The sequence below is a fragment of the Aquarana catesbeiana genome, linkage group LG04 (genome assembly GCF_042186555.1).
Source record: "Aquarana catesbeiana isolate 2022-GZ linkage group LG04, ASM4218655v1, whole genome shotgun sequence".
In the NCBI taxonomy this organism is placed as follows: Eukaryota; Metazoa; Chordata; class Amphibia; order Anura; family Ranidae; genus Aquarana; species Aquarana catesbeiana.
In genome coordinates this window covers 31,667,231-31,739,319 of record NC_133327.1, presented here as the reverse complement: position 1 = coordinate 31,739,319, position 72,089 = coordinate 31,667,231, and the positions used below count along the sequence as shown (strand labels likewise).

Below are 72,089 nucleotides of genomic sequence, written 5' to 3'. Positions count from 1 at the left end.
TATTAAGGGGTCACAACTATAAAAAAACAAAGAGGGAGGCAACGCTGGAGAAACTGCAGAAGTGGGCGAAGCCTTGGACCCCCAGGGCAGACATCAATTATATAAAAGCAAAATTGGTGGCCTGAGGAGTCCTTATCTAAGGGAGGGCAGTCTGGTCCAGAAGTCCCAGAGATCCGGAAAGCAGCAGATGACATCTGTGTCCCCAGGCTGTGGTCATACGAGAGACTGCATCTTCTGTCAGACCAGACTGAACCCAGGGCAATCACTCTTTGGTCTTCCTTCCATGCTTCCTTCCAGGCTTTGGCTGTGGTGGTGGAGTTGTGGCAGCAGGAGGAGGAGGAGGATCGTCGATCTCAATGACATCCGTCTTGGGTGTCAGTTCCCCACTCTCCCCCTTACGTAGGACTTTATAAATCAGGTCCTCAGAGAGCTTGCGTTGGCCCTCCTGCATGCCCTGCAATTTGGTGGCAGCCATGCAGGCAAAGGCCTCTTCAGGACTGGGGAAGGCTCTGAGGGACGCAGAAGCCTCCTGGATCAGCCTGTATGCTGAATCCTGCACAGGACTGGGAGTGGCCTTCCTGGCCCTTTTGTATGGCAGGTGGAGGGGAGGAAACTGAGACTCAGTCAGGCTGTGACTTGTCCCAGGCTTCTCTTGGCTGACACTTAGCCCCGCCTCCTCCTGGCTGCCACTAATCCTCGCCTCCTCCTGGCTGACACTAATCCCCGCCTCCTCCTGACTGCCACATTCCACAGCCTCCTCCTGGCTGAGGTCTTCCTGTGTATGAAAAAGGGACATAGTTTTAGTTTTTTTTACATCAATCACACACAATTTTCACCTCCTGACTGCTGCAAATTGAATGTTAACAAATATAACAGACTATCATTCTGAGCCCAGCATTTTGCATTCTTGTCCCAATTTTGGGTGCCCACTACTGTCTATTGATATGTAAAACACTTTTTTTAATCAGCAATTAATGATCAATAATAACATCTAGTAAACATAATTTATTTATTGCCCAGAAATCTGTAGAAGAATGCTATACCTGACTCCAGCTGGGCTCCTCCACTTCTTCCTGGCTGGAAGGCCCAGGTTGGACATCAGAAGCCTCAGCTGGTATGGAAGGAAGTGTGGAAGGAAGAGTAGAGAGGAATTCCCTGACTTCAGTGTGGTCTGACAGAAATCGCAGTCTCTCATAGTACCACAGCCTGGGGACATAAACGTCATCTGCTGCAGCTCCGGACCTCTGGGAATCTGTGACCTTCTTGCGCTCCCTAAGATAAGTGCTCCTCAGGCCACCAATTTTAGCTTTTAAATAAGGGATGGTTGCTGTGGGGACCACCGGCTTCACCAACTCCAGCAGTTTCTCCAGCGCTGCCTGCCTCTTCTGTTTGTGGTTATAATGGGGGTGTTTCACTTGCCACAGACAGGGCAGCTCCCTGTATTTGTCAATAAACAGGGGCAGGAAATTGTGGTCGTTGAACCCATCCATTTTCTCTGCAAGACACAACACAAGACAAACCCTAATGTCAGGCCAAACTCCCCTAATCTTGTTACAATATAGGCTTCCATTTCGAAGCAGTATAGGCCCAAGTTTAGATCCTACCTTCGTTAGCACGATCGGCGTCTCCGATGCTCCTTCCTCCGCTCACAGATCGTACGTAAGACGCGCGCGTGTTACGATTTCTACACACTGCGCATGCGTATAACTCCGCCCGCCCCTGATGTTTTTTCTAGTCTATTCCCCGCCCCTTTTCGTTCGGCGCAGTGGGGGAAGAGCACATGGCGGATAGACAGCAGGATCGTGCTAATTGTAGCAACGAGGAGGAGAAGGAGGAAAGGCTGGATCCAGACACGTCCCGATCCAGAAGGAGATTGAAGGACTCAAATATGTCCTTTGGGGAGATGTTGGAGATGGTGGACATCCTGAAGAGGGCCGACTATGATGGAAAGTATGGGCCTTACCCCAACCCCAATGTCCGAAAGGCCAAGATCATGGCGAAAGTGGTCAGGAGTCTGCACCGGAAATTCGGGGTACGACGATCGAAAGATCAGCTCAGGAAGCGGTGGTCGGACCTGAAATTGCGAGAACATGAGCAGTACAGAAAGATCCGGAGAGTGCTGCAAAAAAGTAAGTAGTTGTGCTGTGTTCCTATTGTTCTTGTGTTTATTACGTTCGTGCTGCTCCATGTGCTTTTAGGAACTGTTGTACAGTTTAAAATGGCAACTTTCATGTTCATGTTCATGTTCATGGGCACATTATTAGTTCGGATCACACCTTTTTATTTCGGACTATAAAATACCATTGTTTAGCCCATATGCATTTGGCCACCATTTTGACGCCCTACACTTGGCCAACAGTATACATATTTATGAAGAAATTTGAGTTTTTATTTTTTTTTTATTGGATACATTTCATTGCAGAAAGTAAAAAAAATATATTTTTTTTTCAAAATTGTCGGTTATTGATAGCGCAAAAAAAAACAAAACGCAGTGGGGATACCACCAAAAGAAAGCTCTATCTGTGGGGAAAAAAAAGGACGTCAATTTTATTTGGGTACAGTGTTGCACGACCGTGCAATTGTCAGTTAAAGTAACGCAGTGCTGTATTGTAAAAAATGGCCTGTTTAGGAAGGGGGGTAAATCTTCCGGAGGTCAAGTGGTTAATAATAATAATAATAATGATAATAGAAACTACTGTATAATTAGACTACAGTTGGGCTTTACATACTTTATTTTTTAATGCAATGCTGCCACCTTATGGCTAAATTATATATTACATGATATGGTATTAAGCTCTGATTTCTGTATTGAATCTTTTTTCAGAACACACAAACCCATTCTTTCAACCATCTTGTTTTTTTTGTTTTTTTTTATTAACCCTTTCAAAATCAAGAATCCTCTACACACCCCTACTAACTTCCATTAATATCAAACTGGTCAGTAGGTGATTATGTATTATGTTTGAAAAGTGATGCATGAGTCTATAGCATCATCTTAAGTAGATGCCTTTCTTTTTACTTATTAAAGCTATACTCCGGGCTTTGTGCACCTCCCTGAGACCCACCCCCCCCCCCGGCTCCCTTACCCACCCTTCAGGCCAACCCCCCCATACAAAGCATTATGTTATGCTTTTTTTTTTTTTTTCTTAAATTTTCTGATGTCTTCAGGCCATCTTTTTTCACTTTTCTCCTGGTGGTGGGTGGACCTGGATGATGCACAGAGCAGCACAGACGTGTTGGTCTCTGCCATCAATTCACTGTGAGTGCAAGGTGCTGTGTTCGGGGGGAGGGGCCATGGTTTACAACTTAAAGTTATACTAAACCCACAACAGTAAAATCAGTCTGTATATGCAGCATAGCATGCTTGTTATACTCACTGTGGAACTTAAAGGGTTAATCCTCTGCATTGTGTAAAAAAGGCTGTTTGATCCTGTATGCACACCCCCCCCTCTGCACTGTCTATCTGGGGAAAGCCAGCTAACACAGGCAGGGTAGTCAACCTGCACATGCTCAGTTGTGTCTTTTATGCTGGAGAGAACATTTCCTTGTTCTCAGAGATAGCCAGGTCACATGACATCACACATGTGGGCGTGTAAACAGGCTGCAGTGGAAACCTCCTCCTACCTGAACTCTCAGCATTGGAGAAACTGTGCAGTTTATCATGTAACTGTGGTATACAGATTAGCCAAAAAGGTATATAGTGGCAATATTTTCATGTAAAAATAAGATTTATAAGCTGTGGGCACTGTGTGAGCGTTTGCACGTGTGACACGCATTCACGTGATACCTGCGTCGCTCGTCCTGCGATGGACGCTGTGGGGCGGCCGCACTCTGGTCTATGGGAGCATGTGCAAGCGTGACACACATCCATGGGATGCCTATGCCTTCTAAGCTGTGATTGGCCAGCGTTCTTTGATCTTGCCTATGCCGTTTGTGTGGTGCATCCTCATTGGCTATAGCCTTTTATTATGGGTTCAGGACGAGGCTTGGTGCGCAGGGCTCTGTGTACTCGAGCAGATACATAATACACTCATAGTTGTTTTGTGTTTAGTCTGTATTATATTCAGCATGTATTTTAGTACTCATGCTTAGTGCTTAGAGACCTCTGGTTTGCATTTTGTTTCCTCCAGCCATTCTGATCTATATGGAGGCTTGGAGGGCAAGCCATTGGTCTCACTTCCGGTCACACTCTACAGGGGGCGTTGCCGGTATTTCCTCTCATTAAGCATTGGTTTATAAATACCCTGGCAATGTGGGGAGGCATGAGATATGCCCCAGTTGATGACCTATGGAGTCGAAACGCGTCAGCCCTGCTTATCTTATGCTTCCCACATTGCTTTTATACTTATTTTTGTGATCACATTTTTATCTTCTCTGCATCTGTCTTTTGATGTATGATTCCAATAAATGTTATTATTCTTTTGACCTGCACCATTGGAGCTTTTCCCTTTTTTCATTTTTTTGCTGCATATTGGGCTCCTGTTGAGACACTTCCATCCCTAAGGGTATCGTTTGGAGTGACCTACCTTCAACTCATTGATGTCATTCTGCTGCATGGTTGGCTTCCTAGGATCCATCGTTTGGTTCTGCCTGGCCTCCCCTTTTGGATCGCTAGAAGTTCAGCGCTCAGAGCCCATTAGACTCACTGCCATATGGTAGGTGTGTCCAACGTATCTGGTAAGAGTATTTCATCTTTTCCATCTGATTATTGCTCTTGAAGTTTCCAGACTCATTCAGGTCATACCATTTGAATTACAGTTATTCATCACCTCCCTAAGTGGACTTTTCACTATTGCCTTTTTTTGGACTTTGATGTTTATGTTTTAGATGCACACATTCACGTGTTGCTGTGCTGTTTTTTTGTGAAATACTTTTTTTTTATGTATTTTAGTGTATTTTCTTTCATGCACACCACCACCATTTGTTGTTTTCAGTACTGTTTGCACCCATACTCACAGTGGGTCTTTTTATTATCACTTTTAGATTATTGTTATCACTGTTCATCTATAGAGATATCTCACTTACTAGCGCCACACTAATTATTCACACTTCTTTAGACCTTGTCCTGGGAGATCTCCAGAGGGTCAGTCAGGTAGATTGGTGAAGAGGAGTCAGCTGGGTGGGCTGGTAAAAAGGCAGCCAGGTGGTCTAGCATTTCCTGTATTAGTATAGCTGGGACCAGTGTCTACAGGGGAGTTGCAGGTACTCTAGGATGCAATTCCCAACACACTGTGCTACCGTCTAAAAGTGACTGAGAGTTCCTAGCCTGTAAGGGGCTGTTGCCGATCTAAGAAGTGACTGGACAACTGGAGTTGTATAGAGGATCAAGTGGAGCTTTGTGTACAGGGAGGAAGTTGTCCCTGGTTTTGTCACAGTCAAGTTGGGTATCCCATAAACCTTATCCCCATCCAAGTTATTACCCCCTAATAAAACACAAAAACAAAGCTCAAGGACTGTTCACTGTGTCTGGATAAAAGTTGGAAATGCTACAGTATTTGCCTGGCTGTGTAGCAGTGGGGAACCCTGTTATCTGCAACCCCTGAGGTAGTGCTACATGTGTTATGTACTCCTGACCCCTGCATTGGGTGCAATACATACTCCTAACTCCTGCACTCTGTGTGTTACATTCTGTAACTCCTGCTCTTTGTGTGTTACATACTGTACTTCTAATGCCTGCACGATGTGTGTTACATTCTGTAACTCCTGGTTAGGGATGAGCTTCGTGTTCGAGTCGAACCCATGTTCGACTCGAACATCGGCTGTTCGATCGTTCGCCGAATTGCGAACGTTATGGGCCGTTCGCGCTAAATTCGTGTGGCGCGTCACGGCCCATAATTCACTGCGGCATCGCAGTGCATTGCTGGCTGATGATTGGCCAAGCATGCACTATGACCCGCATGCTTGGCCAATCACAGCGCTGTCAGTAGAGAGAGCTGTAATTGGCCAAAGCCAGGGTGGCTTTGGCCAATTACGGCTCAGGGCATTTAGTACACACCCCACACTATATAAGGCCGCCTGCACGGCGGCCCTGTGTAGTGTGTGTTCCGGTGTGCTGAGAGATAGAGAGAGAGAGAGACAGTGTCATTTGATTTGAGTTAGATAGATTAGGCAGAACAGTCAGTCAGTTAGCTGCACTTACAGTGTATTGTGTATATATATGCATCCCAGGTGTTGCATATATATATATACACTGTATTCAGTTTAGCTAGATCCGTTCCTGTTATCTTCTATCTAGACTATTTACATTTAATGCAGTGCGTCCTGCTCACAGTGTTCAGCTAGATCCGTTCCTGTTATCTTCTAGACTATTTACATTTAGTGCAGTGCGTCCTGCTCACAGTGTTCAGCTAGATCCGTTCCTGCTATTTACATTTAGTGCAGTGCGTCCTGCTCACAGTGTTCAGCTAGATCCGTTCCTGTTAAATTCCTACTGACCGGCAGGCTTGTCTGGTTACAGTATATAAAGCTACCTGAAGAAAATTACAGGTGTTCTATTTGATCCTATTAGTACCACGGTCAGGCAGCTAGACTATTTACATTTAGTACAGTGTGTCCTGCTCACAGTGTTCAGCTAGATCCGTTCCTGTTAAATTCCTACTGACCGGCAGGCTTGTCTGGTTACAGTATATAAAGCTACCTGAAGAAAATTACAGGTGTTCTATTTGATCCTATTAGTACCACGGTCAGGCAGCTAGACTATTTACATTTAGTACAGTGTGTCCTGCTCACAGTGTTCAGCTAGATCCGTTCCTGTTATCTTCCTACTGACAGGCAGGCTTGTCTGGTTACAGTATATAAAGCTACCTGAAGAAAATTACAGGTGTTCTATTTGATCCTATTAGTACCACGGTCAGGCAGCTAGACTATTTACATTTAGTACAGTGTGTCCTGCTCACAGTGTTCAGCTAGATCCGTTCCTGTTATCTTCCTACTGACAGGCAGGCTTGTCTGGTTACAGTATATAAAGCTACCTGAAGAAAATTACAGGTGTTCTATTTGATCCTATTAGTACCACGGTCAGGCAGCTAGACTATTTACATTTAGTACAGTGCGTCCTGCTCACAGTGTACAGCTAGATCCGTTCCTGTTATCTTCCTACTGACAGGCAGGCTTGTCTGGTTACAGTATATAAAGCTACCTGAAGAAAATTACAGGTGTTCTATTTGATCCTATTAGTACCACGGTCAGGCAGCTAGACTATTTACATTTAGTACAGTGCGTCCTGCTCACAGTGTTCAGCTAGATCCGTTCCTGTTATCTTCCTACTGACAGGCAGGCTTGTCTGGTTACAGTATATAAAGCTACTTGAAGAAAATTACAGGTGTTCTATCCCAGCTTAGTGCAGCTACAGGCCATTAGTATGTCTGGAAGGCCAAGAAGGAGAGGCAGACAGTCACAAGCCAATAAGAGAGGGCAAGCAGGCTCTGTGTCTAGTGCTGGTCGTGGAGACGGTGCATCCTCATCAGCACGTGGCCATGGGACACGCTTGGCCTTTTTTTCGGCAGCTGGCCATGTTGAGCCGCAACATGCGGAAGACTTGGTCGAGTGGATGACCAAGCCGTCCTCATCCTCCTCATCCTCTCTCACCCATGCCCAGGGTGCTTTGTCTGGCAAAGCAGCGGCCTCTTCCCTCAGCTCAATGTCATCAGTGACTCCTTCCCTAGCTCCACCATGTCCTCATGAGGATTCCCTCGAACTGTTTGACCACAGTGTTGGGTACATGCTCCAGGAGGATGCCCAGCGTTTGGAAGGCTCTGATGACGATACTGAGCTCGATGAAGGCAGTAACATGAGCGCGGACAGAGGGGGTGCCCAAGAAGGACAGCAATCTGGCAGTCATGCTCCCCCTGCTGCAGCATACTGCCAGGTTTGCTCCAGTGATGAGGAGGGAGGGGATGATGAGGTCACTGACTCAACGTGGGTGCCTGATAGGAGAGAGGAGGAGGAGGAGGAGGAGGAGGAGGAGGAGGAGGAGGAGGAGGAGGCGGCAGCACATCACCAACGAGGCAGGATGCCCTCCAGGGGCCAGCCTAAGGGCAGCACATTGACTGCATCACACCCCAAAGCTCCACATGTGCAGGGCGCTGCAGTCTCTGCGCGTTATTCAAAAAGTTCTTTGGTGTGGGCCTTTTTTGAGACGAGTGCATCAGATCGCACCGCTGCTATTTGCAACATATGTCTCAAGCGTATCTCGCGTGGCCAAAATATCTCCCGCTTGGGTACCACATGCTTGACCAGACATATGTTGACCTGCCATGCAGTTCGTTGGCAAGCGTATCTAAAAGACCCACACCAAAGAACAAAGAGGATCTCTCCTTGCTCCTCATCAGCTGAGATTTCCAACCCCACTAGACCTTCAGTCCTCTCTGAGACCTACAGTGAGAGGAATGAAGGTGTAGAATTAGGTGTGTCACAGCCAAGTACTTGTGGGCAATCTGCTTTTGGTACACCGACGTCAGATTGTACCAGGCAAATTTCCCTGCCCCAGCTGCTGCACCGCCGAAAGAAGTTTGCTCCCAGCCATCCACATGCCCAGCGGTTGAATGCTAGCTTGGCAAAATTGCTAGCACTTCAACTGCTGCCTTTTCAGTTGGTAGACTCTGCCCCCTTCCGTGAGTTTGTGGAATGTGCGGTTCCTCAGTGGCAGGTACCCAAACGCCACTTTTTCTCACGGAAGGCGATTCCGGCTCTCTACCGGCATGTGGAAGGCAATGTCCATGCCTCGCTGGACAGGGCGGTCAGCGGTAAGGTGCATATTACCGCTGACTCATGGTCCAGCAGGCATGGACAGGGACGTTACCTAAGTTTCACGGCGCATTGGGTGACTCTGCTGGCAGCTGGGAAGGATGCAGGACAAGGTGCAGTAGTGTTGGAGGTTGTTCCGCCACCACGCCTCCAAAATGCTGATTGTGACACACCTCTCTCCTCCACCCCCTCCTCTTCTTCTTCCTCCATGGCCTCTTCCTCGGAACCAGCGGTGCTCCGTAGGCGTTCAAGGGGCTACGCAAGTACGCAGGCCAAAAGATGCCATGCGGTGCTTGAGCTGGTGTGCTTGGGGGACAGGAGCCACACTGGGGCAGAGGTTCTGTCAGCTCTGCAGGGGCAGGTTCAGAGGTGGTTGACGCCACGCCAACTTAAGGCAGGAATGGTGGTTTGCGACAATGGCACCAACCTCCTCTCTGCCCTCCGACAGGGACAAATGACCCATGTGCCCTGTTTGGCTCACGTCCTTAACTTGGTGGTGCAGCGGTTCTTGGGCAGGTACCCGGGCTTACAGGATGTCCTGAGGCAGGCCAGGAAAGTCTGTGTGCATTTCCGCCGGTCATATAATGCCAGTGCTCGGCTGACGGACCTCCAAAAGGAGTTTAACCTGCCCAAGAACCGCCTAATCTGTGACATGCCCACCAGGTGGAACTCAACGTTGGCCATGCTGCAGCGGCTGCACACGCAGCAGAGGGCCATCAATGAGTACCTGTGCGACTATGGCACCAGGACAGGGTCAGGGGAGCTTGTTTTTTTTTCCCCACGCCAGTGGGCCATGATCAGGGATGCATGCACTGTCCTGTCACCATTCGAGGAGGCCACGAGGATGGTGAGCAGTGACAGTGCATGCATCAGTGACACTGTCCCCCTTGTCCACCTGTTGGAGCACACGCTGCGTGGAATAATGGACAGGGCACTTGAGGCAGAACAGAGGCAGGAAGAGGAGGACTTCCTTAGCTCTCAAGGCCCCCTTTATCCAGACAGTGTTCCTGCGTGCCCGCCGATCACACAGGAAGAGGACGAGGAGGAAGAGGAGGAGGAGGAAGATTGTGTCAGTATGGAGGTGGAGCCTGGCACTCAGCATCAGCAGCAGTCTTTAAGGGATCAGTCCCAAGAAACACATGGACTTGTACGTGGCTGGGAGGAGGTGGCTGCGGACCATGTCGTTCTTAGTGACCCAGAGGACTCCGGACCGAATGCCTCAGCAAACCTACGCTGCATGGCCTCCCTGATCCTGCAAAGCCTGCGTAAGGATCCTCGTATTCGTGGTATCAAGGAGAAGGACCAATACTGGCTGGCAACCCTCCTTGATCCACGTTACAAGGGTAAGGTTGCGGACCTTATCTTGCCATCGCAGAGGGAGCAGAGGATGAAACATCTTCGGGAGGCCTTGCAGAAAGGTCTGTGCAACGCGTTCCCAGAGACTGGGAGGTTACAAACTCCTGTTTCTGGACAACGTGTTGCTGAGGCTTCGGTCAGTCAAAGAAGGAGCGGTGGAGAAGGTGGCCGTCTGACCGATGCGTTCAGACAATTTTTTGGTCCGCAGCCCCAAGGTATGATCGGTTCCAGCAACCATCGCCAGCGTCTGTTTTACATGGTGCAGGAATACCTAGGGGCAAGATCAGACTTGGACACCTTTCCCACCGAAAATCCTCTGGGTTACTGGGTCTTGAGGATGGATCACTGGCCAGAGCTTGCACAGTATGCAATTGAGCTACTGGCCTGTCCTGCATCCAGCGTTCTTTCGGAACGCACATTCAGTGCTGCTGGAGGCGTGGTAACCGATCACAGGGTGCGTCTGTCCACCGACTCGGTCGATCGGCTGACCTTCATAAAAATGAATGAGTCTTGGATCACCACCAGCTACCAAGCACCTGATGCTGATGTAACCGAATAATTTTTTTTGAAATCTCAGATCCCTTCAAAGACTGCCTATGCTGATGCTGAGTGACTATCCCTGAGTAATTATCCTCTTCCTCCTCAATCATCACGCTGATAGCTTGTAAGAACATTTTTGGTTCTGGGCGCCACCACCAGTGCCTAAGGCACAATTTTTCAGCCCCTGTTTAACAGGGGCGTGTAATTACAATTTTTGATGTAATACTTTGCAGCAGGGCTCGTTCCTGCATTCCAACTAGAGTGTCTGTGAGGGGTTGCAGTGTTGTGGCACCAGCACCAGTGCCTAGGGCCCAATTTTTCTGCCCCTGTCTAACAGGGGCGTGTAATTACAATTTTTGATGCAATACTTTGCAGCAGGGCTCGTTCCTGCGTTCCAACTAGAGTGTCTGTGAGGGGTTGCAGTGTTGTGGCACCAGCACCAGTGCCTAAGGCCCAATTTTTCTGCCCCTGTCTAACAGGGGCGTGTAATTACAATTTTTGAAGCAATCATTTGCAGCAGGGCTCGTTCCTGCGTTCCAACTAGAGTGTCTGTGAGGGGTTGCAGTGTTGTGGCACCAGCACCAGTGCCTAAGGCCCAATTTTTCTGCCCCTGTCTAACAGGGGCGTGTAATTACAATTTTTGAAGCAATAATTTGCAGCAGGGCTCGTTCCTGCGTTCCAACTAGAGTGTCTGTGAGGGGTTGCAGTGTTGTGGCACCAGCACCAGTGCCTAAGGCCTAATTTTTCAGCTGCTGTTCAACAGGGGCATGTAATTACAATTCTTGATCTAATATTTCACAGCAGGGCCCTGTGAGGGCTTACAGTGTTGTGGCCACAGCAACACCTAAGGCCCAAATTTCTGCTGAGTATATAGGGCAGGACCCTACTTTCAAACATCTAACTTACAAACGACTCCTACTTGCAAACGGAAGGAGACAACAGGAAGTGAGATGAAATCTACCCCTAGGAAGGGAAATTCTCTCCTGTAAGAGTTAATATGGGAAAACAAGTTCTCCTTTCCACTGATGCTTTCCAATCCTTGTTCCACAAAAAAACCCAAATTTTCAAAAAACATTTTTCATTGGGACAAAAAAGTGAGGTGAAATCTTCTGAAGAGGAGGAAAGACAGCAAAACAAATGTCACAGGGGTGATAACCCTTCCCTATGTTTTCCAAAAAGCTTAGAAAAGATTTTTTGGCTGGAGCTAAACACGTTAAAAATGTTCAAAATTACAAACAGATTCTACTTAACAACAAACCTACAGTCCCTGTCTTGTTTGCACCGCCTGTATACTGCTGTTCAGAGTATATAGGGCCTGGTGGCCCCACACCTTTCCTTATTTTAATTTGGGTGCGGGGTTCCCCTTAATATCCATACAAGACCCAAAGGGACTGGTAATGGACTGGGGGGTACCCATGCCGTTTGTCTCACTGATTTTCATCCATATTGCCATGACCCGACATGACATTAAACCCGCAAGCAGTTTTAAATGAGATTTTTTCCTTTAAAAATGACATTTGGTGCAGGGACTGTTCTAAACATGGGAAACACGCGTCACTTTACAGGCATACTATAGACACCCCCCAGGTACGATATTTAAAGGAATATTTCACTTTTTTTTTTTTACTTTAAGCATCATTAAAATCACTGCTCCCGAAAAAACGGCCGTTTTTAAAAGTTTTTTTTGCATTGATACATGTCCCCTGGGGTAGGACCCGGGTCCCCAAACCCTTTTTAGGACAATACCATGCAAATTAGCCTTTAAAATGAGCACTTTTGATTTCGAACGTTCGAGTCCCATAGACGTCAATGGGGTTCTAACGTTCGTGCGAACTTTCGGTCCGTTCGCGGGTTCTGGTGCGAACCGAACCGGGGGGTGTTCGGCTCATCCCTACTCCTGGTCTTTGTGTGTTACATACTGTACTCCTAATGCCTGCACGATGTGTGTTACATACTCCTAATGCCTGCACTCTGTGTGTTACATATTCCTAACTCCAGCACTCTGTGTATTACATACTCCTAACGCCTGCACTCTGTGTGTTACATATTCCTAACTCCAGCACTCTGTGTGTTACATACTCCTAACGCCTGCACTCTGTGTGTTACATATTCCTAACTCCAGCACTCTGTGTGTTACATACTCCTAACGCCTGCACTCTGTGTATTACAATCTCCTAACTCCTGTACTCTGTGTGTTACAAATGATTTCAATTTAAAAATACCATACTGGTGACCCCACAATAGGAATAAAACCTTTTCGTGGAAGGGAGTTTAACAAGACAGGTGGCCACTCATTAAAATTAGAAGAAAAGAGGTTTAACCTTAAAATGCATGGAGGGTTTTTTACTATAATGCCCCGTACACACGGTCGGATTTTCCGATGGACAATGTCCGATCGGAGCGTGTTGTTGGAAATTCCGACCGTGTGTGGGCGCCATCGGACATTTTCCATCGGATTTTCCGACACACAAAGTTGGACAGCAGGAGATAAAATTTTCCGACAACAAATCCGATCGCGTCAATTCCGACCGTGTGTGGCCTGTTCCGACGCACAAAGTGCCACGCATGCTCAGAAGAAATTCCGACACGGGACCGCTCGTTCTGGTAAACTTAGCGTTCGCAATGGATACAGCACTTTCGTCACGCTGCAATGTTCAAAATGGTTTAATACAGCGCACTCTCTTCTTCTTTATAATGTGACAAGAATTAAGTAATTTTGATGCTCATATTCACACACACTTCTCACAAACTTCTTTCGTTACTATTTATCGGGATTCCCTCAATATATTTTGATTTCTCACATCTGACAACATATTTTTGTATATTTTTTTTTTTTTTTTTGCCTTTAATGTAGAATCTTTTTTTGTGTTTCTCTTTTTTTTTTTTTTTGGTGATTTTGATTTGTACTCCCGAAAATGTTTGTGTGTTTTTTGTGACAAGTTCCCACAACACCATTGATATGTTGTTCTATTTAATCTGTAGGAGATTGTTTGGTGTTGTTGTCCCTTGTTGATTTCACATTTTATGTTAGAAATGTACCTGAATCGTCACCAACAAACTGTCGTTTTTGGATGAAAACACACACAGGAGAGTATAATTTACCTAAAAAAATTTTATTAAGGGGTCACAACTATAAAAAAACAAAGAGGGAGGCAACGCTGGAGAAACTGCAGAAGTGGGCGAAGCCTTGGACCCCCAGGGCAGACATCAATTATATAAAAGCAAAATTGGTGGCCTGAGGAGTCCTTATCTAAGGGAGGGCAGTCTGGTCCAGAAGTCCCAGAGATCCGGAAAGCAGCAGATGACATCTGTGTCCCCAGGCTGTGGTCATACGAGAGACTGCATCTTCTGTCAGACCAGACTGAACCCAGGGCAATCACTCTTTGGTCTTCCTTCCATGCTTCCTTCCAGGCTTTGGCTGTGGTGGTGGAGTTGTGGCAGCAGGAGGAGGAGGAGGATCGTCGATCTCAATGACATCCGTCTTGGGTGTCAGTTCCCCACTCTCCCCCTTACGTAGGACTTTATAAATCAGGTCCTCAGAGAGCTTGCTTTGGCCCTCCTGCATGCCCTGCAATTTGGTGGCAGCCATGCAGGCAAAGGCCTCTTCAGGACTGGGGAAGGCTCTGAGGGACGCAGAAGCCTCCTGGATCAGCCTGTATGCTGAATCCTGCACAGGACTGGGAGTGGCCTTCCTGGCCCTTTTGTATGGCAGGTGGAGGGGAGGAAACTGAGACTCAGTCAGGCTGTGACTTGTCCCAGGCTTCTCTTGGCTGACACTTAGCCCCGCCTCCTCCTGGCTGCCACTAATCCTCGCCTCCTCCTGGCTGACACTAATCCCCGCCTCCTCCTGACTGCCACATTCCACAGCCTCCTCCTGGCTGAGGTCTTCCTGTGTATGAAAAAGGGACATAGTTTTAGTTTTTTTTACATCAATCACACACAATTTTCACCTCCTGACTGCTGCAAATTCAATGTTAACAAATATAACAGACTATCATTCTGAGCCCAGCATTTTGCATTCTTGTCCCAATTTTGGGTGCCCACTACTGTCTATTGATATGTAAAACACTTTTTTTAATCAGCAATTAATGATCAATAATAACATCTAGTAAACATAATTTATTTATTGCCCAGAAATCTGTAGAAGAATGCTATACCTGACTCCAGCTGGGCTCCTCCACTTCTTCCTGGCTGGAAGGCCCAGGTTGGACATCAGAAGCCTCAGCTGGTATGGAAGGAAGTGTGGAAGGAAGAGTAGAGAGGAATTCCCTGACTTCAGTGTGGTCTGACAGAAATCGCAGTCTCTCATAGTACCACAGCCTGGGGACATAAACGTCATCTGCTGCAGCTCCGGACCTCTGGGAATCTGTGACCTTCTTGCGCTCCCTAAGATACGTGCTCCTCAGGCCACCAATTTTAGCTTTTAAATAAGGGATGGTTGCTGTGGGGACCACCGGCTTCACCAACTCCAGCAGTTTCTCCAGCGCTGCCTGCCTCTTCTGTTTGTGGTTATAATGGGGGTGTTTTACTTGCCACAGACAGGGCAGCTCCCTGTATTTGTCAATAAACAGGGGCAGGAAATTGTGGTCGTTGAACCCATCCATTTTCTCTGCAAGACACAACACAAGACAAACCCTAATGTCAGGCCAAACTCCCCTAATCTTGTTACAATATAGGCTTCCATTTCGAAGCAGTATAGGCCCAAGTTTAGATCCTACCTTCGTTAGCACGATCGGCGTCTCCGATGCTCCTTCCTCCGCTCACAGATCGTACGTAAGACGCGCGCGTGTTACGATTTCTACACACTGCGCATGCGTATAACTCCGCCCGCCCCTGATGTTTTTTCTAGTCTATTCCCCGCCCCTTTTCGTTCGGCGCAGTGGGGGAAGAGCACATGGCGGATAGACAGCAGGATCGTGCTAATTGTAGCAACGAGGAGGAGAAGGAGGAAAGGCTGGATCCAGACACGTCCCGATCCAGAAGGAGATTGAAGGACTCAAATATGTCCTTTGGGGAGATGTTGGAGATGGTGGACATCCTGAAGAGGGCCGACTATGATGGAAAGTATGGGCCTTACCCCAACCCCAATGTCCGAAAGGCCAAGATCATGGCGAAAGTGGTCAGGAGTCTGCACCGGAAATTCGGGGTACGACGATCGAAAGATCAGCTCAGGAAGCGGTGGTCGGACCTGAAATTACGAGAACATGAGCAGTACAGAAAGATCCGGAGAGTGCTGCAAAAAAGTAAGTAGTTGTGCTGTGTTCCTATTGTTCTTGTGTTTATTACGTTCGTGCTGCTCCATGTGCTTTTAGGAACTGTTGTACAGTTTAAAATGGCAACTTTCATGTTCATGTTCATGTTCATGGGCACATTATTGGTTCGGATCACACCTTTTTATTTCGGACTATAAAATACCATTGGTTAGCCCATATGCATTTGGCCACCATTTTGACGCCCTACACTTGGCCAACAGTATACATATTTATGAAGAAATTTGAGTTTTTATTTTTTTTTTATTGGATACATTTCATTGCAGAAAGTAAAAAAAATATATTTTTTTTTCAAAATTGTCGGTTATTGATAGCGCAAAAAAAAACAAAACGCAGTGGGGATACCACCAAAAGAAAGCTCTATCTGTGGGGAAAAAAAAGGACGTCAATTTTATTTGGGTACAGTGTTGCACGACCGTGCAATTGTCAGTTAAAGTAACGCAGTGCTGTATTGTAAAAAATGGCCTGTTTAGGAAGGGGGGTAAATCTTCCGGAGGTCAAGTGGTTAATAATAATAATAATAATGATAATAGAAACTACTGTATAATTAGACTACAGTTGGGCTTTACATACTTTATTTTTTAATGCAATGCTGCCACCTTATGGCTAAATTATATATTACATGATATGGTATTAAGCTCTGATTTCTGTATTGAATCTTTTTTCAGAACACACAAACCCATTCTTTCAACCATCTTGTTTTTTTTGTTTTTTTTTATTAACCCTTTCAAAATCAAGAATCCTCTACACACCCCTACTAACTTCCATTAATATCAAACTGGTCAGTAGGTGATTATGTATTATGTTTGAAAAGTGATGCATGAGTCTATAGCATCATCTTAAGTAGATGCCTTTCTTTTTACTTATTAAAGCTATACTCCGGGCTTTGTGCACCTCCCTGAGACCCCCCCCCCCCCCCCCCCCGGCTCCCTTAACCACCCTTCAGGCCAACCCCCCCATACAAAGCATTATGTTATGCTTTTTTTTTTTTTTTCTTACATTTTCTGATGTCTTCAGGCCATCTTTTTTCACTTTTCTCCTGGTGGTGGGTGGACCTGGATGATGCACAGAGCAGCACAGACGTGTTGGTCTCTGCCATCAATTCAATGTGAGTGCAAGGTGCTGTGTTCGGGGGGAGGGGCCATGGTTTACAATTTAAAGTTATACTAAACCCACAACAGTAAAATCAGTCTGTATATGCAGCATAGCATGCTTGTTATACTCACTGTGGAACTTAAAGGGTTAATCCTCTGCATTGTGTAAAAAAGGCTGTTTGATCCTGTATGCACACCCCCCCTCTGCACTGTCTATCTGGGGAAAGCCAGCTAACACAGGCAGGGTAGTCAACCTGCACATGCTCAGTTGTGTCTTTTATGCTGGAGAGAACATTTCCTTGTTCTCAGAGATAGCCAGGTCACATGACATCACACATGTGGGCGTGTAAACAGGCTGCAGTGGAAACCTCCTCCTACCTGAACTCTCAGCATTGGAGAAACTGTGCAGTTTATCATGTAACTGTGGTATACAGATTAGCCAAAAAGGTATATAGTGGCAATATTTTCATGTAAAAATAAGATTTATAAGCTGTGGGCACTGTGTGAGCGTTTGCACGTGTGACACGCATTCACGTGATACCTGCGTCGCTCGTCCTGCGATGGACGCTGTGGGGCGGCCGCACTCTGGTCTATGGGAGCATGTGCAAGCGTGACACACATCCATGGGATGCCTATGCCTTCTAAGCTGTGATTGGCCAGCGTTCTTTGATCTTGCCTATGCCGTTTGTGTGGTGCATCCTCATTGGCTATAGCCTTTTATTATGGGTTCAGGACGAGGCTTGGTGCGCAGGGCTCTGTGTACTCGAGCAGATACATAATACACTCATAGTTGTTTTGTGTTTAGTCTGTATTATATTCAGCATGTATTTTAGTACTCATGCTTAGTGCTTAGAGACCTCTGGTTTGCATTTTGTTTCCTCCAGCCATTCTGATCTATATGGAGGCTTGGAGGGCAAGCCATTGGTCTCACTTCCGGTCACACTCTACAGGGGGCGTTGCCGGTATTTCCTCTCATTAAGCATTGGTTTATAAATACCCTGGCAATGTGGGGAGGCATGAGATATGCCCCAGTTGATGACCTATGGAGTCGAAACGCGTCAGCCCTGCTTATCTTATGCTTCCCACATTGCTTTTATACTTATTTTTGTGATCACATTTTTATCTTCTCTGCATCTGTCTTTTGATGTATGATTCCAATAAATGTTATTATTCTTTTGACCTGCACCATTGGAGCTTTTCCCTTTTTTCATTTTTTTGCTGCATATTGGGCTCCTGTTGAGACACTTCCATCCCTAAGGGTATCGTTTGGAGTGACCTACCTTCAACTCATTGATGTCATTCTGCTGCATGGTTGGCTTCCTAGGATCCATCGTTTGGTTCTGCCTGGCCTCCCCTTTTGGATCGCTAGAAGTTCAGCGCTCAGAGCCCATTAGACTCACTGCCATATGGTAGGTGTGTCCAACGTATCTGGTAAGAGTATTTCATCTTTTCCATCTGATTATTGCTCTTGAAGTTTCCAGACTCATTCAGGTCATACCATTTGAATTACAGTTATTCATCACCTCCCTAAATGGACTTTTCACTATTGCCTTTTTTTGGACTTTGATGTTTATGTTTTAGATGCACACATTCACGTGTTGCTGTGCTGTTTTTTTGTGAAATACTTTTTTTTTATGTATTTTAGTGTATTTTCTTTCATGCACACCACCACCATTTGTTGTTTTCAGTACTGTTTGCACCCATACTCACAGTGGGTCTTTTTATTATAACTTTTAGATTATTGTTATCACTGTTCATCTATAGAGATATCTCACTTACTAGCGCCACACTAATTATTCACACTTCTTTAGACCTTGTCCTGGGAGATCTCCAGAGGGTCAGTCAGGTAGATTGGTGAAGAGGAGTCAGCTGGGTGGGCTGGTAAAAAGGCAGCCAGGTGGTCTAGCATTTCCTGTATTAGTATAGCTGGGACCAGTGTCTACAGGGGAGTTGCAGGTACTCTAGGATGCAATTCCCAACACACTGTGCTACCGTCTAAAAGTGACTGAGAGTTCCTAGCCTGTAAGGGGCTGTTGCCGATCTAAGAAGTGACTGGACAACTGGAGTTGTATAGAGGATCAAGTGGAGCTTTGTGTACAGGGAGGAAGTTGTCCCTGGTTTTGTCACAGTCAAGTTGGGTATCCCATAAACCTTATCCCCATCCAAGTTATTACCCCCTAATAAAACACAAAAACAAAGCTCAAGGACTGTTCACTGTGTCTGGATAAAAGTTGGAAATGCTACAGTATTTGCCTGGCTGTGTAGCAGTGGGGAACCCTGTTATCTGCAACCCCTGAGGTAGTGCTACATGTGTTATGTACTCCTGACCCCTGCATTGGGTGCAATACATACTCCTAACTCCTGCACTCTGTGTGTTACATTCTGTAACTCCTGCTCTTTGTGTGTTACATACTGTACTCCTAATGCCTGCACGATGTGTGTTACATTCTGTAACTCCTGGTCTTTGTGTGTTACATACTGTACTCCTAATGCCTGCACGATGTGTGTTACATACTCCTAATGCCTGCACTCTGTGTGTTACATATTCCTAACTCCAGCACTCTGTGTATTACATACTCCTAACGCCTGCACTCTGTGTGTTACATATTCCTAACTCCAGCACTCTGTGTGTTACATACTCCTAACGCCTGCACTCTGTGTATTACAATCTCCTAACTCCTGTACTCTGTGTGTTACAAATGATTTCAATTTAAAAATACCATACTGGTGACCCCACAATAGGGATAAAACCTTTTCGCGGAAGGGAGTTTAACAAGACAGGTGGCCACTCATTAAAATTAGAAGAAAAGAGGTTTAACCTTAAAATGCATGGAGGGTTTTTTACTATAATGCCCTGTACACACGGTCGGATTTTCCGATGGACAATGTCCGATCGGAGCGTGTTGTCGGAAATTCCGACCGTGTGTGGGCGCCATCGGACATTTTCCATCGGATTTTCCGACACACAAAGTTGGACAGCAGGAGATAAAATTTTCCGACAACAAATCCGATCGCGTCAATTCCGACCGTGTGTGGCCTGTTCCGACGCACAAAGTGCCACGCATGCTCAGAAGAAATTCCGACACGGGACCGCTCGTTCTGGTAAACTTAGCGTTCGCAATGGATACAGCACTTTCGTCACGCTGCAATGTTCAAAATGGTTTAATACAGCGCACTCTCTTCTTCTTTATAATGTGACAAGAATTAAGTAGTTTTGATGCTCATATTCACACACACTTCTCACAAACTTCTTTCGTTACTATTTATCGGGATTCCCTCAATATATTTTGATTTCTCACATCTGACAACATATTTTTGTATATTTTTTTTTTTTTTTTGCCTTTAATGTAGAATCTTTTTTTGTGTTTCTCTTTTTTTTTTTTTTTTGGTGATTTTGATTTGTACTCCCGAAAATGTTTGTGTGTTTTTTGTGACAAGTTCCCACAACACCATTGATATGTTGTTCTATTTAATCTGTAGGAGATTGTTTGGTGTTGTTGTCCCTTGTTGATTTCACATTTTATGTTAGAAATGTACCTGAATCGTCACCAACAAACTGTCCTTTTTGGATGAAAACACACACAGGAGAGTATAATTTACCTAAAAAAATTTTATTAAGGGGTCACAACTATAAAAAAACAAAGAGGGAGGCAACGCTGGAGAAACTGCAGAAGTGGGCGAAGCCTTGGACCCCCAGGGCAGACATCAATTATATAAAAGCAAAATTGGTGGCCTGAGGAGTCCTTATCTAAGGGAGGGCAGTCTGGTCCAGAAGTCCCAGAGATCCGGAAAGCAGCAGATGACATCTGTGTCCCCAGGCTGTGGTCATACGAGAGACTGCATCTTCTGTCAGACCAGACTGAACCCAGGGCAATCACTCTTTGGTCTTTCTTCCACGCTTCCTTCCAGGCTTTGGCTGTGGTGGTGGAGTTATGGCAGCAGGAGGAGGAGGAGGATCGTCGATCTCAATGACATCCGTCTTGGGTGTCAGTTCCCCACTCTCCCCCTTACGTAGGACTTTATAAATCAGGTCCTCAGAGAGCTTGCGTTGGCCCTCCTGCATGCCCTGCAATTTGGTGGCAGCCATGCAGGCAAAGGCCTCTTCAGGACTGGGGAAGGCTCTGAGGGACGCAGAAGCCTCCTGGATCAGCCTGTATGCTGAATCCTGCACAGGACTGGGAGTGGCCTTCCTGGCCCTTTTGTATGGCAGGTGGAGGGGAGGAAACTGAGACTCAGTCAGGCTGCGACTTGTCCCAGGCTTCTCTTGGCTGACACTTAGCCCCGCCTCCTCCTGGCTGCCACTAATCCTCGCCTCCTCCTGGCTGACACTAATCCCCGCCTCCTCCTGACTGCCACATTCCACAGCCTCCTCCTGGCTGAGGTCTTCCTGTGTATGAAAAAGGGACATAGTTTTAGTTTTTTTTACATCAATCACACACAATTTTCACCTCCTGACTGCTGCAAATTGAATGTTAACAAATATAACAGACTATCATTCTGAGCCCAGCATTTTGCATTCTTGTCCCAATTTTGGGTGCCCACTACTGTCTATTGATATGTAAAACACTTTTTTTAATCAGCAATTAATGATCAATAATAACATCTAGTAAACATAATTTATTTATTGCCCAGAAATCTGTAGAAGAATGCTATACCTGACTCCAGCTGGGCTCCTCCACTTCTTCCTGGCTGGAAGGGCCAGGTTGGACATCAGAAGCCTCAGCTGGTATGGAAGGAAGTGTGGAAGGAAGAGTAGAGAGGGATTCCCTGACTTCAGTGTGGTCTGACAGAAATCGCAGTCTCTCATAGTACCACAGCCTGGGGACATAAACGTCATCTGCTGCAGCTCCGGACCTCTGGGAATCTGTGACCTTCTTGCGCTCCCTAAGATACGTGCTCCTCAGGCCACCAATTTTAGCTTTTAAATAAGGGATGGTTGCTGTGGGGACCACCGGCTTCACCAACTCCAGCAGTTTCTCCAGCGCTGCCTGCCTCTTCTGTTTGTGGTTATAATGGGGGTGTTTCACTTGCCACAGACAGGGCAGCTCCCTGTATTTGTCAATAAACAGGGGCAGGAAATTGTGGTCGTTGAACCCATCCATTTTCTCTGCAAGACACAACACAAGACAAACCCTAATGTCAGGCCAAACTCCCCTAATCTTGTTACAATATAGGCTTCCATTTCGAAGCAGTATAGGCCCAAGTTTGGATCCTACCTTCGTTAGCACGATCGGCGTCTCCGATGCTCCTTCCTCCGCTCACAGATCGTACGTAAGACGCGCGCGTGTTACGATTTCTACACACTGCGCATGCGTATAACTCCGCCCGCCCCTGATGTTTTTTCTAGTCTATTCCCCGCCCCTTTTCGTTCGGCGCAGTGGGGGAAGAGCACATGGCGGATAGACAGCAGGATCGTGCTAATTGTAGCAACGAGGAGGAGGAGGAGGAAAGGCTGGATCCAGACACGTCCCGATCCAGAAGGAGATTGAAGGACTCAAATATGTCCTTTGGGGAGATGTTGGAGATGGTGGACATCCTGAAGAGGGCCGACTATGATGGAAAGTATGGGCCTTACCCCAACCCCAATGTCCGAAAGGCCAAGATCATGGCGAAAGTGGTCAGGAGTCTGCACCGGAAATTCGGGGTACGACGATCGAAAGATCAGCTCTGGAAGCGGTGGTCGGACCTGAAATTACGAGAACATGAGCAGTACAGAAAGATCCGGAGAGTGCTGCAAAAAAGTAAGTAGTTGTGCTGTGTTCCTATTGTTCTTGTGTTTATTACGTTCATGCTGCTCCATGTGCTTTTAGGAACTGTTGTACAGTTTAAAATGGCAACTTTCATGTTCATGTTCATGTTCATGTTCATGGGCACATTATTGGTTCAGATCACACCTTTTTATTTCGGACTATAAAATACCATTGTTTAGCCCATATGCATTTGGCCACCATTTTGACGCCCTACACTTGGCTTCAAATAATTGGGTTGTGTAGATGGCTTTGTTACTAGAATGAAATGCCAACTAGATTGTGTGTAAGGAGAGGACACTCAGCAGCTGTTTTCACATCTGGACACTGGAGCACTAGTGTGGGACAAAATAACACCATTTTTATTACGGGGGGCACACAGGTGCTCCAGTGTATACTATAGGGGGGGCTACATCTGTGAAGCTTGTACTAAACAGGTAAAGTATTGCAGCTTGACAAAGGCCACTAAAAAATATACATCTTGGAACTCTGCTAAAATAGATAATTTTACCCCACTTCCAAGCAATGTTTCATCTTTATAGTTCTGACATTAAATATCTGTGTGCTAATTATACCATTTTTGTTTTACATAGGGGAGAAAAGACTCGGAGGACACCCCTCATCCGAGGAGACCAGAGCCCCCCCCCCCCTCTGGAAGAAGGGGAAATCCCCCCAACACAAGATGAGCAGGAGGAAGAAGACGTGGTGGAACTAGTCACCACAACAGGTGAGTGTCTGCGACCACAGGCTCAGAAAAGAGATGGATGGCGGCATTTTTTTGTAAACCTAATTTATTTTGGGGTTCCTCTCTTTTTAGGTGATTGTGAGGTTGTGGATGAAGATCCTTTCACATCCGAAAGTGCCCAGATCCTGATCGGGGAGATCATGGGGTGTAATTTACAATTGGAAAACATCAAGCAAAACATCAATGATGTTATTCCAAAATATAAAAACATCATTGATGTTTTGGGGCGAGTTTAAAACCCCTCCAAATCACTTTCTTCTTTTGTGTGCTACAATGTGCGAAATGTTTTTGTGATTTTTCCCAAAGACAAATTTGGAGGATGCACACAGTGTGCCAACATGTGCTATCTGCCATCACGGGAGATCAATGGACGCGTTTTGGGGGTGCAACCCCTTCCTCAATAATAAAGTAGCGTTGAGGAAGGGCTTTCTCCCCCAAAACACATCCCTTGATCCCCCCTGATGGCAGATAGCACATGTTGACATTGTGAAATTTGTGTGCATCTTCCAAATTTGGCTTTTCCAGGGGTGATTTCCCCCCATCTGAACGCTATATCAAACCCAGTTCCTAAATACTCATGTCTGATATTGCCTTCCAGTTCTACCAAATGTGAACTTTGTAAGATCAAGATTTGTGTCTTTCTTGTGGGTTTTACACAGGCCTGTTTTCTATAAAATGCACATTTTGATTTTGGATAATGACACCACAAAAATTGATATACAACAAACATGTTGGTTTGTCAGAAAAACCTTTGGTAAATGCACATGTGATTGTGCTGGTATTAAAAAGATTGTTCATCAAGAATGTGTGGATTATTGTCTCAACGCTACAACACTTTTGGGGTGATGTAATTGTTGTTTTATGAGAAAATGGGGGTAATTTCCTAAGGGCAAATCCACTTTGCACTACAAGTGCTGTTTCAGTGCAGTTGCAAGTGCACTTGTAGTGAAAAGTGTCTTTGCATTTAGTAAATAACAGCCAACAGTGCTTTGTATAAGGTTACACAATCACGACATTTTCTGGACTCTACACATTTCTGTCAGGGTCAGCTCAAACAAACACAAGCAGTAAATGTCCACAAAGAAGAGCCTGGGGGGAGATGCCTGTCGAGAACTTGAGGTCCTGCAGACTTCTCCCTGTGGCCAAATACCGCAAGGTAGCGACCAACCTCTGCTCCGGAGTGATGGCTTGCCTCATGCAGGTATCCTGCCTGCTGATATAGGGGGTCAGCGAAGCCAACAAACAGTGAAACACGGGGTCCGTCATCCTGAGAAAGTTCCTGAAATCATCAGGATTATTCTCACGGATCTCACGGAGCAAAGGCATATGAGAGAACTGGTCACGCTGAAGCAACCAATTCTTGGTCCATGAACTCCTCCCCACCCTGTTCATGGACTGGACTTGTGTCAAGGTCAGGACCCCAACACCAAGCCCCCGCACAGCACGAACTGTACGAGGAGTACGCATACGAAACATGGCTAGAAAACGGTCGGCTGCTCAGAACGAAGTAACAGAACGCACTGAAGAACAGCAAGGCCTGTGAAGAGCGACCTGAAAACCAGTAACGAATGAACAAGAATACAATGACTACCTAAAGTCACGCGGAACTTGCTGCACGCACTGAAGAGCAGATACAAACCCACAAGCACAAACTGAACGGCAGAAAACGATCTGAAAGCCAGTCTGAAAAAGCGCGAATCGTCTCTCACCAAACTTTTACTAACACGAGATTAGCAAAAGGAGCCCAAAGGGTGCCGCGCTTGGTTCTGAACTGGCCTTTTCTAGTCTCGTCGTACGTGGTGTACGTGACCGCGTGGTTGTCGATCGGAAATTCCGACAACTTTGTGCGACTGTGTGTAGGCAAAACAAGTTTGAGCCAACATTCGTCGGAAAAAATCCTAGGATTTTGTTGTCGGAATGTCCGAACAAAGTCCGACCGTGTGTACGCCCTATAAGAGCGGCAAGGATGTGGAATTCCCTTCCACAGGCGGTGGTCTCAGCGGGGGGGGGCATCAATAGTTTTGAGAAACTTTTAGATAAGCACCAGAACGACCATAACATACAGGGATATACAATGTAATACTGACTAATACTCTGTGTGTTACATACTCATAACACCTGCACTCTGTGGGTTACATACGCATAACGCCTGCACTCTGTGTCTTACATACTCATAACTCCTGCACTCTCTGTCTTATATACTCAACGCCTGCACTCTGTGTGTTACATACTCATAACGCCTGCACTCTGTGTCATGTCTTACATATTCATAATGCCTGCACTCTGTGTCTTGCATACTCCTAACGCCTGCATTCTGTGTCTTACATATTAATAACTCCTGCACTCTGTGTCTTACATACTCCTGACTCCTGCACTCTGTATGTTACAGACTGCTACTTTATAAACACTATAAAATTGTACATTACATACTTCTGGACAAAGTGTCAGAATCCTCAAAGTTTTAACACTTGTTGGTTGCTAAGCAGCCCTGCCTTTTTTTGATGAAGTTCTTCTTTAAGGTAGGCTCACACAAAGTGTTAGGACTATAAGTATGTTCAGTAAGCACAAAAGCATAAGTAATGGGAACATTTCATTTTATTTATGTAGCCAAGGGTTTGCTACTATAGACATTATAGTTGATAAGTTGTTGTTTCCAAATGAGTTTGGCTCCCTCTAGTGGCTGCTGTACTCTGTTAGAATTTTCCTTACTCCTTGAGAAGGAATGCAGCAAAGTATTGTGGGAGATGTAGTTTGGAGGAGGAAGTGACTCTGTTAGCTGAATCTGCTCTGAACTACAAGAAAGACAATGCAAAGCGCACAGAACTGCCTGCTGGGAGGAGTGATGAAAGGAGAGGCGCGGCCTGCTTTCAGCCTCTTTGGACGCCGTTCAGCACCTACCAGCAGGAGGTCTGTGTGTGACCAGGAGTGAGAGACTGTAGCCTATACAGAGGAGAGCTGGATCGTCCGCCTCTGAGGGATCTTGGAGGACAGCCCTGCTATCCATGCAAGCGGACCGGCCTGCGCTTCAGAGCAACTGGAAGCCACCTGCATTTCAGTCCATTGGGAGTAGCAGCATGGCGTGGCAGCATCATTTTCACCAGATGGAGACACCAGGAGGGGATTCTGGGTGGATCCTCACACCTTTGGAGTCGATTGTGGTGAGAGGGCACCTGCCCATTTCAGTAGAGGTTACAGTATTGCTGAGTGAGTTCTTTCTACAGACTGCTGGTGAGACTTGTAGTTCCATGGAGGTGAATCTACTTTTTCACAGGCATCACACAGCTGGACTTTGGGGCCTTGTTTCTTCCCTGCACTGTAAGGTCAGTACTGTATTGCAATCATGTGTAAAAAGGAATCTACAAGTGGTGATATTTCTTCAGTTAAGCAATCGTCAGCATATCTCTTGTTCTATAGTAATTTCTTTCCCTTTGTCTTTGTGGATTACAAATTACAACATCATACTGCAGTTTAACCATCAGGCTAGCTGAAGATATCGGGAGTTAAAGAACTTTAACCATTTTCTTATTTTATTAAGCATTGCTGCTCTACTCACTAGTTGATCTCTGAATTATTGCCTAGGGGGAGCCATTTGCGTAGATGCCTAATTTTACACTGTGTCATTGAATGTTAAGTTTATAGACTGCATTTGGTCTGTGTGTTGAGGCCTCAGTGGGAAGGTATGTGTTTTGAAGATATTGGGTACCTACCCCTCTGTGAATCTGTTCACGTATACCCGTTAAGGTGATTACAAGGTTATATGTTCTGTATATGTGCATAAAGTGTTAACTATTGTCAAGCATAACTGTGTTTATTCATGCTCTTTATTTTGTTCCATTACTTATTTCAGTAAACCTTTCTGAGTGGTTCAGTAATATTGTGTGAGTTTCTTATTGCTAACGCCACATTGCAGTACTGAACCCAAGGTGTCAAAGGTAAGAGGGGACCTGCAGAGTCGGGGTAACCAGTGGGGTATAGAGTCAATCAGCAGCCCTCACGCTGAGGTTTATGCATGACTGTGAGGTTCTCTCTTGCGGCACAGCATATTTTATGGGTACATGGAGACTCAGATTTTATTTAACCATGCCCCTTTAAGCCCCTCCCACTGTTTAAACAATTTGACCACACCCACCTTTCATAATTTATTAATTTATTATTACCCAACTTTCCAAAGGTGCTCCAGGTCTTTTCAATCACTGTAACACCCCTGGTTTCTACCCTGATAGGAAGTGAGGGGAAATCTACCAATACTGAGACAGAAGGCAGGTTATCTGGATGGTGATAGACTGAAAATTTTGACAGCTCTTTGGACATGCAATGAGACTCCAAGTGGTTGTATTACTAAAGGCAAATAGTCTATTTAGTTTGCAAGGGAAGTTGCACTCTGCAGGAGAATTTTCCTTAGCGCTCAGTGAATAAGGTAAAACTCCGCTGACTGAAATAAAATCTGATGTTTGTCTGTTCTAAATATGTTGAAAAAATCAATATATGGCAGCTGACCTGCAAACCTCAACTGGCTAATGGGGGGAGGGGGGGCAGTCTCTATGGTGGTGCATTTATTACCGTCCATTTTTGTCTGCATGCAGTGATTTGATTTGGGAGCTATTAGGCAGATAGGCAGTCTCCTGTTTTACTGAACGTCTAAATATTGCTCATCAGTTCTGGCACCCAACGAAACTTGTCCTTTACTCTTGTCTGTCTCTCACCCTCAGGTACCCAATGCTCAGTGGCTTAGTCCTCGCAATCCAATCCTAAAAGCTTAGTCCCAGCACTCCAGTCCTCAGTTTTAATTCCAATACTCTGGTCCACAGTGGCTGTCTCCAGTCTCTGCACCCAACTCATACAGGTCTCTTCAGCTTCAGTCACAGCAAGACCCCACTCTCTTTCAAAAGCTTGAGAAGAACTCCCTCCTCCTCCTCTTTTTGCAGTGATTTGTGGGTGTTGAATTCTGCAGCCCCATTCATCTTCCCAGTGCAGAGCTCCCTTTGGACTACATCTCCCATTATCCCATGCTCTGTTGTGTCATAGCTGTTATGGCCATTTCTGCTTCTGCACCCCCTAGTGTGTGGAGGTGAGACAGCACTCAATGTGCCAATTAGAGAGTCCTGCACTGCAAAGAGGACCACTGCAGACAACTCCGGATGGGGGGGGGGGGTGAAAAGACGGCAAGAGGAGCCTACCTCTACACTGCTCTTACAGGAGTCCCAGCGCTTCTCTAGCTGGCTGAGTACTTGGCTACATCTATACTATCCACCAAACACCAGAATCGGGTAGATTGGCCCTATCAAGTGACCGGTCTTCTTACAGCGATAACAGGCTCTGCTTTCTTTGTTGTGCTTTGTGCCTTTGTACATCTTAAGAGCTGTGTCATCATAGTGGGTATTTTCTTTCCTTCTGTCATATTCATTGATTAATTTCCCTTTGACATAGTCCAGTGTCAGCTCCTGCTCGGGTCTGGTTTCTAAAGCATTAATAAAACCAGTATATATCAAGAATACTGTACAAGTGAATGTGAGAGATGACATCAATAAGGGAGCTAGGGAGGAGGTGGAATCCTTATTGGTAGAGCTCCAAAGGGATGAAGCTAAGGGGAAAATAATACTGGGAGTATGCTATATGCCCCCTAGCCTGAGGGAGGAGGGGGAGACGGACCTCTTATCACAATTTGGATTAGCAGCAAGGATGGGAAGTGTTATCATAATGGGGGATTTTAATTATCCAGATATAGACTGGGCAGAGGGAACCACGCATTTGTCTAAGGCTTGCCAGTTCCTAAATGTCTTTAAGGACAATTTCATTGATCAGATGGTAGACGCACCAACTAGAAACAATGCGTTACTAGATCTACTGATTACCAACAATACAGACCTGATCAAGGATGTGGAAATATGAGGCAATTTAGGAAACAATGATCACAGGTCAACTGGCTTCAGTATAAATCACACAAATAGGAAACACAAGGGGAACACAAAGACACTGAATTTCAAAAGAGCCAACTTCCCTAAACTACGAACCTTGCTAGAAGATATATATTGGGATAAAATCTTAGAAACAAAGAACACGGAGGAGAGATGGGTTTGCTTTAAAAGCATATTAAATAAGGGCATTAGCCAGTGCATCCCAGTCGGAAATAAATTTAAAAGAGCGAACAAAAGTCCTGGATGGCCTTACTCTAATGTAAAAATGCATATAAAAGCAAAGGAGAAGGCCTTTAAAAAATACAAGGATGAGGGATCATCCTCAGCATTCAGACTTTATAAAGAATGCAACAAGAAATGTAAGGGTGCAATTAGGGCGTCTAAGATAGAACACGAAAGACACATAGCGGAGGAGAGCAAAAAAAATTCCAAGAAATTCTTTAAGTATATAAACAGTAAAAAAGGAAGTACATATCATATTGGCCCCATAAAGAATGAGGAAGGACATCTGGTTACAAGGGATGGGGAGATGGCGAAGGTTTTGAATTTATTCTTCTCCTCAGTCTTCACGAGGGAATCGGGGGGCTTCGGTAACCAAACCTGCAGTGTTTGTCCTCATGACACATCACAGGAAGCACCATCATGGTTAACAGAGTACAGAATTAGAAATAGACTTGAGAAACTTAACATGAATAAATCACCGGGACCAGATGGCTTGCACCTGAGGGTACTTAGGGAACTCAGTCAAGTAAATGCCAGACCATTGTTCCTAATTTTTACTGACAGTCTACTGACTGGAATGGTACCAGCTGATTGGAGAAAAGCCAATGTAGCACCAATATACATCTCTGGGAATTACAGATCAGTTAGCCTAACATCAATAGTATGCAAGCTCTTGGAGGGGATGATAAGGGACTATATACAAGATTTTAGTAATGAAAATGGTATCATTAGCAGTAATCAGCATGGATTCATGAAGAATCATTCTTGCCAAACCAATCTATTAACATTCTATGAGGAGGTGAGCTGCCATCTAGATAAAGGAAGGCTCATAGACATGTATCAGGATTTTGCAAAAGCATTTGACACCGTTCTCCATAAAGTTTACTGTACAGTGTGTGTAAGTCCTGTTGGCATGGTCCATAGGGTGAGTATATGGATTGAAAACTGGCTACAAGGGCGAGTTCAGAGGTTGGTGATAAATTGGGAATACTCGGAATGGTCAAGGGTGGGAAATGGGGTCCCCCAGGGTTCTGTTCTGGGACCAATCCTGTTTAATTTGTTCATAAACGACCTGGAGGATGGAGTAAACAGCTCAATCTCTGTATTTGCGGACAACACTAAGCTAATCAGGGCAATAACTTCTCTGCAGGATGTGGAAACCTTGCAAGAAGATCTGAACAAATTGATGGGGTGGGCAACTACATGGCAAATGAGGTTTAATGTAGAAAAATGTAAAATAATGCATTTGGGTGGCAAAAATATGATTGCAATCTACTCACTAGGGGGTGAACCTCTGGGGAAATTCACAGAAGGGAGTTTAACAAGACACATGGCCACTCACTAAAATTAGAAGAAAAGAGGTGTAACCTTAAACTGCGTAGAGGGTTGTTTACTGTAAGAGCGGCAAGGATGTGGCATCGATAGTTTCAAAAAACTATTAGATAAGCACCTGAACGACCGCAACATATAGGGATATACAATGTAATACTGACATATAATCACACACAAAGGTTGGACTTGATGGACTTGTGTCTTTTTTCAACCTCACCTACTATGTAACTATGTCTCTGGAAGGCTGCAGAGGAGCAGGGCAACAATATGGTTATCGTTGATGTCCTCTCTGATGGCACGTAGATGCTCTATGATCTCTAACATAGCTTTCAGGTGGTTACACAATTGCTGGCCTTTTTCCTAAACAGCTTTCTTAGCAAAAACAGTTTGCTGTTTAGACTTGAACGCTTATGCAGCTTTTGTAATGACATCCACATACCTTTGGCCGTTTTCTCTGTTCTTATGTGGATAAGCTGGTCATCTTCCACTAATAAGCTCATAATCGCTTTTGCTTGCCTTCCTTCCTATCCCAGTCCTCCATTTCTCTGTCTGTGAGTCTGTCTGTATTCAGCACTTGCCACAAGTCATCCTTGTTCAAAAAAAAGCTGGTAATTGGCATTGTTCAGCTTTGCTATTGCAAACTTCACATCTAAACCACTTGACATGTTTCAGCAGTCTGTATACAGTATTCAGTGACTCACTGTACTCACTGAGTATTCTTTCCAGTGCCTCTGGGTGCTGCTGGGTGTGCTGGGATATCTCTCCAATGCCTGGGTGCCTGGGACCCATAACCTATTAGCAGGTTATTGAATCGTGTGCTTGGAAGCTTTTTGTATGCAGTGAATACTTTACTTTCATGGAGGAATGAATGCCTGGGTGCCTGGGACCCATAACCTATTAGCAGGTTATTGAATCGTGTGCTTGGAAGCTTTTTGTATGCAGTGAATACTTTACTTTCATGGAGGAATGTATTACATGACTTTTATCATAGACAGTAAGAGAACAACAAACGAGTACATGCACTGAACATATACAGAACATCTTGTGACTACATTACCATAGAATAACACATTGTAATACTGCAGTGCCATCTGCTGGATAGAAAGGTATATTGCATATATACAGTTTCAGTTTATTAACCATGCTGTTGTTCTTTCAACATTAACGTTTGTGGTGCTCAGATACAGTGTAATTCCACTTTAAAATATTGTCACCTGATATGGTTGGTAACAAAGTAAGCATAGAAATTAATTGACAATGGTAATAACACAATTTGGCATACTGTGTGATTATTAAAAAAATAACTAGGCATAAGATAACACTTGGCATTCAGATCAGCATAAACAGTAGCAAGGCCACCTAATGTGCAGCAGTGAGCAGCAATAAAGCTTGACTTACTGAACTGCTGCGTGCTCTGTGATTGTCGAGTCCTTTGGAGTCAGCTGATCACAGATCGAGGTAAAGTGCCAATCGCAGCAGCCCTTTACCACGTTAACAACTGTCAGCCAATGACAGCTGATCAGCTGATCACAGGATGCAAACACAAGCTGGTTGTTGGCTTTTTCCCCCCTCTCGCTGACAGCATGAGGAGAGAAGAAAGCTGATAACTGGCTTATGTTAAGGGGACATCAGCACTGATAATCAGGGCACTGATTATCAGTGCCCTGATTATCAGTGCAGTCCCACCAGTGCTGCCAATTAGTGCCCACCAGTGCTGCCAATCAGTGCCACCTATCAGTGCCCATCAGTGCCGCCTCATCAGTGAAGGAGAAAAATGATCTGTTTGCAAAATTTTATAATAAACTATGAAAAATGTTTTTTTTTTTTTTTTAAGTTTTCAGTCTGTTTTCATTTATTTAGCAAAAAATAAAAACCCAGTGGTGATTAAATACCACCTAAAGAAAGCTCCATTTCTGTGACAAAAATGAAAAAAATTGTATATGGGTACAATGTTGCATGACCGTGCAATTGTCATTCAAATTATGAGAGCGCTGAAAGCTGAAAGGGGGCGAAAGTGCCCAGTAGGCAAATGGTTAAACTACAAATCCCATAGACACTGTGCAGTAGGAGGAGTGAGGATTTTTTTTAAATTGCCCATGGAAAGTTCTTCCGCTTGGTTCAGCCCTACCAGTGGGCATGCGGACCTGAGATTTAGAGTGAGGACACCCGGGGGCAGTGCACCCCACATCACAGCTCCTGCAAGGAAACTGGAGCCTCCATTCACCCTCTTATTCCCACTGCTGATCACGAGTCTTTCAGGGAGAGATTGAGGGGGGCCCTTTCTACAGTGAGCATCCACAGCAACATCCTGGGACCTGGTAAGAGAGCTATCTGCCCATTATTGACACTGCTAGCAGAAACTGAGCCACTGACAACAGGACACCAAGTGCATCCAACCCATATCACATCTATACCAGCCCTATTCCACATTTCTAGCAAACCTATACTGCACACATACGGTGTTCCTTATCAAAAGTGGCAGTGGGGGTATTTACCCCCCCCTCTTTAACCCCATCCTTTCCTTACTCAAATAAGGAAACTTCCAATCATGTAAAATCTATCAATCTATTAATTTCTCCATCAACCAAACTTTACCACTTAAAACTCATAGCAATATGACAACTAAAAGGTCACTCTAATGCCCTGTACACAGTGGCGAGACAAGGTCAAACCTACACACAGTGGTAGTACAAGGTCAACCGGTGCCTAGAGCAAAGATGGCAAAATGTGCAAGAATAACTTGTAGCATTGGTGTTAGTGAACACAATAAAAAAAACAGCACAAGTGTCAGTGGATGCATTAATAACCCACCCAGCACAAGTGTCAGTGGATGCATTAATAACCCCCCCAGCACAAGTGTCAGTGGATGCATTAATAACCCCCCAGCACAGGTGTCAGAGCATACTGTAATAGACCACAACACAGGTTTCAGTGCATGCAGTAATACCCCCTCTGCACAGGTGTGAGTTCATGCATTAATAACCCCCCAGCACAGGTGTCAGTATATGCAGTAATAACCCCCCCAGCACAGGTGTCAGTGCATGCATTAATAACCCCCCAGCACAGGTGTCAGTGCATGCAGTATTAACCCCCCAGCACAGGTGTCAGTGCATGCAGTAATACCCCCCAGCACAGGTGTCAGTGCATGCAGTATTAACCCCCCAGCACAGGTGTCAGTGCATGCAGTAATAACCCCCCAGCACAGGTGTCAGTGCATGCAGTATTAACCCCCCAGCACAGGTGTCAGTGCATGCAGTAATAACCCCCCAGCACAGGTGTCAGTGCATGCAGTAATAACCCCCCAGCACAGGTGTTAGCGCATGCATTAATAACCCCCCAGCACAGGTGTCAGTGCATGCATTAATAACCCCCCAGCACAGGTGTAAGTGCATGCAGTAATAACCCCCCGCAGCACAGGTGTTAGTGCATGCATTAATAACCCCCCCCAGCACAGGTGTCAGTGCATGCATTAATAACCCCCCAGCAAAGGTGTCAGTGCATGCATTATTAACCCCCCAGCACAGGTGTCAGTGCATGCAGTAATAACCCCCCCAGCATAGGTGTCAGAGCATGCAGTAATAACCCCCCAGCAAAGGTGTCAGTACATGCAGTAATAACCCCCCAGCAAAGGTGTCAGAGCATGCAGTAATAACCCCCCAGCAAAGGTGTCAGTACATGCAGTAATAACCCCCCAGCAAAGGTGTCAGTGCATGCAGTAATACCCCCCCCCAGCACAGGGGTCAGTACATGCAGTAATAACCCCCCAGCACAGGTGTCAGTACATGCAGTAATAACCCCCCAGCACAAGGGTTAGCACATGCAGTATTAACCCCCCAGCACAGGTGTCAGTACATGCAGTAATAACCCCCCAGCACAGGTGTCAGTACATGCAGTAATAACCCCCCAGCAAAGGTTTCAGTGCATGCATTAGGCTGTGTGTGTAATCTGAGCTGAAGCTATATAGTTCTATAAGTAAGTAGCTTTACATATAAAGTTATTTTTACCCTATAAAAAGATTGAAACTGAAAAGACCACTTGCACTGTTCATCGGAAACCTGTGTGATGGGCAGTGTTGCCAATCTACCAGATTAAAATTTACTGACATGACACCCAAAATTTACTGGCACAATCAAGTTTAACTGCCATTTCCAAAAGTTACAAAATTACAGTTTTAAGTGCAAATTTCAGTAACTATTATTTATTTATTTTTCACAATCAAATCTTTATTAAAAGTAGAGAAGAAAATAACATTGCAGTATATAGGCTACAAACAATTAGCAATGTGATCTAAAGTATGTATTAAGGCAAAAAACGTATTTCTTATTTTATTTTCAATATAGTAAATAAGTAGCTCAGTGAAGGGACTCACATACAAGGCTCACATACAAGGCTCCACCCTCTCGGCTCCCTTGCACCTTGACATCACAAGACACGCTCAGGCACCGCCTCCGCCAGACCTGCTGGCACTGCCCGGACACGCTGTAGCAGGCACTTGGGTGGTCTTGGTTGGCTCCGGACTGAACGTCACAGCCATATTTTTTACTGCCAAACTTTTCCTGCCACTGGAATTTACTTGCATGAGAAAAGTGCCCTTTTTTTTTTTTTTTTACTGGCTGTCAGTAAAAATACTGACGGTTAGCAACACATGTAATGGGTGACAATGATGGAGCACAAATGAGGGACAGTGACAGAGCGTTGTTACTTTATAACCCGAAGTATCTGAAAAGAGACCATAATGGCCGGATCACAAGGTACTATTTTAATGAAAGCTGCAGATTAAAAAAGATTGAAGTTAAAGTGTAAAATTACATTAACATGTTAAATTCTATTTTAGAAATGATAGTTTAAAATTACAAGGAATCAAAAAAGTTTATAAAGTAGTTTTCCTGTACCAGATTCCTACGTCTTCATGTTTGCATTACAACCTGACCGTAGGGCAAATCTGTTTTAGTAGAAATGGGCTGATCCAGCTAAAAATGACGCAAAGCACAAAGAAGTTCCAACCCTCACTAATGACTCGATTGTTGTTCTAATGATATGCAAATAATTGCAATAATCCGCAATTCTAGGAAGAGAGAAAACTTATCGTTACACCTCTAACAGATATTGTTACAGGCACATAATTATATGATGGTAGAACACAATTATGGTGATACGATGCCAAGAATGTGCATTAGGTGCTGACCTATTTACAGTGCCTTGCAAAAGTATTCACCCCCCTTGGCATTTTTCGTGATTTGTTGCCTCACAACCTGGAATTAACATGGATTGTAAGTATAACATGTTTGTTATTTTTATAGGAAGAAAAAACAAGACTTTACGATCACTTTAATAACATCAGAGCATATTGGCAGCTTGGATGGGTCTCTCTTGCACAGGAACGCCAATCACATTAAACCAAGTAACATCCAGCATAAAGGAAAAAAAAGAGGAACTCCATAGTGCAGTCGATCTAATTAAATTTTTTTGTAAAAGAAAGGTACTCACATAATATCAGTAAGAGACAGGTATACAAATGGCAGCACTGCTCTGATGAGCAGGCATGATGTCACTGCTAAGCTCCGCTCAATGTATTTCGTCACACGTCCAGGGGCACAACATCTGTTGTGAGGAAATGCATTGGGAGGAGCTTCTAGTACTGCACAGTACTTCTACTAGTAGCACTACAATAAACTAGCATTTAAATGGTTTTTAAGATAAGCTTAATCAGTCTTACAGAGTTTTTTCAGTCTGACCCCTAACCGATGACTAGCCAGAGATGGACAGAGGCCTCCCTGAGAATTATTATTATTATTATACAGGATTTATATAGCGCCAACAGTTTATGCAGCGTTTTACAACATTAGGGAGGACAGTACAAGTACAATACAATTCAATACAGGAGGAATCAGAGGGCCCTGCTCGTTAGAGCTTACAATCTAGGAGGGAGGGTCAAGTTATACAAAAGAGTAATAGCTGTGGGGGATGAGCTAGTGGAGAAAATAGTGCAGTTGTTAGATGGAGGCAGGGTAGGCTTCTCTGAAGAGGAAAGTTTTCAGGGATCGCCTAAAAGTGGATAAATTTGGAGACAGTCTGACAGATTGGGGTAGGGAATTCCAGAGGATGGGCGAGGCTCGGGAGAAGTCCTGGAGGTGGATATGAGAGGAGGTGATGAGGGAGCTAGAGAGCAGGAGGTCCTGGGAGGAACGAAGAGGGCGATTAGGTTGGTATTTTGAGAATGAAAGGAAGGAAGTCATCCAGGTTTCCTCTTGAATGCCTCTATCCACCGCTATTTTTCATGGAAAGGCTTACCAGAGGTTTCTATTCTCCCTGCTGGTTTTTCATTTACATTGAATAGTTGGTTGTTAATGAGTCACCACCCGCTGGCGCCCTAACAACCACTCATTCCTGCACTTCTCATTCCTGGCTCACAGGTGAACATAAACAAAGGAGCAGGGACAGTTTAGAAACATGGCATGGGGTTTCACCCAAAATCTATACTAGGCCCTTCAGAACCAGAATCAGAATACTTTATTAATCCCAAAGGGAAATTATTGCAATGCAACCACAGTCAACAAAGACAACACAAGATCACAACAACGAACAGAACAAGACACAATAACACAATTACCAATAACAGCAATTAGCACGAAATAAAACAAATTAAAACTATACTCTAATAACCATCCATACAATTAAAATACAACATAGAATAAAATAACCTTTGGGTCTGGTATGAGTTTTAAGGGGTACCCAATGTAAAAAAAATGTGAGGTCCCCCCAAAAATCTATACCAGCAAGCAGCCTGGCAGGCCAGAAAAAGAGGGGGGGCGAGTGTGCCACCCCCCGGAACCATGTCAGGTCACATGCCCTCAACATGCTTCCCCCAGTAAAGCTCTTTGTCCCCATGTGGATGAGGACAATGGCCCCCCCATCCCTGACCTGGTGGTTGTGGGGGTCTGCGGGCAGGGGATTATTGGAATCACCCATGTGAATGAGGAAGGGGTACCCCAGAAATAACAACACTGAAACTTTTGACAAGTCCTTTATTAAGAAAATGTCCCACGTTGTACATTCATTGTTAATCACATTCTCCAGTAATGCAGGTGCATGCCAATGAGGATGAACGTTGGTTGCCGACCCACCTGGTTTAAAAAAAAAATAAATCTGATGCCCGACGAGACACGACCGATCCTGTGGTGTCTCCCGCATGAAGCGTGGTCATCCGTTTGAAGTCATTGACCGAACATGGACACGTTCATATTTGGTCAGTGATGTCACTGGGTGACTCCCACCCCTTTGTTTACTTTAGTAACAGGGGGACCAGAGATGTCAGTCACTGCCAGGGAAACCATAGAATTGGAGGTGAATCTCCAATTCCCCACTGCTAAAGTACTGCCACTTTCGATAAGGAACACACCCCTGTGGTAGCATCATAAGAAAGATAAGTACAAATGGCCTTTTCAATGAACATTTTTGCAGGTATTGTCCACTCTTGTCTCCATGCCTGCCCAGTAAACACTGTTTACTGTCAGGCTTTCTCCCTATGGCCATGTATGTACAGAACAGGTATGAAAGGCGGAGGGGAAGAAGGACTCATAAGGCCGTGTGTGTAATCTGAGCTGAAGCTACAGAGTTCTGCATGTAAGTAGCTTTGCATATATAATTAATTTTACCCTATAAAAAGATTGAAACGGAAAAGACCACTTGCACTGTCCATCGGAAACCTGTGTGACGGGCAGTGTTGCCAACCTACCAGAAAAAAAATTACTGACATGACACCCGAAATTTACTGCCATAAGTTTTTACTGCCATTTCCAAAAGTTACAAAATTAACATTTTAAGTGCAAATTTCAGTATTTATTTATTTATTTCACAATCAAATCTTTATTAAAAGCAGAGAAGAATATAACATTGCAGTATTTAGGCTACAAACAATTATCAATGTGATATAAGGTAGATATTAAGGCAAAAAACATTTTTCTTATTTTATTTTTCGATATAGTAAGTAAGTAGCTCAGGGACAGGACTTAGGAGGGCAAGAAATTAGAATGGCACACTCATGAAATTGACTCTCACAGTGACACTGACAGCAGTGTGCAGCAGCACAGATCACCGACAGGACACATCCCCTCTTGAGTCACAGTGACAGTCTCTCTCCATGCCAGGTGGTCCCATCAGTCCACTTCAGTCCAAACAGCACTGACAGTACTGTTCCCAGCTTGCCTTGCTCCCATCCCGAAGACCCGCTCCGCTTGGCTCCCTTGCACCATGACATCACAAGATATGCTCAGGCACCGCCTCCGCCTGATCTGCTGGCATTGCCCGGACACACTGTAGGAGGCCTGGTCGGCTCTGGACTGAACCATATTTTTTACTGGCAAACTTTTCCTGCCACTGGAATTTACTTGCATGAGGAAAGTGCCCCCCTTTTTTTTTTCTACTGGCTGTCAGTAAAAATACTGACGGTTGGCAACACTGGTGATGGGTGACAATGATGGAGCACAAATGGGGGACAGCGACAAAGCGTTGTTTCTTTATAACCCAAAGTGCCTGAAAGGAGACCATAATGGCCGGATCACCAGGTTCCTATTTTAATGAAAGCTGCAGATTAAAAAAGATTGAAGTTAACTTGTAAAATTACATTAACATGTTAAATGCTATTTTAGAAATAATAGTTTAAAATTACAAGGAATCGAAAAAGTTTATAAAGTAGTTTTCCCGTACCAGATTCCTACGTTTTCATGTTTGCATTACAACCTGAGCGTAGGGCAAATCAGTTTTAGTAGAAATGGGCTGATCCAGCTAAAAATGGCACAAAGTACAAGGAAGTTCCAACCCTCACTAATGACTCAATTGTTGGTCTTAAGATATACAAATAATTGCAATAATCTGCAATTTAGGCTTACAGAGAACTTCTTGTTACACCTGTAACAAACATTGCAACAGGCACATAATTATATGATGGTAGAACACAATTATGGTGGTACGATGCCATGGAGTCTATCAATGACAAAAATGTGCATTAGGTGCTGACCTATTGAATTATTTTCTTTGTTCTGCTAGTACTAGCATATAAAAAAATGGTGCTTAGTGCACACACATAAACTTAAACATGTACAAAGAACAGTACTCATTGATATTGTGATACAAAATATCTAAACCATAAAGATACTGTATGTTGTCCCTTTAAATCAATAACTCTCTCAGGTGCCATTGACTCCCGCTGCTGTCAATCAAAGTCAGCTATCTAATTAGGAGAGAGAGGGGACAGGACCGGGTCATTGCTCCGTGTCTGAATGGACACAGGGAGCTCGGGTGCCCCCATAGCAAGCTGCTTGCTGTGGGGGCGCTGAACAGGAGAAAGGGGCCAGGAGAGCCGAAGAGGGACCTGAGAAGAGGAGGATCGGGGGTTCTCTATGCAAATCCACTGCAACAGAGCAGGTAAGTATAACATGTTTGTTATTTTTATAGGAAGAAAAAACGAGACTGTACAATCACTTTAATGACATCAGCCCCAGAAGGTTTCACCCCCTTCCTGACCAGAGCATTTTTCGCGATATGGCACTGCGTTGCTTTAACTGACAATTGCGTGGTCGCGCGAAGCTGCACCCAACCAACATTTATGTCCTTTTTTCCCCCACAAATAGAGCTTTCTTTTGGTGGTACTTTAACGCCTCTGCAGTTTTTATTTTTTGCGCTATAAACAAAAAAAGACCGACAATTTTGAAAAAAAAAATATATTTTTTACTTTCTGCTATAAAACATATCCAATAATAAAAAAAAAAAAAATTCTTCATCAGTTTAGGTGAATATGTATTCTACTACATATTTTTGGTAAAAAAAATCCCATTAAGCGTATATTGATTGGTTTGCGCAAAAATGATAGTGTCTACAAATTATGGGATAGATTTATAGACTTTTTATTTTTTTTACTACTAATGGCGGTGATCAGCAATATTTAGCAGCATTGCGGTGGACAAATCTGACATTAGGTGACACTTTTTGGGGACCAGTGACACCAATACAGTGATCAGTGCTAAAAAAAAAAAAAGCACTGTCACTGTATAAAAGACACTGGCAGAGTTAAGTGTGCTCCTAGGGAGTGTTTTCTAACTGTGGGAGGAATGCTGTTACTGGAGGAAAACAGAGATCCGTGTTTTTGCTTAGCAGAAACACAAGATCTCCATTTTCCTCTCTGACAGAACGGCGATCTGTCTTGCTTACACAGGCAGACCGTCATTCTGCCTCTCTCCAAACGATCGCACGGTTCCCAACAGACCCGCTGATTGGCCTCCGCTGTGTCCAATCACAGCGGGAGCGGGTCGCCAGCGGCGCGCACGTGCCCCTGACGCGGAAGACACGAACAACGTACAGGTACATTGTTTCATGCAAATAAATAATTGTTCTTCATAAATTTCTGCCAAAATGTATTCTGCTACATTTCCTTGGTGAAAATGTTATGTGACCTGCTGTGATTGGTTACAGTGGTCACACGGTACCGGCAGCAGGCTGGTACAGTGTTCAGTCTTTCGCTGTGTTTGGTGGACTCACATTTTAACCAGATAGGTAGGTGTGAAGGTCAGGTGTCCACAAACTTTTGGCCACAATTGCCAGATAATGATTATTAAAAAAATTCGATAATTAAGACAGTGTGTTACACAAGTTCCCCAAACTGGTTGTACAGCCGTACACACCTAAAAAAATAATTGTAGGTTAGTTCAGGGGGAAGTCCCATCTGTAGGGTGGCAGTATAGTATATGGTATAAAAGGGACTCATTTTACTGAATGTACAGGCTGCCCTGAACAAGACGAGGTAAGAAAAATGACTTTTTTTTTTACAATATTTTATTAGGTGTTTCCTATGTAATACAAGTTCAGAGAAGAAACAATATTGTGATACCTCGGTTCACAAACTTAATTTGTGAAAACGACTCTGGTCGTGAACCGAATTGGTTGTGAACAGAGGCAAGTTTTCCCATAGTGTTCAAGGTAAATCAGGTTAACCTGTTCTGAACTTTTTTTTTGTTTATATAAAATTATAAAATGTATGTACAAAAAAAAGGATTTTAAACATATATTACATATAGTCTTTTACATTAAGCTAACCTCTTTTATGTTTACATCTAAAAAGAAAAAAACAAAAAAAAAACTATAGCTCCTCTGTAACCACTTCAGCCCAGGAAGATTTGGCTGCTGAATGACCAGGCCATTTTTTGCGATTCGGCACTCCGTCGCTTTAACTAAAAATTGCACGGTTGTGCGACGTTGCAACCAAACAAAATTTACGTCCTTTTTTTCGCACAAATAGAGCTTTCTTTTGATGGTATTTGATCACCTCTGCATTTTTTATTTTTTGTGCTATAAACAAAAAAAGAGCAACAATTTTGAAAAAAAAGCAATATTTTTTTACTTTTTGCTATAATAAATATCCCGAAAAAATGTATAAAAAAACCCCACATTTTTTTCTCAGTTTAGGCCGATATATATTCTTCTACATATTTTTGGTAAAAAAAAATTGCAATAAGTGTATATTGATTGGTTTGCGCAAAAGTTATAGCGTCTACAAAATAGGGGATAGATTTATAGCATTTTTATTATTAATTTTTTTTTTTTATTAGTAATGGCGGCGATCTGCGATTTTTATCATGACTGCGACATTATGGCGGACAGATCGGACACTTTTGACACCATTTTGGGACCATTGTCATTTATACAGCGATCAGTGCTATAAAAATGCGCTGATTACAGTGTAAATGACAATAGCAGAGAAGGGGTTAAACACTAGGGGGCGATCAAGGGGTTAAGTGTGTCCTAGGGAGGTGTTCTAACTGTGGGGGTGGGCTTCCACTGGCATGACAGCGATCACTGCTTCTGATGACAGGGAGCAGTAGCTCCGTGTCGTGTCACAAGGCAGAATGGGGAAATACCTTGTTTACATAGGCATCTCCCCATTCTACCTCTTCACACCGCAATCATAGGCCACCAGCAAACATTGAGTTCCCGGAACCCACAGGTATGCTCCCGCAGCGTGTGGTGGGCGCGAGTGCCAAATAGGTGGCAAGTTTAAAGGGACTTACAGGTATGCCCATTTGCCTGCTTGTGCCATTCTGCTGACGTACATCTGTGTGCGACGGTCGGCAAGCTTTAAAAAAATTCGATAATTAACCACTTCCGGACCGGCGCACGCCGATGTACGTTGGCAGAATGGCACGGCTGGGCAAATGGGCATACCTGTAAGTCCCATTTGAATTCCCCGCCATGCCATTGCGTGCACGCGCCGGCCAGGAGCTCGGTGAGTTGGGTCGCGGGTCCCGTGGACTTGATTGCCGCGGGGATACCCGCTATCGTCTCATGGAGAGGACGAACGGGGAGATGCTGATGTAAACAAGCTTAGTGACAGTGTCACTGATCTCTGCTCCCTGCAATCAGGAGCAGAGATCAGTGATTTGTCACAGCTAGCCCATCCCCCCTACAGTTAGAAAACACTCCCTAGTACTGACTTAACCCCTCCCTGGCCCCTAGTGGTTAACCCGTTCACTGCCAGTGTCATTTACACAGGAATCAGTGCATTTTTATAACACTGATTGCAGTATAAATGACAATGGTCCCAAAAATGTGTCAAAAATGTCTGATGTGTCTGCCATAATGTCACAGTCACAATAAAAATCGCTGATCGCCGCCATTACTAGTAAAAAAAAAAACTTATTAATAAAAATGCCATAAAACTATCCCCTATTTTGTAAATGCTATAACTTGTGCAAACCAATCAATAATCGCTTATTGCGATTTTTTTTATCAAGTGACCAAGGGAGGAGGTGTAGATAGAGAAGAGAAGGGGTCCAAGAACAGAGCCTTGGGCGACCCCCACAGAAAGGGGCAATGGAGAGGAGGAGACAGAGTTGTAGGTGATACTGAAGGAGCGCTGTGATAGATAGGCAGAGAACCAGGATAGAGCAGAATCTTGAAGGCCAAGGGAATGTAGTTTATTGAGAAGGAGCGGGAGGTCAGCAGTAGCAAAGGCCGCAGAGAGGTCAAGTAGGAGGAGTATGGAGTACTGGCTGTTGGTTTCAGCAGTTAGTAAATCGTTAGTGAGTTTTAGTAAGGCAGATTCCGTGGAGTGCTGCGAGTGAAAGCCAGACTGTAAGGGGTCAAGAAGGTTATTTTCATTGAGGTAGGAGCTAAGACGGTTGTAGACTAAGCGTTCTAGAAGTTTAGAGGTGAATGGGAGCAATGAGATGGGTCTTAAAGTGGAGTTCCACCCACTTTTACAACTCTTCAGCATCCCTCACTAAACTGCGCACTGTAAACGAATTGGATATTTTTTAAATTTTTTTTCTCTGCACCTACTGTATATCTGCTGTATTCATTTTTCACTTCCTCCTCCCTGGCCGTGGCCCATCGCATCATTTCCTGTTTGCAATGCCTTCTGGGAAGGGGCGGCAACTTCCTCTGACACTGCCGTTGCTATGGAAACCTGACCTGAAACCTATTACACTGCTTGTGCTGCACTGAGCATGTGCGAGATCTGCAAGGATGAGATCCAGGAAGAAATACAGTCTGGCTTCAGATGCCCACACTTAAGATGGCCACGGCCTGCTATAAGTTTATAAAATAACAAACTACTGCTATAAACTAACAAAACAGACCTTAGTTTACAGACTAACTTTACTAGAATACATTAAGCTTGTGTATTTTAGGGGTATTTTTATTTAAAAAGTATAATTTCGGCCGGAACACCACTTTAAGTTTTTCAGGTTGGCGGGGTCCAGTGAGGGCTTTTTAAGTATGGGAGTGATCTGCGCATGTTTTAGAGGGGAGAGGAAGGTGCCACTAGAGAGGGAGAGATTGAAGATGTGAGTGAGGGAGCATAGGATAGAATAGGAGGGTGACCATAGTAGTTGTGAGGGAAGTTCATTTTTTCCTCATTAATGTACACACAGCACCCCATATTGACAGAAAAACACAGAATTGTTGACATTTTTGCAGATTTAATAAAAAAGAAAAACTGAAATATCACATGGTCCTAAGTATTCAGACCCTTTGCTGTGACACTCATATATATATAACTCAGGTGCTGTCCATTTCTTCTGATCATCCTTGAGATGGTTCTACACCTTCATTTGAGTCCAGCTGTGTTTGATTATACTGATTGGACTTGATTAGGAAAGCCGCACACCTGTCTATATAAGACCTTACAACTCACACTGCATGTCAGAGCAAATGAGACTCATGAGGTCAAAGGAACTGCCTGAAGAGCTCAGAGACAGAATTGCGGCAAGGCACAGACCTGGCCAAGGTTACAAAGAGAATGTGTGCTGCATGTGGAGATTTCATAATTTGCCGCGTCACGAATGTTAATTCTCCATTACGAACGCTCGTTTACAAGACCGACCGCTTCTGGCTTGTCCTTGCTTCTGAGCATTCTTGTTTGTACTTTGGACTTTTGTCCGATGGACTTGTGTACACACACTCGGAAAATCCGACAACACACATTTGTCCGCAGAAAGATGTAAAACCTGCAATCCAACATTTATCTGACAACTGTCAGATAAATGTTGGATTGCAGGTAGGCCAATAGGCAGTGGCTTCCTATGGCTGCAATTTTTTATTTTTTTAAATTTTTTTTTAAAGTCAACATTTTTTTTCTTTTGCTTCTAAAGGTAAACAAGAGATCTGGGGTCTTTTTGACACCAGATCTCTCAATAAAGAGGGCCTGTCATGCTTATTTCTATTATAAGGGACTGTTTTAAAGGGACAGTGTAAAAATAAAAAATAAAAAGTAAAATAAATAAGATTTTTTTTTAAAGTGCATGCAGTAGTGAGGTCACACCCACATAAGCAAACAGTGTTCGCACCACACATGTGAGGTATCCCCATGAGCATCTGAGCGAGAGCAATAATTCTAGCACAGGACCTCCTCTGTAACAGGTAACCTGTAAGAAATTTTAAAGCTTCACCTATGGAGATTTTTAAGCACTGTAGTTTGTCACCATTCCACGAAAAGTTCCAGAAAAGGCCTGGTCTTCAATTGGTTAAAGGGGAGCTCCAGCCCCACCACCAAAAAATGTAAAGTCAGTGAGCTAATACATACGGTCGGATTTACCGCCAACTGCCTGACATCACACATTTCCCATCGCAAAAAAATGCGATCGTGTGTACGAGGCTTTAGATTTCCATATATAATCTGTACATGTTTATGCTTTGCTTTGGGTCACTGTTATATACATCGGTATCTATATTATTTTTTTCAGATCCCTCTTCAAGAAACTGGTTTCCTCGGAATAATCAAGTTAACCAATATGAAGGTCATCCTGTTCCTTGCGCTATGTCTGTACCTAAGCTATGGCTCAGAGGGTAGGAAGTTAAGCAAGTGTGAGTTTGTAAAAATCGCAAAATCAAAATTGAATGGATACGCTGGAAGCAGTGCTGCTGACTGTAAGTAGAACGCCCCCTCCCCTCCAAAACAAAACAATAATTATCTGCAACAATGTACAGTATATGCATTCAGAATTCACGCTCTTGCCCCCATAGTCTGTTTAATATAATAGGGTTTAAATGAGCATTTAATGTAACATATATTTTTTATATTTAGGATGCATTTTTAAAAGCCCTTATAATACCCAGTTTAAAAAAAATAAAATATAAAGGTTGAGTCGCGTAAATAGATACCAAACATGTCACAACTCAAAGTTGCATGTACCCGAGAAATTGCGACAAATTATGATACCTAAAATTTTTCGTAGGTGACGCTTTAAAAACGATTTTTCGAGTTGTTGGTCAGTGTAGAGTTAAAGTGATTCCAGAGGCAGAAGGTTTTTTACCTTAATGTATTCTCTGCAATAAAGAGAAAACACCTTCTGTGCACAGGATCCCCCCCCACCCCCCCCTTTATACTTTCCCGAGCCCAATCTTGATCCAGGGCTGTGCACAAGAGCAGCGGCTCTTTCTGCTCTCTCCCTACTCACAGGGCAGATTGATAGCAGCACCTGCAGCTGTCAATCAAATCCTGTGATGAAGGAGAGCAGGGGGCGGGGCCGAGCTGCGATGTCTGTGTCAATGGACGCAGCAGCAGGTGTGCCACAATAGGCAGTGGCTTCCTATGGCTGCAATTTTTTATTTTTTTTAAATTTTTTTTTAAAGTCAACATTTTTTTTCTTTTGCTTCTAAAGGTAAACAAGAGATCTGGGGTCTTTTTGACCCCAGATCTCTCAATAAAGAGGGCCTGTCATGCTTATTTCTATTATAAGGGACTGTTTTAAAGGGACAGTGTAAAAATAAAAAGTAAAATAAATAAGATTTTTTTTTTAAAGTGCATGCAGTAGTGAGGTCACACCCACATAAGCAAACAGTGTTCGCACCACACATGTGAGGTATCCCCATGAGCATCTGAGCGAGAGCAATAATTCTAGCACAGGACCTCCTCTGTAACAGGTAACCTGTAAGCAATTTTAAAGCTTCACCCATGGAGATTTTTAAGCACTGTAGTTTGTCACCATTCCACGAAAAGTTCCAGAAAAGGCCTGGTCTTCAATTGGTTAAAGGGGAGCTCCAGCCCCGTCACCAAAAAATTTAAAGTCAGTGAGCTAATACTGTAGCTCAGTGGTAGCTGGGCAGTCACCAGCCCCGCATTTACCACATCTATGTCACAGGCAGCGCTTCCCCCTGGGAGGCGACTTCACCCTGCATCTCCTCCTCCTGGTGCTTCACAGCGGCTTCTCCTACATCTCTTCCCTCTTTCTCCTCGGCGGCCAATAGGATCGCTTCTCCTCTCGGCCAATCAGGTGACGGGTCTCAGGACCCATTTCCTGATTGGCTGGGAGGAGAGTCAGGAAGACAAAAGCGAATATTAATTCGCTATTATCACACAACTGGGTGGGATGCTCTCCGAGCTCACCCTTTTTTGAAGCCTATTAGAGCCTCAGGCTCTAATCACGTGCTTCTAAAAACAAAACAAAAAAACCCCATTGGAATCTATGTGCCCGGTGCCCTGCATGTAGATTAGGGGGACGGAAGCATGAATTAGGGGGGCAGCGCCCCTACGCCCCATATGGACAGACCGCCACTGCTGTAGCTGCTGACTATTAATATTAGGACACTTGCCTGTTCAGGGATTCCGCGATGTCGGCACTCCAGCCTGAAAGACGATTTTTCAATCGGCTCTCAGGTGCTGCTGTCGCCATTTCTTGTAAGTGAAACCGCAGGGAAGCCTTGCGGCTTCATAGCCGGTTCCCTACAGCGCATGTGCCAAGCGCGCTGCACTTTCTGAATGGCCCGGCGGCGGAGGGAAGAAGGAGGAAGGGCCGAACATTAGAGTGACTTTGCCGCAGCGCAGTCACCCGGAAGTGGGAACGGGTACCTGTCAAATGCACCCCATATGGACAGGCCGCCACTGCTGTAGCTACTTACTTTTAATATTAGGACACCTACTTGTTCAGGGATTCTGGTTCCCTACAGCGCATGTGCCAAGCGCGCTGCACTTTCTGAATGGCCCGGCGGCGGAGGGAAGAAGGTGGGAGGGCCGAACATTAGAGTGACTTTGCCGCAGTGCAGTCACCCAGATGTGGGAGCGGGTACCTGTCAAAAACAGATATCCTCTCCCCCCGGAAGGTGCCAAATGTGGCAGCAGAGGAGGGGAACCCTGGTTGAGAAACACTGGTTTAATATATACTTGTCTGTTCTTAGCTGGGTGAAAGCTTTCTGATTGCAGTGATCAGTAGCTCAAGCTGAAATTCAAAAATTCTTTGAAATGTTCCTCCTTCCTCCTACTGCTCTGTTTAAATGTTCCATATAAATATTTATTCAGAGAGGGAGAGTCTGACAATAAAAAAAACAGACATTTATTCTTGAAATCAATGAATAAAATTCCTTTACATGGGTCCACTAAATGAAAAAACAAAAGCACAAATTAACAATTACTTAATTGTTCTTGAATAGTTTTTTTAACTTAAAGTTGAGTAGATAAAAAAGTCACAATTTAAAGCAGTTTTGTAATAAATAATATGCAATTTTTTAAAATAGAAAGCTGTATAAGTACCTGAAATTGACCTGATATCTGCCTCTAGAAGTCCCTGTGCAGAAGAGCTCAGACTGGGGAAGTAAGAAGCAGCACAAAGAGCCATTGAGGCGTGCTGCACCACTCATGCAGGTAGAAGAAAAGAGCAGAGTGGCAGAGATTAGATGAGAATAGCTAAGTCTGCTGCTTCTCTTTTCACTGTCTAGTCAGAGGCTGGGGCTGGGCAAACCTGCAAATGTTACTGGACTGCAGTAAAGAAAAATCAGGTCTGTTGCCCTGTCAAAAAAGAGCTGTGCTGTATGTCAGAGCTATGTAAATCTCAGGAGTGGATGGACTCCAATATCTGTATTGCAATGTTATCCATAGGGGTCTGTGTGTATGTGTGACACGCGTCTGCTCAGCTACAATGAAACTTGCTGTGTTCTATATTCTAGAACTATCTTGTATGATTGAAGTGCCATCTAGTGGACAAAATAATTTTTTTCCCGGATTGCGGTACTCAAAAACAAGTTCCACATTTTGGCCACTAGATGACGCTTCAATCATGTGAGATCTATAACAGAAAAAGTTTAAACTTAAAGTTTAGCTTTGAAACATCTTCTCCACTATGTAAAATCTGTCCATAATAGAAAAAAATATTAATTTTGCTCAATCAGATTTAGACATACGATCTTCCGGGCATGTGACTAGTTTGATTAAACTACACAGGGGTGCTCAACCTGTGGCCCTCCAGCTTTTGCAGAACTACAAGATCTACAAGTCCCATCATGCCTTTGCCTTTGGGAGTCATGCTTATAACTGTTCAGCCTTGCAATGCCTTATGGGACTTGTAGTTCTGCAACAGCTGGGGGGCCACACATTGAGCACCCATGAACTACAGTATGTCTGGCAAAAATCTATTTTTTTTTTGGAGGGGGTTGTTTTAGAGTGGGGAAGAGTTAGAACCCCTGTTGGGTTTTACTACTAGCTGGGGCTGCATTCAAGATTATTTACTCTCACTTCCAGTTTTGCTAGCAATGTTTTCCCAGGCAGGAAGTGAGGCTTTAAAGTGGAGTTCCACCCAAAAGTGGAACTTCCGCTCATCTGATTCCTCCCCCCCTCCGGTGCCACATTTGGCACCTTTCGGGGGGGGGGGAGCGGAGACCGGGCCACTTCCGGGAGATCGGGCCACGGCGATCTACATCAGCAGCTCGCTCCCCCTCCTCCTCTTCTGCTGGCCAGTGAAAGAGAGCATCTGGCTTCGCACATGGGCAGTAGGGGCCCGGCCGTGAATCCGAAAGGCTACACTGCCGGGTTCCCATAGTAGCAATGGCCGCGGCAGCACCTGACCAGCCGATCCGAAGATCGCCTGCAGTGCCCTCATGGCTGGACTCCAGGACAGGACAGGTAAGTGTCCTAATGTTAAAAGTCAGCAGCTACAGTATGTGTAGCTGCTGACTTTTAATTTTTAAAGGGGTGGGCGGACCTCCTCTTTAAGTATAACTAAAGGCAAAACGTTTTTTTTTTTTTTTTGGATAGAGAGGAGGGATTTAGAACCCCTGTCAGGTCTTTATTGCTGTCAGTGCCCCCCAATAGGGAGACTCACCCTCTCCGTCCTATTTACCCTTATCACCAAAAGTGAAGTAAAAGAAAACCCCAAATTTTGTCCCCAGAACAGGAATAGAGGAGAAATCTTCCAATGGGGACACTAGTTCCCCTCCTCGCTTTGGAGGGATTTCCTCTCACTTCCTGTATTGGCAGGAAGAGAAAGGAAATCTCCCCAATGGGAAGCAGATGACCAAAAAAAAAAAAACCTGACAGGCGTTATAGTCCTTCCGATCCAAAAATAATATTTTTGACTTTAGTTCTACTTTAACCTCCAAAAGCAGCTCAGGTTTTAAAAGGTTGAAGAATTGAGAACATTATTCCATGCTTTTTTCATCTGAGAGGCACGTTCACTTGAGCACACCGTCATTTTATGGCACCAATTGGCGCAGGTCAGATGTGTCCCCCAATTATTCACTTCACATGTATAATCCTCGGAAATCCTGACCCCTCTTTCGGCTGTTCCCGCGGTCTATTAGGGCTGCCCCTGCCTCAGCCCCGGGCCAGACATTGAATCTGATGTTGGCTCTTTCCCCACACTTAAGCTGGGCTCTTGCCTGAGCTGATATACATTTTACATCCTATTCCTGATGAGTGGACATGTTCCACGAAACGCGTAGAGTTCCGTTACATCAAGACAATCTGATCTCAATAACCCGATTTTTTAGGAAATCGCTCATGCCAATAGTATCATGCACTAAAATATCATGTAAGCTTTTTACCAAGCATGTGCTGAATTCTATACTAGTCAAGACAGTCTGGATTTTTTTATACCAATATCTACTATGTATTTGTACTATGTATCTACTATTTATTTGTTTATGTCAAAATATTACTATGTATCTGTATACTATGAATTAATTTACATATCATGTGATATATGTCAGTTGCTTTAATGGCTTGTTATGAATTTATTACTTCGATGCATCATGTATTTAATCATGAGATGGTTTGATTCCGATTTCAGAATAAAAAAAAAACAAAAAATGTATTTTTTTACTTTTTTTTTTTTCATTTTACAAATCTTTATTATATTACATTTTTCTTTTTAATTTTACATATCTTTATTATATTACATTTTTAAAAATTTTTTAATTTTTTAATTTTTTTGTGACTTCCCTCATATAAAGTCCCACAACCAAAGCCTTTCCTTGTCTACATGTACAATTAGGGATGGAGGCTTGTCACATGATTATTTTCTCCCCAAAACATCAATTCCCGAGGAGGGTTTGCGCGCACATCGCTCAATTATAGCTCTTTCTAAACAGCAACACAGCCTCCTCCTTTTTTTTTTATAATATAAAATGTGAAAATGTACATGATCATAACAATGTATTTATTTTATTAACACAGGGGTATGTCTTGTGCAACATGAAAGTAATTTTGAAACTACAGCTATAAACCACAATGGTAAACAAAGCACCGATTATGGACTATTTCAAATTAACAGCAAATATTGGTGCCATGATGGAAAGACAGCAAGAGCTACAAATGGATGTGGGATTGAGTGTAGTAGTAAGTATATTCTATTGGTTGACTGACTGACTGATTTTCTCTTTTCAGAATGCATTTATTTGCATTCTGTATGCAGCAGCCCCCCCCCTATAAATACTTACCCAAGCCCGATTTTGATCCAGCGATATGCACGAGACCCAAGGCTCTCCCTCCTGAATGGCTGAGACGCAGAAGCAGGAGCCATTGGCTCCTGCTGCTGTCAATCACAGCTAGTGTGGCGGGGGGGCGGGGCGGGGCTGAGCAGTGCTCTCTGTGTCTTATGGAGATAACACGCACGAGTGCCCCCACAGCTTGCTATGGGGTCACTCGGCAGGGGGAGGGGCCCAGAGCACCAGCAGGGGACCCGGGAAGAGGAGGATCAGGCCTACGTATGACATCTATTTTATTTCTTTTAAATCACATTTCTTTCCTTTACAATCACTTTAACCACTTAAGGACCAGGCCTATTTCTGACACTTGTTGTTTACAAGTAAAAATCAGTATTTTAATTATTTAGAACCCTCAAACATATATATATACACACACAGTCAGGTCCATAAATATTGGGACATCGACACAATTCTAATCTTTTTGGCTCTATACACCACCACAATGGATTTGAAATGAAATGAACAAGATGTGCTTTAACTGCAGACTTTCAGCTTTAATTTGAGGGTATTTACATCCAAATCAGGTGAACGGTGTAGGAATTACAACAGTTTGTATATGTGCATTCCACTTTTTAAGGGACCAAAAGTAATGGGACAGATTAACAATCATCCATCAAACTTTCACTTTTTAATACTTGGTTGCAAATCCTTTGCAGTCAATTACAGCCTGAAGTCTGGAACACATAGACATCACCAGACACTGGGTTTCATCCCCGGTGATGCTCTGCCAGGCCTCTACTGCAACTGTCTTCAGTTCCTGCTTGTTCTAGGGACATTTTCCCTTCAGTTTTATCTTCAGCAAGTGAAATGGATTCAGGTCAGGTGATTGACTTGGCCATTGCATAACATTCCACTTCTTTCCCTTAAAAAACTCTTTGGTTGCTTTCGCAGTATGCTTCGGGTCATTGTCCATCTGCACTGTGAAGCGCCGTCCAATGAGTTCTGAAGCATTTTGCTGAATATGAGCAGATAATATTGCTCGAAACACTTCAGAATTCATCCTGCTGCTTTTGTCAGCAGTCACATCATCAATAAATACAAGAGAACCAGTTCCATTGGCAGCCATACATGCCCACGCCATGACACTACCACCACCATGCTTCACTGATGAGGTGGCATGCTTTGGATCATGAGCAGTTCCTTTCCTTCTCCATACTCTTCTCTTTCCATCACTCTGGTACAAGATGATCTTGGTCTCATCTGTCCATAGGATGTTGTTCCAGAACTGTGAAGGCTTTTTTAGATGTTGTTTGGCAAACTCTAATCTGGCCTTCCTGTTTTTGAGGCTCACCAATGGTTTACATCTTGTGGTGAACCCTCTGTATTCACTCTGGTGAAGTCTTCTCTTGATTGTTGACTTTGACACACATACACCTACCTCCTGGAGAGTGTTTTTGATCTGGCCAACTGTTGTGAAGGGTGTTTTCTTCACCAGGGAAAGAATTCTTTGGTCATCCACCACAGTTGTTTTCCGTGGTCTTCCGGGTCTTTTGGTGTTGCTGAGCTCACCGGTGCGTTCTTTCTTTTTAAGGATGTTCCAAACAGTTGATTTGGCCACACCTAATGTTTTTGCTATCTCTCTGATGGGTTTGTTTTGTTTTTTCAGCCTAATGATGTCTTGCTTCACTGATAGTGACAGCTCTTTGGATCTCATATTGAGAGTTGACAGCAACAGATTCCAAATGCAAATAGCACCCTTGAAATGACCTCTGGACCTTTTATCTGCTCCTTGTAAATGGGTTAATGAGGGAATAACACATACCTGGCCATGGAACAGCTGAGCAGCCAATTGTCCCATTACTTTTGGTCCCTTAAAAAGTGTGAGGCACATATACAAACTGTTGTAATTCCTACACCATTCAACTGATTTGGATGTAAATACCCTCAAATTAAAGCTGAAAGTCTGCAGTTAAAGCACATCTTGTGCGTTTCATTTCAAATCCATTGTGGTGGTGTATAGAGCCAAAAAGATTAGAATTGTGTCAATGTCCCAATATTTATGGACCTGCTGTGTGTATATATATATATATATATATATATATATATATATATATATATATATATATATATATATATTTTTTTTTTTTAGCAGAGACCCTAGAAAATAAAATGGCGGTCATTGCAATTTTTTTTATGTCACACAGTTTTAGCGCAGCAATTTTTCAAACATAATTTTTTGTGAAAAAATACAATTTAACCACTTCCGCACCGGAAGGCTTTACCCCCTTAATGACCAGGCCATTTTTTTGCGATACGGCACTGTGTTACTTTAACTGACAATTGCGCGGTCGTGCGACACTGTACCCACAAATAGAGCTTTCTTTTTAGTGGTATTGGATCACCGCTGCAATTTTTGTTTTTTGTGCTATAAACAAAACAATTTTGAAAAAAAAACAATTTTTTACTTTCTGCTATAAAACATATCCAATAAAAATATGTAAAAAATCAAATTTCTTCATCAATTTAGGCCAATATGTATTCTGCTACATGTTTTTTGGTAAAAAAAATCCCAATAAGCGGATATTGATTGGTTTGCGCAAAAGTTATCGCATCTACAAACTATGGGATATAATTATGGAATTTTTATTATTACTTTTTTTTTTACTAGTAATGGCGGCGATCAGCGATTTTTAGAGAGACTGCAACATTGCGGCGGACAAATCGGACACCTTATGCTGCGTACACACGAGCGGACTTTCCGGCAGACTTGGTCCGGCGGACCGGACTCCGTCGGACAATTCGATCGTGTGTGGGTTCCAGCTGGCTTTTTTTCCCCCAAAAGTCCGACGGACCTAGAAATATAACATGTTTCAAATCTTTCTGATGGACTCGAGTCCGGTCGAAAAATCCGCTCGTCTGTATGCTAGTCCGACGGACAAAAACCGACGCTAGGGCAGCTATTGGCTACTGGCTATCAACTTCCTTATTTTAGTCCAGTCATACATAATCACGTACGAATCCGTCGGACTTTGGTTGATCGTGTGTAGGAAAGTCCGTCGGAAAGTCCGCTGGAAAGACCGTCGGACCAGTCCGGCCGAAATGTCCACCCGTGTGTACGCGGTATAACTGACACTTTTTTTGGAACCAGTGACATTATTACAGTAATCAGTGCTAAAAATATGTTACTGTACTAATGACACTGGCAGGGAAGGGGTTAACACCAAGGGGTTCAATGTGTGCCTAGGGGGTGCTTGCTAACAGTGTGGGGGATGGACTCACTAGATGTACACAGAGATCCATGTTCCTGCTTGGCAGGAACAAAAGATCTCTGTGTCCATCCCTGTCAGAATGGGGATCTGCCTTGTTTACATAGGCAGATCCCTGTTCTGCCTCTTTGTGGAGCGATCTCAGGTGGCCTGGTAATAAATAAGCGCAGAGTAACTGTGTGAAATGCGTCTACCCAATGCACTTGGTACTATCCTGTGGTGTGTGTTCCTTTGTATTTTATGGAAGAGGAATAAAAGGACTTTTGTTACTCCGGTGAGCAGCCACTATTTTCTTCACATCACCTGCACCCCAGGCAAGCCGAGGCTTGCACCGGTGGAATTGGGTCCTCTTCCCAGCTCACCTAGATCCACTTACCTGGAGTGGTGTTTCTCTTGTCTCCATTGGACATCACGTCTGCCAGACCCGCTGATTGGCTCCGGATGTGACGTCATGACATTGTTCCGGTCCTCCAAGGGCATAGAGATGAGTGGCGGCCATCTTGCCATCGCTTATCTCTATGGCAAGCCATCGCATGTGCAGAATGGATTTCCAGGCTTAGCGATTGGTAATGTAAGTTTGGGAACCACCAGGAAGCGGTGAAAGGAAAGGGGGCACACCTCCCGCCGCTTCTAAAAGGGATCTGGCGGTGAATTTGCCGCAGGGATTACTTTTATCTGCAAGTCCGGTGCCTAAGGGAAAAAGAGAATATGGGGATTATGGCATCTAGCTGCAGCCATAACTCCAGTATTTAATGTCAGACAAATTACATATTTCTCAGTTAGGCAGTCAGCAAGTGTTAAACAAAAATGGCTACACTAGAGAAAGAAAAAAAAATTACAAGACACACTGGCCATGTAGTATCAATTTTATGTAGACATGTTTTGAAAAAAAATACAGGAGGGGCATCAAGGCTCCATGACCTACTTCTGACATATTTGGCTTGCTGTTATGTTGACTTAACGACTTGCTGTTCAGGGAAATTTTTAATTTTTCCCACATATGTTAAAATTAGCATTTTTTTGCTAGAAAATTACTGTATATATTATATAATTATATTATATATTTTCTGAAAGTGAAGACCCTGGAGAATAAAATAACATTTTCAGGAAATATACACTAAAATTAATTTCAGTGTACATAAACACAATATAATATCTATTTTTAAAACAAAAATATTAAACAATGATGTTGCTTCACATAAATAGATACCAAATATGTCAAGAAGACTCAAAATTACACAGACCACGAGACAGTTTTAGCACTGCTCAATACTATTCACCTAAGGGCAGGACTTCAACAGGACATTACTATTCGCCCAAAGACAGCACATCATCAGGGCATTGTCCTGACACTGGCTAATACTATTCACCCCAAAACAGGACATCATGAGGAGACAGTGCTAACACCGCTAAAATACTAATCAACCACACACCAGGTGTCACTAGGAGAGAGTCCTAACACTGCTGAATACTATTCATCAAGGAACATGCAATCACCAAGAGACAGCCCTATTACTATTCCAGTAACATTCCCTCAAAGACAGGGCATCATCAGCAGATAGTCCTAACACTGCTCAAAACTATTCACCCGAGGAAAGTGCATCACCAGGAGATAGTTCTAGGACAGCTCAATACTCTTCACCCAAAGACAGTGTATTTCCAAGGGATGTTCTTAACATTACCCAATATTGTTCATTCAAGGACAGGGCTTCACTAGCAGACAGTCCTAACACTGCTACAAGACTATTTATCCAAAGACAGGGTCATCACTACAACACAGTCCTAACACTACTCAATACTATTCATTCAAGAACATGCAATCACCAGGAAACAGTCCTAACACACTGTTTCAACATTATTTACCCATGTATAAGGCCTCACCTGGAGATGGTCCTAACACTGTTTCAATAGTATTCCCCCAAGGACAGAGCATCAGCAAGAGACACCCTTAACACTGCTCCTATACTGTTCATCCAAGCACAGGACATTGCCAGGAGACAGTAGTCCTAACCTTTCTGCAATACTGTTTACCTAAGTACAGGACATATTCAGGGGATAGTCCTAGCATTGCCCCATACTATTCATCTAAGAACAGGACATCACTTAGAGACAGGCCTAACACTGCTCCAACAAGTAGGAGACAGCCCAAACACTGGTCCACCCAGAGACAGAATGTCACCAGGAGACAGTCCTAACTCCACTATAATAATGTTCATTCCTGGACAGGGCATCATTAGGTGACAGTTTTAATATTGCTATAATGCTATTCACTCAAGAACATGTCATCACTGGGAGACAGGTGAACCCAATCAAAAATTTTTATTCTGTTCTATAAATGTGATGCTCTTTCTTGGTCTAACAACAATCAGTTAGTATTGCAAATTATTAAGCACAACCGGGAGAGCACTGATTATGTCTCTATATAGTGAAATAGAGTGGATCTTTCACACATAGAGAAAAATGATGTTAGATGTTTTTAGAGCAACCAACTGCACTGTCACCTTTAGCTCCCTCAAATAAAATAATTGGAGGATAGCTCTCCAAAGAAGAAAACACGGGGGGATTTGCTAAAACTGAAGAGAGCGAAATCTGTTGAATGCATGGCATGGTAGCCAATTGGCTTCTAACTAAAAGCTGGAAGCTGATTGGATTCTAAGCAGAGCTGCACCAAATTTTGCACTCTCCAGTTTTAGTAAATCAACCCCACTGATGCCACTTAACTCATGAGGGACAACCCTTTAAATGGATCCTTAACTCTCAAATGTTCATCTATCTTGTCATGATTATGGTCAACCTATGAGAAGATCTTCTTCCAACATACTAGATACAGTAGAGAGGAGTACTGGCATATTTAACCTTAGGAAAAACATGAAACCAGCTGTTTTTCTATTGTAGGCAAACTTAAATACTCAAAAAAATTTAGATGGCATGCCTGACCATCACACTTACACCGTATGGCCAAAAGGATATATGATCAGCACACTTGTATGAGCTTGTTGGTCATCCCAGGCTAAAACCATGAGCATTAAAAGAAATCCCCCCCCCCTCCCGATTTCAGCTATAACAGTCTCTACTTTTCTGGGAAGGGTTTCCACAAGATTTTGAAGTGTGTCTGTGGGAATTTGTGCTTATTCTGGCAAATGCCCATTTTTGAGGTCAGGTACTGATGTTGGTTGCGAAGACTTATCTCACAATCAGTGTTCCAATTTATCTGCAAAGTGTCAGGATCATGGGCAGACCATTTGAGTCAAGCCATTTTTTTTGGCTTTGTGCCTAGAGGCACAATCATGTTGAAACAGAAAGAGACATTCCTCAAACTGTTTCCACAAAGTTGAAAGCACACAGAAGTCTAAAATATCTCTGTATGCGCTAGCATTAACTATACCTTTAAGAGACATCTGAACTCAGTCATTTAAAAGGATTGTCCACATACTTTTGGCCATGTAATGTATAACGTTCAAGTTACTTTTAGCTGCTATTGCAGCTTCATGAATCAAGGTCAGTATATTTAATACCTTTTCCTTATTTCTGTAAGCAGTCATTTAGTGGTGCTGATATCAAATCACGATATACGGCATTAAATGTCCATCAAAAGCCCACACATATAATGTTGATAAAAAGATCTTTCTGCATTAGGTAATATCCACCACCAACCACAATTTAAAAACCAGCTCTGTACAAAATGTGAACCTCCAACAAATATATCCCCAATACAGCTTACAGATGTAGTGACCTCAATGGTTAAAAAGAGGTCAGAAAGCACTTTTTGTATTAAACCATCCAAGGTAAGCTCAGGGTCCTTCAGAGGGGAAGGTGATCTCTGGAGGGCCCGAAGCTTACCTCAGATCAGGGGTCTCAAACTGGTGGCCCTCCAGCTGTTGCAAAACTATAAGTCCCATGAGAGCATTGTAAGGCTGACAGTTACAAGCATGACTCCCACAGGCAGAGGCATGATGGGACTTGTAGTTTCACAGCAGCTGGATGGCTGCCAGTTTGAGCCCCCCTGCCTTAAATGATTTAATACAAAAAGAGCTTTTTTGGCCTCTTTTTAACCATTAAGGTTGCTTTTGTCTGTTGAGCAACACCTGTGGATCCATATGGTGGAGGTTCACATTTCGATGTTGAGCTAATTTTTTAATTATGGGTTGAGGTGGATATCACCTGGTGCAGAAAGATCTTTTAATCCTCACTTTATGTGTGGACTTTTGATGGACAGTTAATGCTTTATATTGCTGATAAGGACATTTCTGTTGCGCAGAGGCAGATATATTTTTACGGTGCATAAGGACATTCTTGTGAAGATTAAATATTATGTTATTTAATAATAGCACTATTTCTCTTTATAACATGCTGTAGATGATCAGGTGGTTTTAGTCATGGATTGTGGGGTATTATTTATGGAGCACCTCTATGGGGGTATTATTTCCCAATGTACAGAGAGGAGAAAAGATCTAAGTTTAATTCTGATATCAGCTTTTTTATTTCCTTAGAACTTCAGGATGACAACTTAGAGGATGATATTCAATGTGCAAAGAAAATTGCTGGGCAAGCAAAGGGCCTTTCACCTTGGTAAGTGATGGAGTTCTGAATATATGGGCGGCACAGTGGTGTAGTGGGCGGAACAGTGGTGTAGTGGATAGCACTTTTGCCTAGCAGTAAGAAGGGTCGCTGGTTTGAATCCCAACCATGACACTACCTGCCTAGAGTTTGCATGTTCTCCCTGTGCCTGCCTGGGTTTTCTCCGGGTATTCCGGTTTCCTCCCACACTCCAAAGACATGCTGGTAGGTTAATTGGATCCTGTCTAAATTGTCCCTAGTATGTATGAATGTGAGTTAGGGACCTTAGATTGTAAGCTCCTTGAGGGTAGGGACTGATGTAAATGTACAATGTATATGTAAAGCGCTGCATAAATTGATGGTGCTATATAAGTACCTGAAATAAATATATTGAAAGAGACATATTAGAGTTATTTTACTAAAACTGGAGAGTGCAAAATCTGGTGCAGCTGTGCATGGTAGCCAATCAGCTTCTAACTTCAGCTTGATCAATTAAGCTTTGCCAATAAGTCTAGGTTCACATCTATGCGCCTGCGCTGGATGCGTTTTTCAGGCACGTATTGCAGTGCATTTTGCGTTTTTAATCCAACTTTTTTCATAAAAATTTAACGTATTACTGATACCTGTTGGTGACTTGTTCTTTTTAAACAGATTCTGGCAAAAGTAAAAGAAATGTAAATGAGATGGCACCAAAATTCAGGTTGATTAAAGAATGATCGATACAGTACGTTTATAATTTATATGTATTTCTGACTTGCAGGATGGGCTGGAAAAGTCATTGCAAAGGAAAGAACTTGGCATCGTATACTTCTGGATGTTGAAAACAATAAATGGGTGTTGAGTTATTAAACACACAATCAGCACATGTGTCAAGAGGACACAAGAAGAACAGAATCCCTATCTGCAAAAAAAGAAAAGAAATGCACACGTAAACTTTAAGCTTAGCAAATCGAAAAATATGCATTCATTATATTAAATAAAATCTGGTGCAGAAAACATTCTCGATTCTTTCTTAACCACATGCACTACATAAAATGACATTACCTTAAGTGAGCGTAACATTAACTCTACAAGTCTGTGTGAGAAAATTTCTGACATGTGTAGCACTACTCCCACAGGAGCCGCTTGGTAATTGGAGTTCTCTGTTCTGTGCCTCGACTCCAAGAACAACCTCAAGTGCAAGCACTTATAAGAACATGAGTACAGGTACCTTTAACTTGGCTGTGAATTAGCACCAGGAAATGGACATAAGATCGTTTAGTGGTAAATAAACTTAATGTATTGGTACTGGTTCGAATAAATGGTGGTTTGAGCATAAATGAACACACAGAAGGTAGATTCAGAGTTCTGCACTAGACTGGGATGAATTAATGAATCAGCAAAGTCAGCAATAAACCGTGCATAAGCAATTGGTGTAGATCTCTCTGTAGCAGCTGTAAAGGGACAGCCTTTAAACCTAGCTCTTCAACCGGCTAGCATTGGGGCCTAGTTGTACCGTTGGTGCACATGAGATAAGTCCCAGTCAAGCCTGCAGGCAGCAATAAGGCTGCTATATGGCTGTATGGTCAGTACCTAAAGGGCTCAGTCTCTGTAGTGCCAGATAGTACAAATCCCCACAGTAGCAGCTCACTAGTCCAAGCTATGTTGCAGATCACCATCCAGTCAAACACAGCGATAAGTCCACTCTCTGCTCTGCACCTAGGTGATTCTGGCTGTCGGCACTCCCAAAACTCAACACACCGGATCCTGCTCAGGCCACCAGCATGCAGCAGTGATGGTGCACACTGGACAGCAATGTGTACTCTCCGGTCTCATGGCAAAAGAAAGCTGTGTCCTGTACAGCCTGTGAAAATAAAGCTCTTCCCCCTCCCCTCCCAGGAATCTCTTCCTGGGGAATTCAGTTTAAAAACTGTTGATTGCATAATAGTCTCTCCTCAAGACTACATTTCCCACAGTGCAGTGCTGCCTGACGTAGTCTATTGAACTGTTCCTGCTCAGCAGCCCCCTCCTCTTGCTAATGTAGCTGTTAACCAGTTTAGCTCTGCAGAGCATCAGCTACAAAGAGCAGCTGCAGCCAGTGTTTTTCCCACTCATATTCTTAGCCAAGCACCTGGCAACACATGTCATAGTATACAGCATGAGTGCTCGACCTGTGGCCCTCCAGCTGTTGCGGAACTACAAATCCCATCATGCCTCTGCCTATGGGAGTCATGCTTGTAACTGTCAGCCTTGCAATGCCTCATGGGACTTTTAGTTCCACAACAGCTGGAGGGCCACAGGTTGAGCACCAATGGTATACAGCAACAGTATTGTTTTTCAAAAAAAGCTCCACCTTTTCTCATTAAAAAGCCGATATATGGTAAGTAAGGTCACAGTATCCCTAAAGTTGGCTGTGTACTGCAAGAATTGGATACAGTAAGGTCATAGTATCCCAATAGTTTGCTATGCACTGTAAAAACTGATTAGTAACAACTTAAGCTGGCCATACACTGATAGAAAAAATAAATAAAAATGTATTCCTCCATCCACAATATATAGCATAGATGAGTGAATCTCTTGCTGCAGCTATTGTAGTTTGAGAGCCAGGGTGAGGCCAGCAGGACCACCCACTGAGCAAATTTTGGTTGGTACTTTAGAAATACAGAGTGTAGGGTTTGCTTTAGTATTCTAAAGGTTGGCTATAGACACTGAAAGCTGGTCATAGATGGATCGGGAATCGGATGGTTGACCAGGTACTGGCAGGATTTTCATCTGTGTGGCAATTCCCATTGTTGATTGTTATATTTTGTGCTTTCTTTGATGCAAACGTTTTAAATACATTTTGTGCCTCTTCCCAATATTTAACCACTTCAATACCAGGCACTTAGACACCTTCCCGCCCAGCCCAATTTTCACCTTTCAGCGCTGTTGCAATTTGAATGACAATTGCGCGGTCATACAACACTGTACCCAAACAAATTTTTTATCATTTTGTTCCCACAAATAGAGCTTTCTTTTGGTGGTATTTGATCACCTCTGCGGTTTTTATTTTTTGCGCAACAAATAAAAAAAGACCGAAAATTTCGAAAAAAAACAAGTTTTTCTTTGTTTCTGTTAAATTTTTTTGTAAATAAGTACGCTTTCTCCTTCAATAATGGGCACTGATACGGCTGCACTGATGGGCACTGATACGGCGGCACTGATGGGCACCGATGAGGTGGCACCAATGAGGTGGCACTGATGAGGTGGCACTAACGGGCACTGATGATGGGCACTGATAGGCGGCACTGATGGGCACTGATAGGTGGCACTGGTATGCGGCACTGATGGGCACTCATAGGTGGCACCGATGGGCACACATAGGCGGCACTGATGGGCACTCGTAGGTGGCATTGACTGGTATATATGGGTGGCACTGATGGGTACTTATGTGTGGCACTGATGTGTGGCACTGATGGGCACTGATAGGTGGGCACTGATGGGCACAGATGGGCACAGATGGGCACTGACAGGTGGCACCGATGGGCAATGACAGTTAGCACAGATGGGCAATGACAGGTGGCACTGAAAAAAGCATTACTGGGCAGATCTGGGCATTGCTGGGCAGATCATGGATATAATAGTGCCAATCAGTGCCCATTTGTGGGCACTGATTGGCACAGATTGGGCACATGTGGATGGCCATGGGGTACATACCTGGCCATCCACGTTGCCCCTTCCCTGGTGGTCCTAGTGGCATCCCTGGTAGTCCAGTGTGGTGATCTGAGGGGAGGCTGCGCTGATAAACAATCAGCGCAGACCCCCCCTGCCAGGAGAGCCGCCGATCGGCTCTCCTCTACTTGCGTCTGTCAGACGCGAGTGAGGAAGAGCCGATCAACGGCTCTTCCTATTGACAGCGCGATCAGCCGTGATTGGACACGGCTGATCACGTGGTAAAGAGCCTCCGCTGGAGGCTTTTTACCAAGATCAGTGTAGCGGTGTGTCAGACTGACACACCGCTCCACCGATCGCCGCGATGCGCGCCCCTGGGGGCGCGCTGCGGCATGTTATCCTGCTGGACGTCATATGACGTCCAGTCAGGATAACACAACCACTTCCCGGACGTCAATCCGCTATAGGGCGGGCGGGAAGTGGTTAAAGCAGTATTAAACCCAAAACCAACATTTTATATATTGCATCCTACCAGTCTTTAGATGTGATGGCTGCATTCGTTTTATTTTTTTAGGCTTTTGCCCTCTGCTTTCACCTAGTGATCTGACCAGTAACACAACTCCTGTATTAGAATGCCCCCCACTATGGATGAAGGGCACATGGGGGACACCTTTTGGACAGCAGCAATGTCAGTCTGGAGTGTTAGATGTACTGTGCTAGCAAATTTAGATTAGACTTGGACACTAAAAAATTGAAACCAGACTCCAGCTCACACTTTATAAGCAGTTACAGCAAACAGTTTTTTTTGGTTCTGGGATAAAGGTTTTATGTAAATAAAAACGAATCATTGTAAGCACCCATGCTAGTGTTAAATGGTTTGTCTCATCTCTGTAACTGATACATTCTCCCGGAGAGCTTGTTCTTTGAATAAAAAGACTTATGCCGCGTATACATGGTCGGAATTTCCAACAGAAAAAGTCAGATGGGAGCTTTTCATCGTATATGCCGATCGTGTGTTTGCCCCATCGGACTTTTTCCGTCGAAAATTCAGACGGACTTAGATAGAGAACATGTTCTATATTTTTCCGATGGAAAAAATTCCTATCGGAAAAAAACGCTCGTCTGTATGCTGTTCCGACACACCAAAAACAACGCATGCTCTGAAGCAAGTACGAGACGGAAGCGCTCGGTCTGGTAAAACTAGCGTTCGGAATGGAGATAGCACATTCCTCATGCTGCAAATTCTGTGATCTTTTAATGCAGCGCATTCTTTTGTGTTTTATAATGCTAGAAGAATGAACTTGTTTTGCTGCTGATATTCACACAGAGTTCTGATAAACTTATTTTTTTATTATTTTTCATGATCTGATGAAAAATCTTTTATTTTTTTTGAAACCAGATCTCCATAATAATGTTTAGAGTTATTTTTTATAGTCATCTTTTTTTTTTTTTTTTTATTTCATCAAGATCTCCTTTTTTTTTTGGATTATTGAAAAATTATTTTCTAGTGATCTCCATAATTTTTTTTTTTTTTGTGTGTCAAGTTACCACAACAACATTATTATCTTGTATTTTTTAATCACAAACACAAACTGAACAGCAGTAAAAGGATCTGAAAAGTGTGAATCGTCTCTCACTAAACTTCTACTAACACAAGATAAACACGAGATTAGCAGAAGGAGCCCAAAGGGTGGCGCACTGGCTATTGAACTTCCTTTTTACAGTGCCGTCGTACGTGTTGTACGTCACCGCGTTCTTGACGGTCGGAATTTGGTGTGACCGTGTGTATGCAAGATAGCTTGAGTGGAATTCCTTTGGAATTCCATCGGAAAAACCTTCAGAGTTTATTCCGATGGGAAAACAGGTCGTGTGTACAGGGAATTGCTGGCTGGATCATTAGATGAAAGTAGAAGAAAGAAAGCCTAAAAAAGAAAATGAATGCAGCCACCACATCTAAGAAATGGAAAGCAGCAATATATTAAATGTTTTCTTTTGGGTTTAATACTGTTTTAATCAGTGGATAAGTTTGAGATCTCTTGCTAAGGCTCCTCCTTCTCAGTCCATGGCTCTGGATGAGTTGCTGGATCATGGCACATTGGAGAACTGGTGTTTGCCTATCCTTGATCAGGTTACAATCCCTGTAGGGGCTTTTCCCTTTTAGGTTCTAGTCACACTGCTTGGTGTCCTTGTGGACAAGTCCTTTTCTCATACTGTTTTTTTTCTGCTGTTGCTTCACCAGCATAGGGTGGTTGTGACAGACCCAACAGGGAAAGGGACTTTTGGAGGGGACAGCAGGCTAGTCTCTTGTCTACTGACTATGGGCCCTGGCATTTGAGGGGGCTCTTTCTTTTGGGAGGTGGGTGACCATTGTAGTAGTTTTACTTTCAATTCAAGTCCATGTCTGAGAAGGCTCTGAGAACTGCAGGACCCGGATACGGATTTGGGGCCTCTGTGTTTTGTTGGGGTATGGAATCAAGCCCAAACCAACATTGAGTGCATCAGCCCCCTCCTAGACTTAAAGACTCAAGAAGAGTAGAAGATTATAATCACTTGCCAACTGCATAAAGACATTATACAGAGGCAAAGTTGCTCTCCTGTGCCGGATCATATACCTAGTTCGTGATGCAGCACTTCTGGGTAGGGGGCGCACCGATTCTACTGTGATTAGTCACAGCAGAAGCTGATCAGCGGGTGCTGACCAATGGATGTCCACCGGCAGCCACTGATCGGTGAGGAGATCGACAGAACAGAGCTCAGCTTGTGTAAACAATGCAGAGCTCTGTCCTGACAGCAAAGCAGGGAATAAAATCCAGCACATCCCTTAGTGAAAGCAGCACTTAGTAAACACAAAAACACTGTGTAGGCACACATTTAACCCCCTAGATATTTATCCCCTTCCCAGCTGGTGTCATTAGTACAGTGACAGGGCATATTTGTAGCACTGATCACTGTATTAGTTCACTGTGTCACTGGTTCCCACACAGTGTCAGTTAGTGTCAGATTGTCAGCTGCAATATCGCAGTCCTGCTAAAAGTTGCTGATCGCCCCCATTACTAGTATGAAAAAATAAATAATTAAAATTTCCAGTATATATATATATATATATATGTATGTATATATATATATATATATACATATATATATATATATACATATATATATATATATACATATATACATATATATATATATACATATATATATATATATATATATATATATATATATATATATATATATATATATATATATATATATATATATATATATATATATATATATATATATATATATATATATATATATTTAAAAGACTTCAACCCCAATAATTCTATAGAAATCCCTTCAATAAAGTGGCAATTTATTATGCCGTGTACACACGGCTGGACTTTTCGACAGCAAAGGTCCGACGGAACAAGTCCGCTGGACAATTCGATCGTGTGTGGGCTTCATCGGACCATTGCTGTCGAAAAATCAGACGGACTTTAGAAATAGAACATGTTTCAAATCTTTCCGATGGACTCGAGTCCGGTCGAAAAATCTGTTCATTGGTATGCTAGTCTGACGGACCAAAAACTACGCAAGGGAAGCTATTGGCTACTGGCTATGAACTTCCTCATTCTAGTCCGGTCGTACGTCATCACGTTCAAATCAGTCGGACTTTGGTGTGATGGTGTGTAGGCAAGTTCGTTGTGTCGGAACTCCGTAGAAAGTCCGTCAAATAGTCCTTCGGAGTTCAGTCCGTCGAAAGTCCGCTCGTGTGTACATGGCATTACTCAGCAAAATGAACAAAAGAGGAATGGAATTTCCCTTAACGCTCATGTGATCAAGTGGGAGAAAGACTTAGCCAAAGTATTCTCTTGGGATCAATGGAAGAAAGCCATCCAAATATCTAGTAAATCTTCCTCTTGTATCGAATACTGGGACAACGCACAAAAAAATGAATAGGTGGTACTTAACTCCATACAAATTATCAAACATATAACCCTCTACTTCTGACATGTGTTGGAGATGAACAGACAGGCAACCTTTTGTACATATTATGAAGCTGTAAAAATTTACAGAGCTTTTGTAAATTAGTAGCATCCTTCATAGCAGACCTTACCAGAAATCTAACCAAGCTTACTCCTGCTACAGCCTTATTAACCCCTTGCTTACTGGGCACCTTAACCCCCTCCTGCCCAGACCAATTTTCAGCGTTTAGCGATGTCCTACCTACTTGCCTACACATATACAGCAACATTTGTCATTTGTGTGGTCTTTGTAGTTTGTTAAAATAGTGGAATAGTGGAATACTATACCAGATCCCGGTAACAGGCAGGTTCCATGTCAGCTGTGGGCATCTGAAGCTCCCTTCTCTTCATTTCCGGGAATCAGTGCAGCTGGCTACGAGGCATGCACCTCCCGATCTTGTGCCTGTGCAGTAATGCCACTGTGCGGCTCTCTCTCTTCCTTTCCTCTCTTTTAAGTCTGGAAATAACGTGACATTTCATCACTAGGTGATTCGCATGGACTCCTGGGATACATGAAATCTATATGCCAGAAGTCCGTGACAAAATCGCTTAGGCGGCTGCAGGCAGGAGTGCTGCTGAAAATCAAAAGAAGAAAGGTATTTACTTTAAAATAAGTTGGATTGGAACCAAATTGAAAATAAAAAATTATAGTGAATAATGCAACTTCATGAGTTGTAAACATAAAATTAATAGAAGTACTTTTCATGTGGTTTAAAATTAAACACCAGGCAAACAGCTAAATATACAGATTTATTGCATATACTGTATAGGAGCATTTACCTGCCATAAAATTTGTATTTCTGTCCTTCCAGTTCTAAAATTTTACCAGCTCTGCTACAGAGCACAGTCCAAGAGGCATTGGAATTTTATAAGTTTAAACAAAATAGTGAGAGGGTAAGAAACATTTGAAGCGTCCACTGTGGGTACTTCATCAGGTTACCAGGAAAATACATGCACATATAGAAGGAGCACCAGACAAAAAATAAGAGCCCAAATTCATTTATTTTATGTTGTGCTAAAAGACAGCCAACACTTTTCAGGGGCCAAAGGAACTCCCCCTTCATCGGGGCTTCAGTTAAAAACGAGAATCCAGCAATCATCTTCCCTGCACAGATTGAAGCAGGAAAGCCTTATTTTGAGTCCACTCAAAGTTATCATTTTTAACTGAAGCCCTGATGAAGGGGGAGTTCCTTTATACCCCAAAATATGTTGGCTGTCTTTTAACACAACATCAATAAATTAATTTGGACTCCTATTTTTTGGTCTGGCGCTGCTTCCATATATGCACACAGCACCATCCTGTCTGGTGTGGAAAGGGACCTGGTTTTCCAGGGTTTAGTTTCACTTTCATTTACAGGTCTCCTCCCCACCCCACCTTGTGACTGGAGCATAAAAGGAGAAGTGGTGTACTGATAATTAATCTCTCTGTCATTCTTCCTCCCCCACTATCAGTTTTTTTCCTTGCATTGCAGCACACCAGATTGGCTCCTTGTGCTGCTACTCCCTTCCAGTGGCGGCACGCTCCCCCTTTCTCTTGCCACCGCCTCCCTATCCACGTGCCCGGCTCCTTTCAGGACACCGGACACATGGATTCCTATGGTTGGGGTGGGAGGGGGTGTTTATTTGAAGCACGTGATTAGAGGCAGAGGCTCTAATCGGCTTCAAAAAATTGTGGGCTCGGGGCGCAGAGAGAGCGCCATGATCACACCCAATTGTGTGACCATAGCGAATTAATTTTCACTATCTTCACACTACAGTGCCTCCCCGCCAATCAGGAGGCAGGTCGGCGAGACCTGTTTCCTGGTTGGCCAAAGCACCAGGCAAACCTACTGGATGGCAAACGCTGAGGGGGGGGGGGGGTGTTTATTGCCAGGGTAAATGGCTGCATTTGATGGGCACAAGTGGCTGCATTTGATGGGCACAAGTGGCTGCATATGATGGGCACAAGTGGCTGCATATGATTGGCACAAGTGGCTGCATATGATGGGAACAAGTGGTTGCATTTAATTGGCACAAGTGGCTGCATATGATGAGCACTAGCTGCTGCATTTGATGGGCACAAGTGGCTGCATTTGATTGGCACAAATGGCTGCATATGATGGGCACAAGTGGCTGCATTTGATGGGCACACATGGCTGCATTTGATGGGCACACTTGGCTGCATTTGATGGGCACAAGTGGCTGCATTTGATTGGCACAAGTGGCTGCATTTGATTGGCACAAGTGGCTGCATATGATGGACACAAGTGGCTGCATATGATGGGCACAAGTGGCTGCATTTGATTGGCACAAGTGGCTGCATTTGATTGGCACAAGTGGCTGCATATGATGAGCACAAGTGGCTGCATATGATGGGGACAAGTGGTTGCATATGATGGGGACAAGTGGCTGCATATGAGGGGCACAAGTGGCTGCATTTGATTGGCACAAGTGGCTGCATATACTGGGCACAAGTGGCTGCATATGATGGGCACAAATGGCTGCATATGACAGGCACAAGTGGCTGCATATGAGGGGCACAAGTGGCTGCAATTGATTGGAACAAGTGGCTGCATATGATTGGGACAAGTGGCTGCATATGATGGGCACAAATGGCTGAATTTGATGGGCACAAGTGGCTGCATTTGATGGGCACAAGTGGTTGCATATGATGGGCACAAGTGGCTGCATTTGATTGGCACAAGTGGCTGCATATGATGGGCAAAAGTGGCTGTATATGATGGGCACAAGTGGCTGCATTCGATGGGCACAAGACTACAGAACAGTGGCGGCTGGTGTTTTTTTTGGGGGGGCACTCCCGCCCGCGTGGCTCGCCTGCTCGCCGGTCGGTCTGTCGCTTACCCCATCCAGCAGTGGTGGATGGTAGGCTGCGTTTCCTGTGTCCTCTCCTCCATCATGGCGGCGGCTGCTGCCATGCGTCTCCTCTCTCCTCCTCCTAGGCGCCAGGCGTCCAATAGGATCGCCTTTCCTTTCAGCTAATCGGGTGATGGGTCTCACCACCCACTTCCTGATTGGCCAGGAGGAGGATTAGTGTGAGAATAGCGAATATTCATTTGCTATTCTCGCACAACTGGGTGGGCTCAGAGCACAGTGCTCTGCACCCCCCAATCCCACCCTTTTTTAAGCCTATTAGAGCCTCTGGCTATAATTACATGCTTCAAAATATACCACCCCCCCATGGTCAAGCACCCTGTATGTAGATGAGGGGGCCGGATGCATAGATTGGGAAGGATGCGCCCGTGCGCCCCCTATGGACGGCCGCCATTGCTACAGAAATATATTCTGTGCCTTTCATATCTGCCTGGAGTTCAGTTTTCATGTTTTAACATCATCTGGATTAAAAAAAAAATCAAAAGTTTAATTCTGAAACATCTGCACTTAATTTAAATGAAAATATATGCCCAACATTAAGTATAATTTATATTTTATTGATGTATAAAGGGTTTGATTAATTAATTTTTATTGCAAATGTTAATTCCCATAATAGTCTTCTGTGACTGAATTTCATCTCTCATTGGCAATCACTGCCAAACATTCATATTCCTTTGCTAAATAAAATTTGCTACATGAATTGGGCATAATCGTTACGCACAATTTGCTGTAAATAATTTTGTGCAAACTCTGATGATGGATCTCTGCAGTAATTAATCTCAAGAGATTGAGCTCATCTTTATAAAAATAACTTCTATATTGCAAGGTGATATTGGCTAAATGTAATGGGGTCAGGCTTATTCTGTTGTATGACCTGGACCGAAAGATAAGAGCAATTGAAAATGCAGATTCATTTTTTGTTTGGTGGTTATTTATTGCTGATGCCATTGCTTTAGAAAAGGATATAAGTAAAAAATATTATAATTATATGTATTATAACTATAGCCTCACCTTTTACTCTTTTTGTTGCTTTTTCCCTTGTAGCAAAAATTACGTTATATAAATCACTTGTGTTAAAATTACTTTTAATCATTTTACTGAACTAAACAAAGGCAAAATAAACTAATAGTGATACCTAATGAACCAGTTATTTTTTTTTACCATTTAGTATAATAAGGAAGAAAAAAAATCCTAGGGTTTCAACATTTTATTGTGCCCTTTGTATCATGTAATTTACCCAGCCAGCTTTTGGATGACTATATTTTAAGTGGTTAAAGGAATTACATACTAACCCATCTTATGCAATATCCCACTAAGATGTACTGTACAGAAATATCCCAAGTAAAGGGTACTACAAATAACTAGTACTTTAGGGACATTTGTTTTTGTAAGTTAAAATTAATTTGCTTTTTATTTTATAAATTTCCATAGCTTAGAAGCGTGTCCATTGAGTCTATAAACATAAACTTGAGTAGAACTTGATAAAACTATTCCTGTATTGCCATGCCTTTCTTAAGATTAAATGGAATGACTTATGTGTATTAGTACAATGTGCCAATGAATCACAAGGAAATGTTCTTTTAAAAAAATTGTAATGTTTATT

General features: G+C 43.6%; 1 protein-coding gene across 1 annotated transcript; it reads left to right on the top strand.

The window, feature by feature from the left end:
* Positions 1-41,639: 41,639 nt before the first annotated feature.
* LOC141139129 (lysozyme C-like) lies at positions 41,640-60,970 on the top strand. The gene is made up of 5 exons (XM_073624955.1): positions 41,640-41,761; positions 46,200-46,383; positions 51,899-52,060; positions 59,906-59,984; positions 60,733-60,970. Exons 2-5 carry the CDS (start codon positions 46,248-46,250, stop codon positions 60,791-60,793), a joined length of 438 nt encoding a protein of 145 aa, XP_073481056.1. The 5' UTR covers positions 41,640-41,761; positions 46,200-46,247; the 3' UTR covers positions 60,794-60,970.
* The last annotated feature ends 11,119 nt before the right edge of the window (positions 60,971-72,089 follow it).

Excerpts from the sequence above, each read along its gene's own strand:
- LOC141139129 (XM_073624955.1), top strand. The coding sequence starts at position 46,248 with ATGAAGGTCATCCTGTTCCTTGCGCTATGTCTGTACCTAAGCTATGGC. Across the intron at positions 52,061-59,905 it reads ATGTGGGATTGAGTGTAGTA|AACTTCAGGATGACAACTTA; the intron begins GTAAGTATATTC and ends TTATTTCCTTAG. Across the intron at positions 59,985-60,732 it reads GCAAAGGGCCTTTCACCTTG|GATGGGCTGGAAAAGTCATT; the intron begins GTAAGTGATGGA and ends TCTGACTTGCAG.